The following is a 72,089-nucleotide window of genomic DNA, read 5'->3' on the forward strand; positions in this document are numbered from 1 at the left end:
CTGGAAATCCAGAAAAAGCATTCTCTTCCCAATGGAAAGGGATTGGCCATAGTCAACCCGGTTGACCAAATGGTAAAGAGAAAGGCTAAGTCTGAGATAGTCCCATTACCAAAGGGTCCATATGTTTATTTTGCCAAAGGAAGGGGCGTTGATTGCAAAGCTGCCAAATTTACCTAAGGATGTTAAAGTCAATAAGTTTGACTCTACATCAGGTAGAGCCCATTATCTAACTCTGTTAAGTTCTATTCTGAGATCCTCATTACATGATGTGACTGGGTCACATGTTGATGTTTTAAGAATCAAAGAATAGAGAGAAATCTTAAAGGAAGTATATGTTGATTCTGATCGCGAAGGTGGATTTCGATCGCATCAGAATTTTGAGCAGTTGCTTAAGAAGTTATGATATATTGCTAAGGAATAGATAACAACAATTTTCCATGTGGATTGTAAGGATAAGTTTTTCCGCAAAGTTTTAAAATAAAAGAAAATTGTTTAATTTTATTTATTTGAAGTATCCTTACAATGGCATTTGTGGAAGATTGTTGCTTATATGATTCCACTGACAGCAATATTGGAAAATGGATTTGATTCTTTCATTTGTGGTAGTGTCTAAATTTACCAAATCAGGAAAGTTCCTCATCACCCAAGTTTCAATTGGACCGAAACTTGGAATCATGGAAGTTGAATAGTATGATGAATGAGAACTTTCAAGCATTGGAAAATCAAGACTAATTACTTGTTCACATGGATGTGTGAGTCAAGTGAAGGACTAAAGGGATCGAGTACACATTCTTGTGCACTGGTCATGTCCACCACAAAGCTCGTTAAGACTATTTGATTTACTAATGTTTAGTAAATATGGTTATACTTACAAGTTTAAGTATAATTCTGAAACATTGGAAAAGTCTCAATGTATGGCAGAACGAATGGGAATAAGGGGCTAATCCCTTCATTATAAGTATAATGATAAATACTAAGTAACTAAACACTTATAAATTCCCAATCTTAGTTACTTAGGAAAATGTGAATAAGGTGCTAATCCATGAAATTACACTTTGCACTTTGTTTAAGCTGTTAGTGGAGCGTGTGTGGTTAACCGGCACACAAACCTGGACTTAACAAGGTAGGCAAAGGGTAACTTAATGTTTATCATAGTATCGTTGGAGCGTGTGTGGTTAACCGGCACATCGATTGAGGGGTAAATATTAAGGGTACCAAGTATATTTGCATGGTTACTTCACACCTTGTTTTGTGATCCTTGGCATCCCAGTCACAAAACCTGAAGGGCACACTCGAGATTGAAACATGCCATTGAAAAGTTCAATGAATCTTAAAAGAATCTAGGAGTTTCAAAACCAATTAAAACCTAATAATACATTTCGTTCAAAGTTACGGTTGCTACTTAGGATGAAGAGATAACGTATGGAGTCATCATGTGAGCCCTATTTCGTTGATGATTATGGGACGTAATCATCCTAAGGGGGAGATAATTGTAACGACCGTAGATCCGGGCTAGTCAATTTAGAGATAATAGGGGTCGAAAACGACTTTTCTACAAAAGATTATTTTGAATAAATAATCTTAACCAAGTTTTAGTATATGTTACAAGGGTTCCGTACATATAAAGAACGCCGAAATCCGAGTTATAACGAAGAAGTTATGGCTCGTCGAAGTTTCGCGGCAAAACCGGCACGACACCGGGAAACATAAAATAGTGTATTTACGATAGAGGAATTTTTGGCCTTAGTAATCTAAACCAAAGTTGTAGTATACGTTAAACCGAGAGCGTCCATAAAAATAACGCCCATATCTGACTTCGTATGAGGAAGTTATGAATTTTCTAAGATTTGGCCTAGCAGTGCACGGCCCGAAACTCGAATTTTAGTTCGAGCGGTTTTTGGCCTACACGACCTAAATGAGAGTTGAAGATCTCATTAATAGGAACTCAACGATAAAAAGACAGACGAAAACGGAGTCCGTATGAAGGAGTTACGAATTTTTCGCGGTCATTTAACAGTCTAATCTTCTTGTACTGTTAAATTTAAGATCGGTTGAGAATTAGCTGACGGATTCTAAATGAAAGTTGTAGCTCTTGTTTTTACCTACGCGTGGATATAAAGAACGTTGAAAACGGAGCTCGTATGCGAAAGTTATGAATTTTTTAAAGTCGGCTGATTTCCACCCTGTGTACGATGCCACGTGTCAGCACTAGGCGAAACCTTGGAGCCTACGCAACACCACGACGTGGTGAGAGGCACCACGACGTGGTAACGTCCCAGGCAGCCTATAAATAGAGGTGTCGGATGAAGCTCATTCCTCACACCTTCAATCCCTTCTTTCTCTCTCTAGAACATCTCTCTAAGCCCTAAAACCCCCCAAAAAGCCTAGGGAACCCCCTAGCACGAGGCGGAAGCCCCGGAGTGCCCGACGGCTCCGAAAAGAAGAGCCTTCGGCTCGGAAACGCTGCTCCAAGCGAAACCCGGTTTCTATAAAACCCGTTGTAAGTGAGCTACGCCTACACTATTTTTAATATAGCTTCTAATTAATTATAGTAACATTATTAGGACCTTAAAATAATTATTTGGGCTATTATTATGAGTTATATAGAGTGTTGTTTAACGCTTATATAATAGTAATAATATCTAGACTATTAATTAGTCGCGGTTAACGTTAGACTAAACCCTAGTGGTATTGATACTAGGTTTTGTCAAGGGAAAATTTGTTTTGAGATAACGTAGCGCTGTTCGAGTACCGAGTCACCACCTTATCAAGTGAGTGCATAGTTACTTTCATCTTACACATAGATATGAAGTATTTTATATAAATTACGTGCTTTCTGTGCATATTGTCTGAATACTTGCTGTCTATGTTGGGTGAAAATTATTTATACATGTTTTAAATGATTTAAACTGTATATGTATTTTATATCTACAAAATGTGTTGGGTAAAACATGGGTAGATGAAATAGTTGTTGTGTGATAACACGATGAAAGACATCAATGTTGACAGTGATCCAGTCATCTAGTGGAGTATAGATGACGACCACGGAATATACTAGACACTCCAGTGGAACGCTAGCAGGCTCGTAACCTGTAGGTATTTTTGAACTGAGTGTGTTCACTAGGTATTTTTGAACTGAGTGTGTTCCCTAGATATTTTTTTGAATTGAGCGTGTTTACTAGATATTTTTGAACTGAGTGTGTTCACTAGGTATTTTTGAACTGAGTGTGTTCACTGGATATTTTTTTTTTTTTGAACTGAGTGTGTTTACTAGATATTTTAGAACTAAGTGTTCACCAGATGTTTTGGACTACGTGTTCACTAGTTGTAATATATAAACCTTGGTAACGATGAACTTCGTGCCTATTCCTTAGGATGATCCTTAGGAGTGAATAAATAAGGAGTAGCTGATTCTTAGGGTAGATCCTTAAGAGTAAAGAAGATAATGGGGATGGGTAATTGGGTTGATTGTTGGATGTTTAAACATAATAACTATATTATTGTGGGTTGAAAACCCTATGTAGTCACCAGGTTTCCCAACCTGACCCACTCAGCTTATTTGAATCACAGGTGTCGATATGAAGTTACATTACACTGAGAGATTAAGGAGATATAAATCACTAGTGAAAATGAATGTAAGTTCTGTTTATGCTTATGTTTCTGTATTGACGATGACATCTCAAATGTTTTAAAATGGATAAAAATACATTTCTTTGGAAATGCTTTGATAACGTATTTATCATGTTTTTCTGGGAACAAATTCCGCAACATTTTTATGAAAAGAGGTACTCTGATTTTTATAAAGCATAAACAAAATCGGTCTTTTCTGGCCGTGAAAATGGGGATGTTACACTCCGTTGCAGAAGTTCATAAATTTGATGCCAACTGATGCCCCTCCTGTTCACACAGGGGTGCAATGGGGAGAAAGAGTGAGTGTTAGCATGGGTTCGAAAGTTGGTATGGGAGGAAGTGGTTCTTCGAAAGATGGAGATGATGCAAAGATTGTTGGAAAGGTTATGTCAACTCAAATTCCCACTTCGATGCCCAATACTTTTGTTCTAATAACCTCTACAACGACAACAAGGCCATTGACGAAAGAAATTCTTATTGGAGGATCAAGTTCTTCGAAGCCACCTCAATCAACTGAAGCAGTTAAAAGAAAGGGAAAGGGTATAAGTATTGAGCCTACTGCCGAAGAAAAGAAGGCGGCTATTGAAAAAGAAATGGAGAAGCAAAGGGGATCCAAAGTATTCTTCGTCAAAGAGAAAGTGATCCATCTGGTTTGGAGAAAGGTAATCCAACAAAGCCTTATTGCTATGAAACCATCGAAGCCTCATTTTTCAGTGGGGAAGTGCATGAGTTTGAGAAAGTCCCACAGAAAAGTTATGCTATTGAGAATACTGATTTTAATGAGTTAGATTTTCCAATTAATGAAATGATGTTTATGGCTGCTCAATATCAAATCGTTGATAAGTTCGCAGATAAGGAGGAGTATAAACGACTGAAGATAAGATTTTATGCTGTCCTTGGGAAAAGATAAAAACAAATTTGGTCTCTTGTAAAGATTGTAAGAGTTTTTCACATTGCCAAGGATGTCTTGCTCGGCGGTGTACTACAGAACTTTAGATTTCAGGCAGTTTGAGCAAACAATGTTGTGTTAGACTTCTCAGTGGCTGATTTTCCGTTAATGAATCTTCATGATCTTATTATTGTTGCTAGAATATTGAAAGGAGTGGATGTTTTGAAACTCCAAATGACAAGCAAAGAATACTTCTTAATTGGGCATGCACACATAAAACTATTCATTGATAATTACTTCGATTGTCTTGCAATGACTAATGTCGAATTAGCTTTAGCAATGGGAAAACAAATAACTATGCCTCAATATTTGTTGAAGAGTAAGCAGATCTGAAGAAGTATGTTGATGGTGAGATTTGTCTGAAGCCATTGGGGGTGGTGTTCATTGGGAAGAGCAAGAAAGGAAAGAATGCGAAGTTTCTTTTTCAAGCTTGTGACATTGAAAGATATACAAATTCTCAATATACGAATCTTCTAGTTCATATGAATAGTTCCAAGAAAAACAATGATGGTGATAAAGCTGAAATTCGCAAAGTGATTAACTGGTATTCAGAAATTCGAAGGGTGATACATCAAGCTGCTCAGATGCTGATGACTTAGATTCAACATTTCTCACAAAGGGGGAGAATGTGGAGGTCGAATGTAGTTGTGAGATATAGAAGTCTATCTAAGTATGTCTTAGTATCGAAAGTTAGTGTGAATGTTTGCATAGGGGCATTGTTAGTTTCGAAACTGTAACGCTTAGTCCCTTATGTAGTTTTTTTGTATGCTTTTGTATTCCCTATAAATAAGGGATGGATACTAGAGTTAGAGTAATCTTCGAGTCTGAACAACTTGTACTCTATTTTTCTCTGTATTCATCAAGAGCATAATCGATCCAACCAGATCATATTTACACCGTGTGTTCTTAATTCGTTCATTACTCTAATTTATGTTTTCATATGCGATCTTATAACAACTATAGGAAGTAAGCTTGTAGATCAAGAATTATCATCTTCTTGGGAAGCTGCAGAAGGTATAAAGCTTCTACCTTTATGCTTAGATCGTTTGGATCTTGTTTTAATAGCTTTTTGGTGTTCTTCTTGTCCCAAGAGTTCCATTGTTGTGCATGCTTTGTTTTGGACGGGTTGGGCTGTCCTTTCAGACCCTAGGATAGTATCTAAGGCATAAAAAGGAGGTCCCTTTAGCTAGCTTGGCTTCATGTTCCTTGTGGGAGGTCTTAATGGATTAATACCATGTTTTGAAGACTTTTTGGACGACCAAAGTCTTAAAGTTTGAGACTTTATGGTTCTAGAGTGCTTTTGGATCATGGATCTGAAGTTTGAGCTCAAATGCTTAATCCATTAAGCACTTATGGGAGTTTTAAGCCTTGCGAGGGTATGCCCCATGTTGGAAGAAGTATGCCCCGCATACTTGTTCAACGTCCCCATTTGCGGTCAAGGCAAGGCTCGCGTACGCCCTACGTACCTTCGGGGTACGCCCAGCATATGCCATCTGTTGGGTTTTCGCATTTACGCTTCGTGCTTTGGTCCATATCTTGGGCTTAAATTCTTGGGCCCTAATAGGCTATCTGGGTAGTTGTGTTCTATACTAATTAGAGGATTGGACCTTAGGATAAGGCCCAATAAGGAGTTGGGCCCAATTTGGAAAATTGGGCCAATTATGGGCCTTGAGATAATTTGGGCCTTTTTGGATCAGGAATTAGGCTTGGGTCTTGGCTCAATTAGGGAAAGAGTAAAATGGACATTTAACCTACGTATGGATCATTAGTCAAGGATGGTAATCCAATTTTTAATTGGATGTTTGTTTTACTGTGTTAGTTTGGGATTTTCGTGAGCCAGCAGTCGGAGGTTTTCAGTATGATTCGGCATTACAGCACAGGGCAAGTGTCAGACTCTATACATCGTGTTACCACTTAACAGAGTCCTGTGTTTTTAATAAACAGTCGCTACCCCTGGTATGCGTCGCTTTCCTAATCGAGGTGAGATTTCCTCGTTGTACTTTCGCGCCGAAGACACCAAGGCTGGCCCCTTTTGGTTTGATAACCTACTGTTGCTGATATGCCGAGTATGGAATAGATATGCATGAGTATGCTAGTTATTGATATGATAGTCTGTTAGATCTGTAGGACTACCTATGATTTTGTCTGCATGATTATCTGCATATGTTGGTTATCTGTCAACATATTGTGTTGGGTTGAGGTTGTACTGCTTCGTGTTGTAGCCAACAAACCCTGGGGCATTCCAGATATGAGCTGAGGGTAGGGTAGGGTATGCTAGACTCATACTGAGGGCTGAATAGAATTCCAGATACGAGCTGAGGACCCAGTTGGTATGCCAGACTCGTACTGAGGGCTTGAGGGTATTGGAGCAGTCCAGATATGAGCTGAGGGTGAGGTAGGGCATGCCAGACTCATACTGAGGGCTCAGTAGCATTCCAGATACGAGCTGAGGACCGGTCAGTATGCCAGACTCGTACTGAGGGCTAAATGTTGATATTTCAATTCGATGACTGATCGGTACAGGGAGCGAGCCAGATATACGCGGTGGGCCCCGAGGGCAAGCCAAACTTATGTTGTGGGCTCAGGAGTAAGCCAGATATGAGTTGTGGGCCCGATAGATAAGCCAGACCCATACTGTAGGCTCAGGGGTGATCCAGTCTTTTAGCTGTGGACCCTTTGCATGCTCTTATTTTATATATGTGATCGTTTGTGTGATTGGTATTTTGGGGGAACTCACTAAGCTTCGTGCTTACAGTTTTGATTTATGGTTTCAACTACTCCAGTGGATCGTGTCAAGGTGAAGGGGTGACCGTACACATCCTCGCGTTTTGGACTTATGATTTCTGGGAAACTCTAATAATGTGAATGTTTTGAAAACTATGTTGAAAGCGATTCTGATTCTTAAATAATCTTTTGGGAACAATGGTTTTGTAAACACTTCTTTAGAAAAAGGGTTGTTTTGAAAAGTTTAAATTTTATGAAATTTTAATGGATGTTACAAGTTAGTATCAGAGCCTTGGATTGAGTGAATTGGAGGAATACTCGTGGTGGTTGTCAAGGCCAACAAAATTAATAACCCTAAATAGTACACACTAAAATAGTGTATAATGGTAAAGGGATCGAATCCACGGAGATTGGTTCAATTTTATAACTCTATGAAAAATCTCTTTGTAAAAATACTTGTAAAATCACAATAAATTAAAAATGGGGGGTTTGGTCTTTTGAAATACTTGAAATAAACTAGAATTAAACTAAGATTTAAATAGACAATTTCAACAAAAATAAGAGTTTGATGTAAAATCAATAAGGGAAGGATGGTTGACTTAAGGTTTCCTCACTTTGACTTTTGATAAACACATCATTAGAATCCAATGGTGCAATACTTGTTTTAAATCTTTAATTTTGCTATAATAATCCAAGAAGCTTGAGATTACCTGGACTTTTCTTAGTTATTAAAATGGTTAGAGAAGCTCATAACAATTTCCTTAATCAAAGTCACAATTTCCATTAAGCATGTAATTAGTGAAAATCAACTAGCATTAAGAACCAAAAAGTCACCAAATCCAAGAGGAGTCAAATGCTTTTACTACCATGTTGGAGAAAATGTTTTTATGATTGTGTGAAGCAAAACTAACACAAAAATCATTTGTTTCTTGCTAATTTGAGGATCCTTTACTTAATCAAGAAATTAGCCAACTAATCACCACAAACACATTTAAACTCATGAATAAAAACATACAAGTAGTGATAATATGTTGAAACACAAAACATTACCATAAATATTTAAGAACAAGTTCATGGATTCTTCAACATTCAACAAAAGTTCAAAGGATTCAACAAAAGTCAACCAATTTTAGTTTAGCGAAACATCGCTAAACTCTAAGAAACAAAGTAAGGATAGATTGTACCAAACATTTAGCAAGAATCAAGAGCAAAAAGATGAAGTTCTAGAGGTGTTCTTGGTCTTCAAAATACTCCAAAATTTCCAGAGAAATGATGAATTTTTGGATGTGCAAGAGTCTCCAAAAGATGGGCACCAACCTTCCTCAAATAGCCTTCCAAATGAAATCCCGAAATTACCCCTGCAGTGTCGTCCGCGGCTGCTGATGTGTGTGGAATGCACTAGTTTTAATCCTACTTTTTAATATAAATTAGGCACACAAAAGGCAGTGTACCTGTCGATTGGTGATATAGTTTAGCAAGCAGGCTATCAAACACACGGAACGGTAATTAAGCTAATTACTGACATTATCTAAAAACAAGCAATAAAAGAAAGGTTTTTCTCTAGTTTTGCAAGACTGGAAACTTAAGTACTTAACTAATACTCAACTAAGCAACTAACAGCTAAGCAAACGAAAATCAACTAAATTCAATAATGGAAAGGACTTCTGTTTAGGTTTTGAATCATTTATTCCTATGATTGTCTTTATGACAAGTGCAATGGATTAATTGGCATTGGCTACCGATTAATGTGATTAGGTTCACGTTCGCTATTACTAATCCTTAGAAAATAGATTAATTTAAACAGTGGCCAAGTGATTAAACTAATAGATTTCCTAGTTTATTGATTCGGGTTAAGTAAGACTTGTAGTAGCTAATCAAATTGCTAATTCAATTAACCTCTTGTTGATGGTTCGTCACACAAGCTCACACATTAATTTACCTATTTTCTAATTAACCCTAGTTTCATGTTCGTTATTCCTAGGCATATAACTTTGTTTTCACACAAATCATATGAGATTAGCAATTAAGAGATGTTCATGCAACTTAATATGCTGGTTAATTAACAGAAAATAGTTGTAATTAACACATAAGGTTCTTTAACAAGCTTAACAAAACAAATTACCAAATTAAATTAATCCAATCATAAAATCAAACCATATTCATAAAGTCATCTATCCTAAACAGAAGTTATGAGTTTTTAGCTCATAATTAAAGTAGAAAACAACTCAAAAACGAAATCAATTGATGCAAACATAGTTTAAACAAAAGATTAAGTAAAGAGTACACTTGAATTTCCTTGATCTTCAAGTTCTAGAGCTCCAGCAGCAACTTGAATCGCAAATTAACCTTCAAGGGTTCCAGAGAGAAGTCCCAAATTCGTGAATTAAATCCCTTTATATAGTTTCTGAAAATAGGGGCTACTCGTCGAGTCCAAAGACCAACTCGGCGAGTCCCCCACTTGAAATCCGTATGCGGCAAGCAATCTTATTTGTTCGCGAATCTTCGAACCTACTCGGCGAGTAGGCACCCAACTCGCCGAGTTCTTCAGGGTTTTTTTTCTTTCTTTTTTTCTTTCTTCAATTCTCGAGCTTCCTATCGCTTTTTCTGCTTCCTTTTTCTTCTGAGCTTATCTTTTAGGCTACAAATACATTTTAAACATATTTAAGTATATTTTGTTCATACTTTGCAATAAAATAGCCAAAAAGTATTAAGATTTAACACAAAATATATGACTAATTATGCACATATCAAAATACCCCACACTTGACTTTTGCTTGCCCCCAAGCAAAACTGAATTTTAACATACTAGCATCACATAAAATAATTCCAATCAAACCCATCCATTATGCCAAGACCGCAACGCATGCATTTGTGTCTAAAGTTTTTCCTAAGGACCCCCCTAATTCTAAATACTCACATTCCTCATAAACACTCGCCCACTTCTTTTGAACAACGTTCATTTTATGCATCCCTCCGAATCCATCAACAGAAAACTTTCTACCCTCAAGGTATTTTTGGTCAAGCAACCCAAGCATACATAATGTAGAAAATTACAACTTTTTGATACCACTATAGAGCTTATTTGGAGTTCTTCACTTCTTTGATATTTGATCTTTGATTTCTTTGAATTCACCACCTTGTTGTTTGATTTTTGGCATCTTCAACTTTTTGAATTTCTTCATAATTTTGATCCTTTTGATCTTCACTTTGATTGCTCCAAAATTCTTACAACTTTTCTTGTAATTATCTCTCTCTTTTTTTCACATGTAACTCACTTTTTTTTCACTCAATACCTACATGCTTAAGCAAGGGCACTCAACTTCAACCTTTATTGGTTAAAGTATTAGTCTTCCTGGATACATTTCAAGTACACAATGCTAAACATGTTGCGTCCCTCAAACTAAGCGAGGTTGTGTTTTTGTCCCATGATTTCACTAGAATAAGGGAGGCCACAAATGCATTATAACTTATATTGGCTCAACTAAACATTTAGGTCCTCATAAAATCATCAAACGCAATACTAGCATGGAATCCTAATTACTTTTACCAAAACTTTCTACATTAACTCCTAGCAATTTTTATGCAAAATTTCAAAATTAACTAAAATTTTCAAGATTTTCGAAATTTAACTAAAATTTCAACTAATGTAACCAACTAATGTAACCAACCACTACCCCACACTTAATTTATGCAATGTCCCCATTTCATATTATGCATGATAAAGAATAATAAAATAAAGAGAGAATTGGAACAAACTCCCCTGGGATAGTAGTGCGAAGTTGATATTTCGTCTTTAAGCTCCATCTTCAATTGACTTTAGACATGGGAACAGATCATCCACGTCTTGGGTGTCAAAATCTCGTGTGGTACAGCTCCAATTATAAGGAAAAAAAATGCTCGGAAAATGATCTCCAAAAAATAGAAGAATAGAACCAATACCCGTATCAAATGTGGTCAAATTGTGAACTTGAAAATAGAATTAATGAGTAACTCGTCGAGTAGATATGCTAACTCGCCGAGTTGTAGCGTGACTGGCAGAAAAGTCACGAAATTTCACATGGACTCGTCGAGTCCATAAGATGCACTCGGCGAGTAGACCGCTGTGTGGAAAAAATTTGTATTCTGTCCAGGTCCGTTTCTTATGTATGGGGGTAATATAAACTAATACTTTCCCTCATTTTTCTTCAGTAAATAAATACTCTATAACTCTTCTATCAATCGTACTCATAACTTGACTCAAAACTTCATTTTCTCTCTTGCCTAGACTCGACTTCTTGCTTGGTTAGCCTTGACTCTATACCCTCACATGCAATCCTAAGCCTCAAACTGAAAAGATCAAAGCAAACACAAGTGATAGAAAACAAAAACATCCTACATAATCCTAGCTACCATAAGTTCAAAATAAAACAATCAAAACAAACAAAAATAAAAAGTATCTTTAAAAGAACATATCAAAATAAAATTAAATCAAGCAAAACGAAAAATAAAAAGAAAGCAACCTCTAGATATCGGGTTGCCTCCCGAAAGCACTTCTTTTTGAGGAGTCGTTAGCTGGACTCCTTCCCACTCTACGTTTCAACGGCTTCCTCCAAATCTAGTCGTTCCTCAAGTCTTTCGTCCCTTGGCATTCCTTCTTCATATCTCTTCACCCGATGCCCATTAACCTTAAATCTTGACCCGTCTTTGCCCCATAGCTCAATTAAGGATAGACATGTTTTATTGTAAAAGGCCCGGTCCAACGAGTGCGTAATTTTGCCGGAAAGAGCTTTAGTATTAAATTGTACAATAGAACTTTTTGCCCTTCCTCAAACTCCTTATTACCCTTCAACCTTGCATCATGCCATCTTTTGGTATTGTCCTTATAAATTAATGAGTTAGTATAAGACTCATTCCTCAATTCTTCCAACGCATTCATTTGCAAAAGTCGATTTGTACACAACTCATTTGGCTCAAAATTACATGTCTTCAAAGCCCAATAAGCTTTGTGTTCAAGTTCCACGGGTAAATGACAATTCTTACCATATACTAGCCTATAGGGTGTGGTTCCAATGGGTGTCTTGAATGCGGCCCTAAATGCCCAAAGCACATCATCCAACTTGTCCGCCCAATCTTTTCTATTATTCCCCACCGATTTCTCCAATATTCGTTTAAGTGCCCTATTCGTAATTTCGGTTTTCCCATTCGATTGTGGATGGTAAGGTGTTGAAAATCTATGGCGTACCCCATATTTTTGTAACACTCTTGTTAGTTGATCATTAGCAAAGTGGGTTCCCCTATCACTAAATAATGCCTTAGGTACCCCAAATCTTGATAATAATTTCTTTAAAAATTTGACCACAACCCTTGCATTATTGGTTGGTAATGCTTGCGCTTCTACCCACTTTGACACATAATCCACCGCCACTAGTATGTATTTGTTGCCTTTGGATGAAGGACATGGTCTCATGAAATCTACACCCCACACATCAAAGATTTCACAAACTTGAATATTCATTTGGGGCATTTCATTTCTTGCCGATATATTACCCGTTCTTTGGCAAGCATCACATTCCCTTATGTAGGTAGCAGCATCTCTGAAGATAGTAGGCCAATAGAACCCCACATCAAATACTTTTTTAGCAGTGTATTGCACCCCATGATCTCCTCCTAAAGGTCCATTATGACAATGCTCTAAGATGTCCCGACTTTCCTTGCCAAACACGCATCTTCTGATGATCCCATCTGCACAGCTCCTAAAAAGATATGGCTCATCCCAGAAATAATATTTAATTTCTGAGAAGAGATTCTTCTTTTGTTGATGAGTAAGGCCTTTTCGAAGGTATTCGCCAGCCAAGTAATTTGCAATGTCTGCATACCACGGTTCTTCATCCACGACCAACATCAAGTATTCTTCCGGGAAGCTATCTTCAATACCCATATTATTTATCTCTTCCCTTTCTGGATTTTCTAACCTAGAAAGATGGTCAGTAGCTACATTCTCCATTCCCTTTTTACCCTTGATCTCGATGTCAAATTCTTGTAGTAAGAGTACCCATCTGTTAGGTGCATTTTGTGCACCTTTTTGCACACCTTTTAGTCTCATTCCATGCATCTATTTAGCATAATTGTTCTTCCTTTTTCTTGCATTTCATCATATTCATGTTACTCTCTAGGACAACCTTATTTGTACACTTTCATGTCTTTTTCAGGTAAACCGAAGCTTGCAATGCGCTTTGGGAGGTGTCGGGAAGCATTGGTGAAGATTTCGGGATGATCGGGCGAAGAACGAAAAAGTTGGAAAAATCAAGTTTGGATTCCGAGTTAGAGGGGTACACGGGCTGTGTTGGATTTACACTACAAAATCAACACGGGTCGTGTTGACCAAAATGGGAGCTGTTGACCATGCTGAACACGGGCCGTGTCAGTTTAGTGCAAATCAACACAGGCCGTGTTGGCTGCTGAACACGGGCCGTGTCAGTTTAGCCTATTTTAACACGGGCCGTGTTCGACCCAAAAACCAACTTTTGGCAGTTTTTCCTATATTTCATATTACGGGTTGAGTGCCATTTTGAGACACACACAACATATCAGAGCACATTTTGAGAGGGGATTTCGAAGGTTTTTGCAAGGATTTGATCATTTATCATTTGGAAACATTATTTCTCTTATTTGTAAGTTGTAATTGCACATTATTTCCATATTTTATTCTTGTGATCTTGTTCTAGCCATGTGTGGCTAGAACCCTAGTTTCTCCAGCTTCATGTTTTGACTTCTTGGTAGTGACTTCAATCATATGACTTGATGTTTGCTTTTAATTTCTATCTAGTGAATTTGATTTTGATTTAATCGAATGTTTGATTCTAATTGTGATTCTTATCGGCCATTTGAATTAGGGTTAGGTCATTCAAGTTATCTCTTTTACAAAATCGGTAATTGTTTTGTGAAATTGAACAAGTACCAAGCACTAAACTGATTTCCACTAAATGAATTTAGTGTAAATCTTATTCACACACTCTTACGCTCCCGAGCTTGTGAAGAGTATTGGGTGTTGTTGGGAACATTCACATAAAGTTTAATGCAATCTTTCAATCTAATTCTAAGAGCGTGTTTAGATTAGGTTAGTAAGGTTAGGGTTAATCAAAGAGCTTGTTTTAGTTAATTAATGTGGTGAATGGGAAGTGTTAGAGCTTGTTAACACTTTCAAGTACCAACTTAGATAGAATTGAGCAAATATCATGTTATCTTGGAATCACATTGCTAAGTTGTCATACATGAGGTTGGAGTCCTTACCATTTCTGAATTTAATTCACTCTTTTAGTTGATTACTTGTGTTTTTAATTGTTTGTTTTAATTATTTCATTCTAAACCCCCCTCTTTACTGTTGGTGACCATAGTACATTACGCAAAGAGGTATAGACTAATTATCCCGTGTCTTTGTGGATCGACCCTACTTGCCTTGTACTACCTTTTAGTGCAATATAGTGGGATTCTTTTGGAGTATATCGTACCCCTTTATTTGTTGGGTTTGACACGCCTAAAAAATTGGCGCCATTACCGGGGACGCGGTGTTACTAATTGTTTATGCCAAGATCTTTTCGAACAGGTACGCCATTGCCAATTGACTTAGAGATAGAGAAGACTGCAAAGAGGTTAAGGAAGCAAGCCAAGCTTCGTAAGAAGCAACCGGGCTCTGGGACTTCTTCATCATCTAACCCTCCAGTGATCAACATTTGGGAGGACATACCCCTCTCAAGTGTATCTGCATCCGAAACAGAAAGTCTCTCACTCTCACCACAACCATCCTCAACCAAAGTTACCACTCCACCATCTTCACCCACTTATAACATCCCAAACACTACACCCATAGAAACTTCAACAACTACTTGCACAATGGGAGATAACCATGGAGGAAATCCACCTCCAAATCCACCACCCGAACAAACCCTTCGTCAATGGTCGAGACAAGAGGTTACACAACAACCTATTTGCATCACCTATCTGGCAGCCACAAACCTTGAACTAAAAACCGGACTTATCCACCTCCTCCCAACCTTTAGAGGCTTAGAAAACGAGGATCCCCACAAGTTTCTCACAGAGTTCCACGTTGTGTGTGTTGGCATGAAACCACACAATGTCACGGAGGACCAAATCAAGCTTAGGGCATTCCCATTTGCGGTGCAAGATACAACAAAAGATTGGCTCTATGACCTCCCACCGGGGACGGTTACTACTTGGGTAGATCTTGCATAACTCTTTTTGGACAAATACTTCCCGGAGATGAAAGCTTCAGCCCTACGGAGGGAAATCATTGGAATCAAGCAACACAAAAGAGAAGCTTTTCACACATATTAGGAGAGATTCAAGAAACTGTGTGCCCGTTGTCCTAAACATGGAATTACCGAGTATCAACTTCTCCAATATTTTATTGAAGGCATGACTCCAATGGAGAGAAGGCTTCTTAATGACTCCAGTGGTGGGTCTTTACCCGACAAGACTCCAACCGAAATCCGCAACTTAATCAAGAACATGGCTGAAGATTCTAAGCATTCAAGTCATGATGAAGAATGGTACACGGATGCACCCCGAGGTGTAAAGGAAGTCCAAACTCCTCAAATTGAAGCTCAATTGTCCGAGCTTACAAAAGTGGTCATGATGCTAGCTAAAGACAAGGGTGTGCAGCCCACACCCCGCCCTTGTGGTATTTGCACTCAAGTGGGGCACCAAACCGACATGTTCCCTCAACTTCAAGATGAGGATTATGAAGAAGCAAAAGCCATGGGAGGCTTTTCTGGGTCAAATCAAAAGGGATATGAGCAGCCATGGGGTGATCAAAGATGGAACAACAATCAAGGTTGGGGAGGATATCAACATGGAAGTTATCAACCAAGTCAACCACATCAATACCAACAAAGACCACCTTTTCCACCACAGAACTTCCAGCCAAGGCAGCCACAACACCCTCCTCAACAAGTGGGTTCATCAAATATGTCCTTAGAGGACATAGTGAAGAGTTTGGCAACTAGTACACAAACTTTCCAACAAGAAACAAAAGCAAGCATAAGGAACTTAGAGCAACAAGTTTCACAGCTTGCTACTTCCGTAAGCAAACTAGAATCTCAAGGAAAGTTGCCCGCCCAAACTGAAAAGAATCCAAGGCACAATGTGTGTGCCATCACTTTGAGAGGCGGAAAGAGCTACGATGGTCCAAAAGTGTCGGTTGGTCAAGAAGAAGAAGAAATAGTGGTCGAAGAGGCAACCATAGAAGAGAAGAAGGAATATAAAACAACCGCAAAGAAGCCCTTCGTCACTGAGCCTAAAGCCACACCTACTCCATTCCCCGAACGATTAAACAACACGAAGAAAGAACGGGAGGAGAGTGAGATTATGCAAATGTTCCAGAAAGTTCACATTAACATCCCACTCCTCGAGGCCATCAAGCAGGTACCTAGATATGCAAGGTTCCTTAAGGATCTTTGTGTATCTAAAAAGAAATTGAAAGGAAACCAAATTGTAAAAGTTGGGGAAAATGTATCCGCGATTTTGCAAAAGAGGATGCCCCCAAAGTGCAATGATCCAGTTGTCTTTACCGTGCCATGCAAATTGGGGAATCTTTATGTACCTCGAGCCATGCTCGATCTAGGTGCATCCATAAATGTCCTACCATATTCTATTTTTAAATCAATTGGTGTAGGAACATTGAGCAAAACCGGTGTGATCATCCAACTTGCCGACCGGTCTTTGGCACATCCAAAAGGTGTATTGGAGGACGTGTTAGTGCAAGTTGATGAATTTGTTTTCCCGGCTGATTTTTATGTATTAGATATGGGAGATGATGACTCTCCAAGTTCAAGTTCCATACTTTTGGGTAGACTTTTCCTTAAAACTTCTAAAACAAAAATTGATGTCTACAACGGAACTTTAAGTATGAAATTTGATGGCGAAGTTATCAACTTCAATGTTCATGAAGCAAAAAAGGTTCCTTCTGATGTTCAATCTGTTAATTTTGTGAATATGATCCAGCTATTGGCTGAAAAGAGCTTAAACTCGATTAACCATGATTTTATGGAGTTAGTCTTGTCACAAAAATTAGACAGGGACAAAGCCAAAGAACTTGCAAAGGAGTGCGGTATAAACGAGGAGGTGCTGGAGATTTTGAAGTTCAAGGATGATAAGCACATGCGGATTGATGGAAGAGAAGTAGAATTACCTACTACCAAAGCCAAATTTCTTCCACCAGTGGAACAAGCACAAGATTCGGGAGCAAAAACTCCACCGGACCCTTTAAAGAATATACATGTCAAGAAGGAGAGCACTCAACCAGTCATCAACTCAAATAAACTATCGAAGAAGGAAGAGAATGAGTTGATAACCCTGCTGAACAAATACCAAAAAAGGACTGAGTGGACAATCTCTGATATTAAGGGTTTAAGTCCTTTTTGTTTTGTGCGTAAAAATAAAGCCAAAGGAAGGTTGAATGGTCCATTGAAGGAGATGGCGAGAAGGGTGATGTGTTGGAGAGGCCCACATACTTAGAACGAAGCATATTAAGGGGCCAAGTTGAGCCAACGACTTAAAACAAGGGCGGCTAACCGGGAGGCAACCCGGGGGTATTTTTGTCTTTTCCTTCAAAACATTTCCGTTTCTTTGAATTTTTTAGTTTTTAATGTTCCAAATGTGTTGCAACATGTTTTTATACCTAGAAAATGAATCTCGGGCTCCAAAAATATTTCACGGATAGCTTGGGGAAGATGAAGAGGAGGTTCTCACCACAATTGCAAGGCTCCAAGAACGATTTGGTAAATTCTTTCCATATCTTTAATCGTTCATATTTTGCTTAAAAATCCAATTGGTGTGCATTTGTGACTATTTTGGACTCTTACCCGACCCGACTACCATCCCCCACAACCTTCCGGTGATTAGGTTGTTCCACCCTCTCCAAGCATCGGGGACGATGCTTATATTCAAGCTTGGGGAGGGGTAGAGTTGTACATTAGGATCACCTCCATGCATTAAATTTCAAAAAAAAAAAATCCAAAAAGAATTTTTCGTTTATGTTCTTAGTTTCCATTTTTTTCCTAGTGTCTTAAAAAAAACAAAAAAAAAATAAAACAACTCCATTCATTTTCATTTTCATGCATTTCGTTAAAAAAAAGATTTAATACGAGATGAGACAATCTTTACATACAATAGCTCCATGAAGTGGAAAAACGAGAAATCAAATGAAAAACAAAATACCCGAGGCGACTGGATAGTTACCGGAAGTGTAGAATCAGCTGTCATAACTAAGGGACCCAAACACCGTAATTCGAGACCCCAGCCTTAGAAAATAAAAAAAAATTTGCATACTGAAACGTTTTGTGGGCGGTAATAACAGCTTTAGGATGATTTGCTTCTGAATGTTTAAAAAGAATATTTTTCGGCAACTCTGGACCCACAGAACGCGGACCTATTTGTTGACACGCGTTACCCTCGCGGTAATAGAGAGCTTAAGTATCAGATCCACACAGTCAAGAAGGAAGAATGGGTACAACTGTCATATCCAGTACCCAAATCAAAATTTTCAAGCACTTAATCGAAGAAACTTTCAGAAATTCAAAAGTTGATTGAAGAATTCAAAGTTCAAAATGAACATACAAATCCAAGTTCAATCAAAATCAAAAGTCGCCTCAAAGTCAAATCTGGCGAATGAAGAACTGTGTGATATGATACTTGTGGCTCTCGAAAAAGTGAAAGCATAGGAGCTGGGCCCCTTCGGGTGGGCTCACTGTTTCAGTGAAAGCTTATTCGCCGTGACGGGTTCTTAAGGATGCGTCGATTCTGATTCTTGGCCATCTAGTCTTAAGGACATGAGATCCGGACTGTGTTATTTTCGCCCATAAAGCTAATTAAAGTATGAAGTTTAAATAAAACTATGGTTGGATTATTGGGTTACACCGTTTCGGGTTTTCCTCACTTTGAGAGTCTGTGATATGTGGAAGGAAGCAGGATGGTTGCCTAGGTATTAATGATTGGAGCCACATTGATGTAAAGTCTGATCGTACTTATATAGATAAATTACTTGTGTTCTTAAATTTCTCTTTGGTTCATTTTGTGTCTTTAGTGCTTTTGTACATATTTTTCTTTTTCATGGTTTTCATTGCATGCATTCATTCCTAGCCTTTAGGATCTTTCTTTCCCTTTTTGCTCTATGTTTCTTTTTGCCATCTAGAAATCGTCATGTTTGTCCGGTTCTTGTTCTTTCTTGAGGACAAGAAAGGTCTAAGCTTGGGGAGATTTGTTAGGTGCATTTTGTGCACCTTTTTGCAAACCTTTTAGTCCCATTTCATGCATCTATTTAGCATAATTGTTCTTCCTTTTTCTTGCATTTCATCATATTCATGTTAGTCTCTAGAACAACCTTATTTGCACACTTTCATGTCTTTTTCAGGTAAACCGGAGCTTGGAATGCGCTTTGGGAGGTGCCGGGAAGATTTGGTGAAGATTTCGGGATGATCGGGCGAAGAACGAAAAAGTTGGAAAAATCAAGTTTGGATTCGGAGTCAGAGGGGTACACGGGCTGTGTTGGATTTACACTGCAAAATCAACATGGGCCGTGTTGACCAATATGGGAGCTGTTGACCATGCTGAACACGGGCCATGTCAGTTTAGTGCAAATCAACACGGCCCGTGTTGGCTGCTGAACACGGGCCGTGTCAGTTTAGCCTATTTTAACACGGGCCGTGTTCGACCCAAAAACCAACTTTTGGCAGCTTTTTCCTATCTTTCATATTACGGGTTGAGGGCCATTTTGAGACACACACAACATATCAGAGCACATTTTGAGAGGGGATTTCGAAGGTTTTTGCAAGGATTTGATCATTTATCATTTGGAAACATTATTTCTCTTATTTGTAAGTTGTAATTGCACATTATTTCCATCTTTTATTCTTGTGATCTTGTTCTAGTCATGTGTGGCTAGAACCCTAGTTTCTCCAATTTCATGTTTTGACTTCTTGTTAGTGACTTCAATCATATGACTTGATGTTTGCTTTTAATTTCTATCTAGTGAATTTGATTTTGATTTAATCGAATGTTTGATTCTAATTGTGATTCTTATCGGCCATTTGAATTAGGGTTAGGTCATTCAAGTTATCTCTTTTACAAAATCCATAATTCTTTTGTGAAATTGAACAAGTAACAAACACTAAACTGATTTCCATTGAATGAATTTAGTGTAAATCTTATTCACACACTCTTACGCTCCCGAGCTTGTGAGGAGTCTTGGGTGTTATTGGGCACATTCACATAAAGTTTAATGCAATCTTTCAATCTATTTCTAAGAGCGTGTTTAGATTAGGTTAGTAAGGTTAGGGTTAATCAAAGAGCTTGTTTTGGTTAATTAATGTGGTGAATGGGAAGTGTTAGAGCTTGTTAACACTTTCAAGTACCAACTTAGATAGAATTGAGCAAATATCATGTTATCTTGGAATCACATTGCTAAGTTGTCATACATGAGGTTGGAGTCCTTACCATTTCTGAATTTAATTCACTCTTTTAGTTGATTACTTGTGTTTTTAATTGTTTGTTTTAATTATTTCATTCTAAACCCCCCTCTTTACTGTTGGTGACCATAGTACCTTACGCAAAGAGGTATAGACTAATTATCCCGTGTCTCTGTGGATCGACCCTACTTGCCTTGTACTACCTTTTAGTGCAATATAGTGGGATTCTTTTGGAGTATATCGTACCCCTTTATTTGTTGGGTTTGACACCCATCGGATCAATCTTGGCTTTGCATCCTGTTTGGCAAACAAGTACATAATAGCAGAGTGGTCAGTGAAAACAGTAGTTTTAGATAAAATAAGATAAGGGCGGAATTTGTCAAAAGCATACACCACAGCTAATAATTCCTTTTCGGTTGTGGTGTAATTTTCTTGGGCGGGATTTATTGTCTTGCTGGCATAATAGATGGGTCGAAAGTGCTTATCAACCCTTTGGCCAAGCACGACTCCTAAAGCAAAGTCGCTTGCATCACACATTATTTCAAAGGGCAGGTTCCAATTCGGGCGACAATGATCGGGGCATTAGTTAACTTTTCTTTTAAAACTTCAAATGCAGTTAAACACTCTTTAGAAAAATTAAAAGGTGCATCTTATAAAAGTAATTGAGTTAGAGGTTTAGTAATTTTTGAAAAATCTTTTATGAAACGGCGGTAAAAACCCGCGTGTCCTAAAAAACTCATAATGCCCTTCACATTAGTTGGTGGGGGTAATTTAGCAATTGTATCATATTTTTCCCGATCCACCTCAATTCCCGCCTTGGATACTTTATGACCTTAGACTATGCCGTCTTTAACAATAAAGTGACATTTTTCCCAATTTAAGACTAGATCGGTCTTTTCACACCTAGCAAGCATCAAGTCAATGTTAGTGAGACAATCATGAAACGTGGACCCAAAGACAGAAAAGTCATCCATAAATACTTCCATGAACATCTCTACCATATCATGGAATATTGCTGTCATACATCTCTGAAAGGTCGCGGGTTCATTGCATAACCCAAAAGGCATGCGGCGATAGGCAAAAGTCCCACTTGGGCAAGTGAAAGTAGTCTTTTCATGGTCAACTGGGTCTATGGGGATTTGAAAATAACCCGAGAATCCGTTAAGAAACAATAGTAACTATGGCCAGATAATCGTTCAAGCATTTGATCAATAAAAGGAAGGGGAAAATGGTCTTTACGAGTGGCATCGTTTAACTTCCGGTAATCAATGCACACTCGCCAATAGGTTACCGTTTGGGATGGTATCAGCTCATTCTTCTCGTTTGTGACAACAATCATCCCTCCTTTCTTAGGCACCACTTGAACGGTACTAACCCATGGATTATCATAAATAGAATATATGATCCATACATCCAAAAGCTTGACCACCTCCTTCTTTACCACTTCTTGCATGTCCGGGTTCAATCGCCTTTGATGTTGCACTACCGGCTTTGCTCCTTCTTCTAGGTTGATCTTGTGGGAACAATAAGAAGGGCTAATCCCTTTAATGTCGGCAATGTTCCATGCAATAGCATTGTTTCTCTTTTTTAGAACTCGGACTAACTCTTCTATTTCAGATTTGGTAAGGTCAGAAGCTATAATTACAGGTTTTTGTTCACCTTCTTCAAGAAATGCATACTCCAGATGATTAGGTAGAATTTTCATCTCTGATTTCGTGTTCTGTATGCTTATCACATCCAGTCCCGTGAGGGCACTCGTCGAGTCCAGGGCAAAATTCGCGTCTGGCCGCGTTTTTTCAAACGGACTCGTCGAGTCAGATGATGCTACTCGACAAGTCGGGCTTTCAGCACTTCTGTTCAATTCATTATATTCAGCTTCTTCAAGCAGTCTCTCTATCTCCATCGGATCTCTTTCAGCATCAAATTCATCTTCAAAAGTAATGTTAGACTTGCTTGTTTTCTCTTCCTTCCACTCTTCCATTAACTCCTCCAACATATCAACCGAGAACGTCGTGTCATCACTACACCTTGCATGCTTCATGGCTTGATCTATTCCAAATGTAATTGATTCTTCCCCCACCCGGAGGGTAAGTTTTGAATCTCTCATATCTACTATAGCCCCCGCAGTGTTATGGAAGGGTCTTCCAAGTATAATCGGGACTTGAGGGTCCGCTTCCATGTCTAGCACTAAGAAGTCTGCGGGAAACACGAATTTGTCAACTTTTACTAATAGGTCCTCGCATATCCCCCTCGGAAATGTTACCGTTTTATTAGCCAAGTGAATTGCCATTCGAATTGGCCTTGGTTCCGGAAGGTCTAATTTATTGAAGAATGAGTATGCCATGAGGTTAACATTTGCCCCTGAATCAACTAATGCATGGATAGTTGATAAATTCCCGAATTGGCAAGGCAAGGTCAAACTACCTGGGTCACCTTTCTTCTTAGGTAATTTGTTCAACATGGCGGCTGAACAATTTTCATTTAGAACCACCTTTTGCACCTCTTCCATCTTCTTCCTATTTGTAAGAAGCTCCTTTAAGAACTTGTCATACTTAGGCATTTGTGCAACCGCCTCGATGAAGGGCATATTGATTTGAAGGGCTTTGATGTGTTCCAGAAATATTTGATAATCAATATCATTCTTATCTTGTTTAGCTCGTCCTCGAAATGACAATGGAGGTTGATATGGTTTAACAGGAGGCTTATTATTTTGTTCAGGTGGGGGACTCGTCGAGTCAATGTCTTCGACTCGGCGAGTCCCATCGGGTTTCTGTGATTTTGGGTTTTCAGATTCTTCCTCTTGCACCCTTTTCAGATCTTCCTTCTGAATAGGGGTCAGGGGAGTAATAATCTTCCCGCTCCTAGTTGTTATGATGTTTATATGTGCGCCCTTCAGATTGTTTTCGGTATTACTAGGAAGCGCACCCGGTTGTCTCTCGTTTATTTGTAATGCAAGTCGGCCTAACTGTTTTTCAATGTTAAGGATGGAAGCTTCGTGATTTCTCATCAAAGATTGTTTCTCTTTCATTATGAGTTGTTGTTCTCTCATTGCAACATCGGTTTCGTTGTGTCGTTTCTCGGACGCAGCTGCAAGTCTTATGAGCATATTTTCAAAGTCTAGCTTCTTTTCTTGCACCGGTTCCTCCTTTTGAAAGAAGCATATTGTCTTTGTTATATATTTATCCTCCTTAGCCTTTTTGTACTCATCGTAAGGTAGCCATTCTTTCTTTGGTTTTCGCCAATCTTCAACGTATTTATCGCCACCCGAGTAACATACTTGCGCTTTCTGGTTCCCATTCTCGTCAAGATCGCAATCCTTTGTAAGGTGAGGCCCGCTACAGTTTTCACACCCCACTCTAATGGAATGGATGGATTGGTCCATTTTAGTCATCCTTCGCTCCATATTCTCCAATTTGGCCATCACAGTTGCCATGCTATCATTCACAGAGTTCACCACCCCTCGATTCGAGTCATGTCTTGGATTATGATATTCTCTAGAGTGCTTAGAAAACTCTTCAATGATTCTTTTAACTTCAGCCGGATTTTTCTTCGTTAATGGGCCTTGAGAGTCAAGTAGTTGTCTAGTGGTGACATTTACTCCATCATAGAAGGTTGACACTTCTTGTTCCACATTGAGGTCATTTTGTGGGCAATTACTTAGTAGACCTTTGTAGCGCTCCCATGCTTCGAATAAAGACTCTCCCGCTTGTTGCTCAAAATTGGCAATGGCCTTCTTGAGTTTAGCAATTTTAGATGGTGGGCAAAATTGTTCCAGAAACTCCTCACGCATCTTAGCCCATGTAGTAATCTCTCCCGGTGGTAGTGCTTTTAGCTAATCCTTTGCAGCCCCTTTAAAAGTAACAGGGAGCATCCTCAATAACATCGTCTCTCTAGGTACATTTGGAATGTTGAAGTAGTCGGCGATGTCGTTAACTTCATCAAGATGCTTGTATGCATCTTCATAATCCTTTCCGGTGAAAGGAATCTCCTTCAATGCAGTAAGGATGTGCCCCTTAAGTTCAAACATGGTAGTGGCGGGTATGGCGGGTTACACAAGCCCCGGACTGGTGTTGACTCGAATCCTCTTTTTGTATGCCTCCATCGAGAGGTTGGCAATGTCGGCCATGGTGTTGTCGGGTTCTTCTTCGTGATCACTCTCTTCAAAATCGGTAACACTTTCCTCCTTCTCGGTCTCGTACTCGGTGTCTTCTTTCGTGTTGCTGGATTCCCCCACTTTCTTTCCCCTCTTCTTGCCAAAAACCAATCTAAGACTCTTAAAAGGCGACTTCTTCGGAGTATCTTCTTTGGTCTTGTGCTTGTTCTTGCGAAACGATGATTCCGGGTTTTCAAGTGGTGGAATCAAGGATGAATTTGATCCACGGGTCATAAACAATCTGCAAGAGACAGAAAAACACACGTAAAAAGATCAAAACAAACTGAAAAATGAAACTGGAAAGTTGCCTTGGACTCGTCGAGTCGGTGCGAATGGACTCGACGAGTTCAAGGGTAAAACAAAAAAAATTTAAAACGAAATTTATAAAAGAAAAGAAACTAAAACTTAAATCTAAGTAAAACTTTTCCTAAAGCAGTAACTTTGTGCAAGAAAATCTTACACAAAGGATCGATAACACTAGCAATTAACATTACTTTTAGAACCGTTCCCCGGCAACGGCGCCAAAAACTTGATGTGTGTGGAATGCACTAGTTTTAATCCTACTTTTTAATATAAATTAGACACACAAAAGGCAGTGTACCTGTCGATTGGTGGTATAGTTTAGCAAGCAGGCTATCGAACACAGGGAACGACAATTAAGCTAATTACTAACATTATCTAAAAACAAGCAATAAAAGAAAGGGTTTTCTCTAGTTTTGCACGACTAGAAACTTAAGTACTTAACTAATACTCAACTAAGCAACTAACAGCTAAGCAAACGAAAATCAACTAAATTCAATAATGGAAAAGACTTATGTTTAGGTTTTGAATCATTTATTCCTATGGTTGTCTTTATGACAAGTGCAATGGATTAATTGGCATTGGCTACCGATTAGTGTGATTAGGTTCATGTTCTCTATTACTAATCCTTAGAAAATAGATTAATTTAAACAGTGGCCAAGTGATTAAACTAATAGATTTCCTAGTTTATTGATTCGGGTTAAGTAAGACTTGTAGTAGCTAATCAAATTGCTAATTCAATTAACCTCTTGTTGATGGTTCGTCACAAAAGCTCACACATTAATTTACCTATTTTCTAATTAACCCTGGTTTTACGTTCGCTATTCCTAGGCATATAACATTCTTTTCACACAAATCATATGAGATTAGCAATTAAGAGATGTTCATGCAAGTTAATATGCTGGTTAATTAACAGAAAATAGTTGTAATTAACACATAAGGTTCTTTAACAAGCTTAACAAAACAAAATTACCAAATTAAATTAATCCAATCACAAAATCAAACCATGTTCATAAAGTCATCTATCCTAAACAGAAGTTATGAGTTTTTAGCTCATAATTAAAGCAGAAAACAACTCAAAAACGAAATCAATTGATGCAAACATAGTTTAAACAAAAGATTAAGTAAAGAGTACACTGGAATTGCCTTGATCTCCCCAAAATCAAATGCTTAGACTTGATCTTCAAGTTCCAGAGCTCCAGCAGCAACTTGAATCGCAAATTAACCTTCAAGGCTTCCAGAGAGAAGTCCCAAATTCGTGAATTAAATCCCTTTATATAGTTTCTAAAAAAAGGGGCTACTCGTCGAGTCCATAAACCGACTCGACGAGTCCCCCACTTGAAATCCGTATGCGGCAAGGAATCTTATTTTATTCGCGAATCTTCGAACCTACTCGACGAGTAGGCACCCAACTCGCCGAGTTCTTCAGGTTTTTTTTTCTTTCTTTTTTTTCTTTCTTCAATTCCGTAGCTTCCTATCGCTTTTTATGCTTCATTTTGCTTTCGAGCTAATCTTTTAGGCTACAAATACATTTTAAACATATTTAAGTACCTTTTGTTTATAATTTGCAATAAAATAGCCAAAAAGTATTAAGATTTAACACAAAGTATATGACTAATTATGCACATATCAGTCGTGCAGTCGTGCGCAGGTGGTTCCTGAATGTGGCTTCTTTGAGTATTGGGCCTCTAGAGCTTAGCCCACTTGGCCCAGTTCGAGTCCAATCAGCTCCTAGCCCATTTTTCTTCAAGGTTTCTTCATTTTAAGCCTAATTTCGCTTTTCCAAATGATTCATATCTCATGTAATTGCTCGATCAATAATCCCCGCATGCACAAATATTCTTCTGCTTCTTGCAAATTTGAAGTTCATTTCTTCCAAGACTTCAATTAATAAGCAAGCCCACTCCAAGCATCAACTCCATTATTATAAAGCCCAAGATCCTTGACATCCTCTAAGTCCAATTGCTTCCTACATATCCCGCTCTGCTAGTCTCCTTAAAATCTGCAATTAAGTTCACGAAACTAGAAAGTACCCGAAATGGTCATAAAATAACAAAAAGGAAAATATGCATGGAAATTAACTAAATTATGGATCAAATATGCTAAAATAAACTATAAAAAGAAGTAAATAAAATGAAACTATCAAATCACCCCAAGCTTAAACCTTACTTGTCCTTAAGTAAGACAAGACTAAAATGAACTTGGGATGAACTACCCTAAAAAAAATAAAAAGAATGGATAGAACCGTAGAACCTGATCACCGTTAGTCAACATGGTCAGAATTTATCTTGCTATCATCTCATGAATTTTTCATCCGATGACAATGGAACCATAAACTACAGCCAGGACAACTCCTCTAGGTGAGTAAGGAGGGATGGTCAGTCGCAGCCCCAATGAAACATGCATACAATGAAGAGCATCTGTAGTAGGGAGAAAGAAGATGGACGGGCTCTTGTGGAGCTCTTCTTTAAGTGTACACTCTTATCAGGAAAGTTGTGTGATCTCATGTTTGTCGGTTACTCTCATGTGTGATTGGGTTTCATCGCTCGGGCACCGTTGTAGGAATCAGTTCACTTAGTGTTGGCCCAAACCTCCCGTAGTATCCGACTCAATAGTCTCCCTAACATCACCAATTCATGAAAACAACTCGATCTAAACACAATAAAACATACCTATATAAATGAATATCAAACGCCTGGTGACCAAAATATAGGAAAAATTGTTCAATAATTGAGCCGGTCACCCATCTAGGATAATTGCAGCTTAAAATTGCTTGCTTGAGCTTCTCATTTTTTAGAACACATATTTGAAAATAGTGCACTAACATATCGAAATTTTATCAAGAATTTTTTTTTTTTGAACTCGAAATTTGGTTCCCAAAAATATTGAAGTAGAAGCGAAGGGTAATAATAATAATAATAATCTGAATGATCTAAGTGTGAAATTGACCGTGTGTGGAGCATAGAGATGTAAGCTCCTTTTCAAACTTGTGATTTTCCAAATATAATGAAAATGTCCAAATGTGGACTAAAAGACTCTCTAAAATCCAAAGAAAATCGCAAAAAAATATGGTGATGTAAAGAGACCGGATATGAATTCTACTCGGGGACAAGCACCAGTGCTTCATCCTAACGGTTCAAACATGATCAAGTGTGATACTCTCAGCGGTATGGACCGCAAGGCTAAAAACATCCATTTCTATAGTATATCCTACAGTTGTTAGTATTGCATGCATAATTCTTCATGAAACTACCTAGCCATGATCACTTACCCCTTTAAGCTCCATCAGTTGATCCCAAGTATGCAGTCCCAAACTGCAGCCTAATGGTCCCGGTTCGATGTGTGAGATAGCAACAAGATCCTGGACCAAAAATGATACAATAACTATGAACATGTTTCATGGCATCCAAGGGGATGAGAATAAACAGACAACAAAAATGCATGAATGCTAATGCCCTAAACTAAATGTTATGCAAAAATAAAAAGCGGAAAAGAAGAAAATAAAATCTTTTTGGAGTTTTATAAAAAAAATATATGAATGCAAATTAGCTTAAAACTAACATGATATGCAACCTAACTTAAAAAATTCATGAAAAAGTAAAAGGGAATACCCCACCCCAAGCTTAAGAACAAGCATTGTCCTCAATGCTTAAGGTAAGGGCAGAATTGACCTAAATCGGAGGATCGGGCGGCAAAAAGTGTCTGTAGGAATGGTTACGTGAAATTCCGACCAGTAGAACTTCGGCAATCTTGATTTTTCCGGCGAGGTGGGTTTTTGGGAACTTATGTTCTTGAGAGAAACGGATTTTGAGGGAAGAAATTGATGAACACAAGGGAGAAATGAAGAAGAAGGGTGCATTCATAGGTCATATGGTCAACAAAAGTCAACAAGTCAACCCACTTAAAGATCTGGTCAAAGATGGTAAAAAATCGTCAAAAATAGTCCAGGAGGCGTGCGGGTCGCACAAAGGGGGCACGCGGCCACGAAACCTTCTCAGTTAAATCCTTCATTTCACACTTTAGCCATTCGATCAGATCTACCCGCGCAGCAGCACGCGCCCGCGCAACCTGTAGTTCCTGATCGTCTTTTTTGCTTAATTTTCTTCTATTTCTTCGCATTTTCTTGGATTGGAAGGCCCCGAACATATGGAAACACTTAATTCCTTCAAATACAACCCCTTGAGGATCCAAAAACATCTTCAAACTTCTTTATTCTAATTTAAAAACACGAAAGCACAATGTTTTCCAAAAATGCCCTTCTTTAACGTCTTTGGCGAGACGCCTCTAAACTTCACTTTAACACTTCGGGGTGTCTAAATGGACAACCTCTTGGACATTTGAATCAAAACCTTCATAGAACGGCTTCAATCGATGTCCATTAACCTTGCAAATTTTCCCCGTGTCGACATTTTTTAATTTCCACACCTCCATTGGGACTCTTTTCTTATATTTAACTTTCTTTTTACTAGAGAACCATACCGGACTTAGACCTTTGATAATATCAATCATCCAACCACATTCTTTCTTGTACTTGTTCATTATGGTGACCAACTCTTCCCTCTTTGACATGGTGGTTGAGTAGGTCACCGGTTGGGCATCTTCTTCCTCGGGATACGTATCCAAAGCTTCAATGACAACTTTCTCAAATTCTTCTTCCTCCTTGACAGCCTCTTCCACTTCTAATTCTGCTTCATCTTCTACATATAACACTCTTGGGCCATCAAAACTTTTCTCATCTTTCAAAGGAATGGCACATGCGATATACCATGGGCTCTCTTCATATGGTAGTTTATCTTGAGCTTCCATTATACTCAATGATTGAGCAAGTTGTGTTATTTGTAGCTCTAAGCTTTTGAGGCTAGCTTGGGTTGTTTCCTGGAAAATTTGGGTAGAAGTGGCAATGCTTTTCACAATGTCCTCTAATGACATGCCTAGCATTTCTATTTGTTGAGGAGGGTAAGGATAGGGTTCTTGGAACTGTGGATTTGGTTGGTATTGGTTATTTCCCCAAACTTGGTTGTTGTCCCACCACTGATCATGTTGAGGCTGATTATAACTCCATTGGTTTGACCAGTAGTAGCTTCCCTTCTCTTGCACTTCTTCCCATTCTCCGTGCAAATATGGACACATGTCAGAATGATGTCCATTTTGGGCACAAAAATCGCAAAGAAGAGGCATAGGTTGCACACTTTGGTCACTTTCAATCATCATAACTAACTGAGCTAGCTCAGAAAGTTGATCTTCAATGCAAGGAGTGTTCATTTCCAAGCCAATTTTTTTTGTTTTTTTTTCAAGTTCGGGATTGTAGATTAGGTACCTGCATGATGAGATCTAGGCATAGAGAATATGTTGAAACACAAAACATTCCCATAAAGATTTAAGAACAAGTTCATGGATTCTTCAACATTCAACAAAAGTTCAAAGGATTCAACAAAAGTCAACCAATTTTAGTTTAGCCAAACATGGCTAAACTCAAAGAAACAAAGTAAGGATAGATTGTACCAAACATTTAGCAAGAATCAAGAGCAAAAAGATGAAGTTCTAGAGGTGTTCTTGGTCTTCAAAATACTCCAAAATCTCCAGAGAAATGATGAATTTTCGGATGTGCAAGAGTCTCCTAAAGATGGGCACCAACCTTCCTCAAATAGCATTCCAAATGAAATCCTGAAATTACCCTTGCAGTGTCGTGTGTGGCCGCGCAGCCGTGCACGGGTGGGTTGCGCGGGTGGTTCCTGAATGTTGCTTCTTTGAGTATTGGGCCTCCACAGCTTAGCCTACTTGGCCCAGTTCGAGTACAATCAGCTCCTAGCCCATTTTTCTTCAAGGTTTCTTCATTTTAAGCCTAATTTGGGTTTTCCAAATGATTCATATCTCATGTAATCGCCCGATGAATAATCCCTGCATGCACAAATATTCTTCTGCTTCTTGCAAATTTGAAGTTCATTTCTTCCAAGCCTTCAATTAATAAGCAAGCCCACTCCAAGCATCAACTCCATTATTATAAAGCCCAAGATCCTTGACATCCTCTAAGTCCAATTTCTTCCTAAATATCCCGCTCTGCTAGTCTCCTTAAAATCTGCAATTAAGTTCACGAAACTAGAAAGTGCCCGAAATGGTCATAAAATAACAAAAAGGAAAATATGCATGGAAATTAACTAAATTATGGATGAAATATGCTAAAATAAACTATAAAAAGAAGTAAATAAAATGAAACTATCAACTCGTGTGAATCCATTCTCAAACTAAGGGAAAAGGTTTTTAAAACAATTTTCAAATGGTTTTCAAGATAATCAAGGAAGATGCGAGGTGTACGATTAGTCGAAGCCAGTAAGTTGACCCCAAAATACCACATAATTATTTGATATTATGTTATTTTATGTTAGAACAGCATGGTAGTGATAGGCTATGGATCTTCATGAATTGCATGAAAGAATTGCCTGATTATATGATGTCTGATAGCCAGTAAGTCGACCCCAAAATACCACACAATTATTTGATATTACTGTAGTTGCTTAGTCTATGCTTCATAGTTATACATAACTAAGATTATATATCATGAGAATGTTTGGTTTGGCCTTATTTCATGTTCTTATTTGATGAAGGGCTTAGGGTAGGATCAGGTATTCGACTGTCTATAGATCCAGTATTGTATATGGCTAGCATATACGAGTGTTGCAGGGTTGGTGCAAGTTTCATGAGTGGGTGCAGTGTTTAGCGGGTCAGCACGAGGAATTATTAGCCACTCTGAGGAGAGTGATAGCATGGCGAAGGTGCATCCGTGGCATTGGGAGTTTGAGATCGGGATTTCGTATGAGGATCTTTCTTATTTTATTGCATTTTAGTGCCAGTCGGCTCCTCCGCACGAATGTTGCTTGCTTTGTGCTTTTTGGATCTCATGAGTGACATGAGTTAGCTATTAAGTGAATATGTCAAGTCACATGTGAAAAAGGTTGGATAATCTCAGAGTGATGGATTTGACCCTGCTGCGCAGCTCTCGTTTGAGTCCAACCGTTGTAGGGATGAGTCTATTACTAGAAGGATTATTTGAGCATTGTTGCATGTGATTGTATTCATGGAATAGTTAATTGACATTGTGAGGAGTTCTTTAGCAGCTGATGGCAGAGAAGTGTGGGACCCTAGGATAGCCTAGGGAGTGTTTTAGTGCAGTTGTTTCGTTGTGAGCAGGTTTCAAGAGTATTTTGTGACTAGGTCTTAGAGGACCCGAGATGATTCTTGAGGAAAGTAAGGATAGGTGTGAAAGGTAGTATTGGGCCCATACTACTAGAAGCACAAGACCCACACTCTATTCAAGGAAGATTTTTGGGGATTCTAAGGACTGGTCAGGGAAGTTAGCATGGTTGGATACCATGGTTTGAGGCAGTGGTTCCATATATGTCGGTCTTTTGGATTAGGCTGCTCAGACGAGGATGGGTTTTGTGTTTGTTCAGGCCCATGTGGCGATAATGATGTGGGTTGAGTGGTTCAGACTCAAATGAGTATGTTTATTGGAAGTCTCGAGGGTTTTGTTAGAAGTCGTGCCTCGGTCCTCGAGACACGGGAAGGAAGTGGTTGATTTGATCGTCTTGGAAATCACATATGGAATTTAAGTGTTGGATTGTCGGATTAGATTGTTGTTATCTGTGGCAAAGATCTTGCCCTTCAGTTTTCCGAGTTAGAGGGATTGGGCAGTCTTGTGACCTCCCGAGTTAGGTTGGATTCTCAGCTTGGGGTCTGCTGGTAGCAGTGGTTGGGCGAAAGTATGTCAGCGTCGGTATGCGCAAATGGATTGATGTGGCATGAGTACCTTAGCGATGCGAGCAAGGGCCCGCATTCTTGGGAGATGGGAAAGCCAGGTGTTGTATTATAGTTTACAAGCAAGGAAGGTATGTCTGGATCGTAAATCGGTAGTTGCTTATGAAGGGTTTTGAGCATTCTAACACTCCTATGGTGTACATGCAACCCTAGATGCTTTGGATCTATGTTTTCTCTAATATACATGCAAACTTTTATTTTTCCAAAGCATCATCCTAACTAGCATACAATAGAGTATCTTTACTACAAAATCTAGTTAGATGACATACCTTTTGTTGTAGTTGGAAACCTTAGACCTTTAAGAACTTAGTGCCCCAAGTGTTGCACCTCAAATGGAATCACACAACACCACCAACAATGGAGGAACTTGAGAGGAGATTATTTACACTTCATAAAATCGGCTTGCCCTCTTGTAAGCTTACGTAGGTCCCATTTCATGAGCTAGAGGGGTTCTTATATAGTGTGGCTTAATTAGGGTTACACCATGCAAACCCTAATGTGCATGACCTTCCATATTCCTCATGCTCCATGGGTTTAAACCTCCATGGATCATCCATGGGTCACCACATGGGTTTAGCCCAACACAAAGAACTATGGATCATAAGCCCACATTATAAGAATGAATGATTTACATAATCAATCCTCATATATTTAATTAGTCTCTTTTCACAAAATTAATTCCAAATTAATTCTTGTTCAATACTAATTAAATAATATGATTTCATATTAATATATTAGAACTTATAATATATTAATTAACCATAAACAACCTCTTCTCAATTATCCATCCTTCAGATTGTTCCGGTGCCATGCAACCCAAATGGACCATGCTACTCTCGGGTCAAGTACATACCAATTATATTTATCGACTTAGACACTAATCCAACAGTCTCCCACTTGGATAAGTCTAATAACTATCATTGCAAGCATGACTCCAACCCGACTAGCAATCGTAGCTCTTAAAAGCCGCTGTCGAACTCTGACCTAGTCAATGGCGCGTCCATTAGATAAGGGATCATATATTCCTCCATTCTAGATATCATATGGACTGAGACATGGATTATAATCATTCTCTCTGTCTATCTGTTGTTTCCGTATTTCCGATTTATGAAGACCGACTAATTGAACAAATCAAATCAGTCTAGGCCTGGTGTCATCACTAAATCATCGAGGGGCCCACAGATATCGCTTTTATCCACATGGGTTAAAAGGAACGGATAAACTTCGACCCAAATGCTCGCTTGTACTTACTCATCAAATTACACACAACAATATGTTTTATAACATCCAAGTTACTGGTGCGTTTACATATGTCAATGTGCAACTGACTCGCAACTACAACTCACATGTCTCCGTTTCAAGAATATAAGACATTATCGTCTCATGATCACTCGTGATAAAATCCATGAAGTGATTCAGATGAGCGTGGGTTGAATCCAATACTCGAATCTTATTCCAGGAGCACTCATGAACACTGTAGCAAACTTGTTTTATGACTAACACACCTCTACAGACCCATTCATGACAGTCTTGCCTCAATACCTACTTCCAAAGTATGATCGATTGTGGATGGTTTGAATAATCTAGTTATTCGGGAAGTCAAAACATGAAAAGTGAAACACAATTATAATACTAATCCTATATGGCCCCAAAACGTTTGATCCATATTGATTACTCATCATTCATTGTATAATGTTTTGAATAATCAACTTAATACTTGAATTAAAACAATAGTTATGCCATGCTCCAAGCATGCACACTATGTTTGTCTAAACAATAGTTATGCCATGCACCAAGCATGCACACTATGTTTGTCCATGGTCCTTACTTTGTGAAATAAATCAATTGAAAAACATTTCAATGATGCTCATTTCAAAATTCCAAATCCTTATTGCAAGTGTAAGAATTCCAAATTCTTGTCACTGCTAGAAAGTGTTAGATTCTAAACTATCATGCAATGATTCTTTTGTAATGTCTAGGTGCCAAAAGTCACAGAGACTTGACCAATGATATTACAAAATATTCCTTTGGAGATTGTTACAAGACAATTCCATGGAAATGAAGTCTCAAATTCAAAGTACATTCCTTTGAACATCCTTCTTGCATAAAAGTTTCTAACTTTCTCATCTATTCTTCAACTCCTAATATGGAAACATTCTATATTTGTCATACAACAGATAATGGCAATATGGTCCTTCCATTACTATACTTCCAACTGTCCTTAAGCGACCAATCCTTGGCAAACCTTAGATTGTCCTTAACAGTTGTTTAACCACTTTAGTCATATCCGGTTCTATTCCTTTTTCCCTCCAACTGCCCTAGGCATTCGGGAAATTAGAACACGAGAATATTATAGCATATTAATCGATCCTATACCCGAAGCATATGGGACACGATTCATAATGTCTAACATAAAGACATGATATTTGATCAGTCTTTTGCTATAACATTTTTATTTGCCAAGTTCTCATAATTTTGGCTATGAAGAGGGATGCCGTAATCATAATCAAATTTTGAGAACGCAATTAACATTTCATTATATAGAATTTCATTATGTTGAACCATTCCAACATAACATTCATAAATATTTGACTAAATTTGATTAAAATCTCAATCTAAGCTTTTAGAATTGAAATGAAGTATAAATTCTTCTCCCTTAATTATAGCAAAACAACTTTTCAAACCCTGCAACTTTGCGAATTGAAACTTTTGTTTTCTATAATTAACATTGCTAACTTGCAACACTTACCATAATAATTGTGCTCCCACTAGCATAATAATAATTATTATTAGCATAACACTTATGCTCCCACTAGCTTTAACATGTATTTAGAAATCAACTGGACTTCTAGAAATCAATATTTATTGACTTTCATTACCAAAGTTCAGGTTTCTGATACGAGATGCTTCGATAAGACTTTATCTAGGCTTCTCAAAATCATACACCTTTCCTTAGATAGCTCACATGTGTTTCTTAACAATTTTAGAACTTACAACCATAAGTCTGAAATGTTTAGACCTTTTCCATTTCTCACAGTTCAAATTATGAAGAGGGATGCCGTAATCATAATCGAATTTGAGAATGCAAATATCACAATTCTATCTCCTTAAAATCTACTTAGTGAAAGCTTTTCCTCACAATCATTTTCATGAAGCGGAGAGAAACCTTATGACACTTAGATTTTATGGTATATGTGTTCCTATCCATGTGAATTTGTCATGACCATAATCACAAGACATGGTTAGTGACAAATCCAAACTCATATGGACTGAACTTGTTCAATCTTAATTTCTTGCCACTTAGTAGCACAAGGGCCTACCATTGCTTCCAGGTTGTTATGCAACCAATTGAGAACTCTTAGAACTCACATGTATAGTCAACTTTAACTGGAATGGGCACAGAAATAAGAATATGTCAACACGATAGGTTATAAACCTCAAGTCGTGTGCTAGTGATAAACAATAGGTTTTATTCTTGATTAGTTCTTGAAGCTTTTCCAAGATCTTTAAGACTCCCACTGCCCTCTTGACATATAAGATTCTCTTGTCATGAATCATTCCTTGACAAACAAATATTCAAGAGTTAGTGCGGATTCTTATCAAGACAAACACTTCACACAATTGGCCTTAGTTGGTCTTTGTTTTATCCAAAACATCACAACTTACCAATTTCAAATGTACAAGAGTAGAAAACTTTTACTCTATATTTGATAAGTGTTTTAAACCTTTCTTACGTTTATGTCACTCAAGGTTACAACCTTGGAGTATGACTCTAAGACTTGTTTTGGGAACGAAGTATGACTCATCTTCTTGATTTAAACTATTTCAACAATTCACAATTCCTCTTCTTAGCCATACAAATGCACTAATATGTCTTTAGAGGATCAATTGTGATATGGTTTTTCCATAAACATTAAGATGATCATAAAACACGATACTAAAGTACTCTCCCATCTTTTCAGATTGAAGAAACTTTTATCTTTCTGCCTAATTTGATTCTTCTCATTCGTTCTACCATACATTGAACCCTTTCCAATGTTTCAGAATTATACTTAAACTTGTAAGCATAACCATGTTTACTAAACTTTAGAAAATCATGACGAATAGTCTTATTGATCTTTGTGGTGGATCTTGACTAGCGCACACCAAGTGTACCCGATCCCCTAGTCCTTCACTTGACTCACATATACATGTGAACAAGGAATTAGTCTTAATTTACCAAAGATGAAAATTCTCATTCATCATACAATACAACTTGCATGATTCCAAGTTTTTGTCCAATTGAAACTTGGGTGATGAGAATCTTTCCTTATTTGGAAAATACTCGGCACTACCACAAACGAAAGAATCAAATTCATATTGCTAACATAGAAACATAAAAACCTCAATTTTCACAAATGCCATTGCAACGAGATATAATAAAATAAAAACAAAATTTTATTTATTTATAAAATGTGGAAAAAACTTTTCCTTACAATGCAATTACAAATGAAAACTATGTTATTACATATTTCCTAGCAATCTATCATAACTCCTAAGCAGCAGCTCAAAAATCCGATATTCGAACCATGCGATTGAAATCCATCTTCGCGATCAGATTCAGCATACTCTTCCTTTAAGCTTCCTTCCCTTTGCATGATCCTACAAAACATCAAAATGCAACCTTGTCACATCATGTATTAAGAATCAACAATTAAGAACTTAATAGAGTTAGACAGTAGAATTACCTGAAGCATAGTCAAACTTTTCGACTCTACCTTTTCTCAGATCTTTCAGGTAGTCAGGGCAGCTTCGCAACCAATGCCCCTTCTCTTGGCAATAGAAACATATAGACTCTTTGGGAATGGTACACGGGACAATCTCAAACTTAGCCTTTCTCTTTCCCTTGGAAAGAGAAATCTTTTCTGGACTTCCAATGTTTCCATTGTCAATGTCCATGGAAGTTCGGGGAGTAGATCTTCCAATCAATTTTACTTTTCCAGTGCGCCAAATCATTGCTGATTCAGCAGCAACAAGTAAATAGGTAAGATCAATAAGGGTCATGTCGTGGTCTGTCACATAGTAGTCCTTAATGAACTCACTATATGACTCGGGAAGTCACTGAAGAACCCAGTCAACCGCTAACTTCCTCGAGACAACGACACCCAATACTCTCAGCCTGTCAATATGTGACTTCATCTCCAAGACGTGAGTACACGCAGGCCTTCCATCTTGATGTTTCATTGCAAGTAGGGCTTGAGTGACCTTGAATTTTTCAAGTCTTTGAACTTGTGGGTTAGGGAGAATTATTGGAGGAGGTGGAGGAAGTGAAGTATGACTTCCACGATCCAACCGCGGGACATCATCTTCAAGAGGAAAGCTTGTTCCAAAAGATTTGGGAAGACCATAGTTGTCTGAACTAGACATCTACAATGGGAGAAATTCAAGTTAGTTGATTTAAGTCCTTAATATAACACCCAAATGAAATATTAAGGCTAGGACCCAACACAATATTTTACAATTTGAAAAAGAGATGTCGTAATCCAATTCCAAAATATTTGAAGGTAGGTAAATGACGATTTACCAATTTCCATCATGAAAAACGAAAAAAGAATTTTAGGTTTTAAGTGAATTGAAATTCCTAGATCCTTTGAGATGCATTGAAACTTTCAATGGCATGTTTAAATCTCGATTGTGCCCTTCAAGTTTGTGACTGGGATGCCGAGGATCACAAACAAGGTGTGAATAACCATGCAAATTAGCTTGGTACACCCAATGTTACAACCACCTCATCAATGTGTCAGTTAACCACACACGCTGCATTGATTTATGATTAACATCAAGCTACCCTTTGTCACGCACTGTCAGTCCAGATTAGTGTGTCGGTTAACCACACACGCTCCACTAACGACTTAACAAGGTGCAAAGTGCAATTTCATGGGTTAGCACCATATTCACATTTTCCTAAGTAACTAAGATTTGGGAATTTATAAGTGTTTAGTTACTTCATATTTATCATAATACTTTTAATGAAGGTAGAATTAGAGTCCTATCCAACCCGTTCGGCTAACGACCCTCCACCAGTCAAGGAAGCGGTGGGTGAGAGTGGACACCCATTAAACTGCCATTTTACAGGCAGTAACCTTATACCCCTCTTATAGATCGGATTCGTGAATGAGGCCTACTAACGGTAAGACTGACTTTGTTCTTATACATATATATATATATATATATATATATATATATATATATATATATATATATATATATATAAATATTAAACCTATAATATTATAATAGTATAAGGGTAGAGTTTTAAACTTTAAAATTCTAGGGTTTGGAATTAAATGTTTCAAAAGTTAGACTTTTACATTTATAAATTCCAAAACTTGAGGGCAAGTTTTGAACTATTCAAAAACTTTTGGTATCCATAACTTATGAGTTTAATATAGGTTTTAATGAAAAGACTCTTGAAAATCCATAACTTGAGGACAAGTTATGGAGTTCATAAAACCATTTATGGGAAAAAGACTCTTCAAGTTCATAACCTATGATTTTAATGATCTCTTTAAAAGAAAAACTTTTCATTTTCCATAACTTGAGGACAAGTTATGGAATTCATCAAAACCATTTCGATCAAAAAATTCTAACAAGAAAATCAAACAATTTGCCAATGATCTAAATTAAACTCATAAGAACAAGACAATTCATATCAAACAAATTTCATGTAATTAGCCTAACTAATATAAAACATGAAACTTTGACAATTATCTTTTAAATTGGATAAGCATGATCATTACCACATCAGAAACAGGTTTATAAGTTCAAAAACAGCTTAGGGTAATCATCCTAATCCAATTCCATCCTTAAAACTCGAAATTCTGCATCCAGGAACACCAACTCGTCGAGTGCATGAACTAACTTGGCGAGTTGGTCAGATTATAGGGTGGACACGGCGAGTATATCAGTGGACTCGTCGAGTTCACTGTGCAGACAGCAGAAAATCGATTTTTTTATGCTTTGAAAACAAATAGCATCAAGTATATAGGAAAACAGCCCTAGTCTCTGATACCACTGAAGGGTTTTGAGCATTCTAACACTCCTATGGTGTACATGCAACCCTAGATGCTTTTGGATCTATGTTTTCTCTAATATACATGCAAACTTTTACTTTTCCAAAGCATCATCCTAACTAGCATACAATGGAGTATCTTTACTACAAAATCTGGTTAGATGACATACCTTTTGTTGTAGTTGGAAACCTTGGACCTTTAAGAACTTAGTGCCCCAAGTGTTGCACCTCAAATGGAATCACACAACACCACCAACAATGGAGGAACTTGAGAGGAGGTTACTTACACTTCATAAAATCGGCTTGCCCTCTTGTAAGCTTACTTAGGTCCCATTTCATGAGCTAGAGGGGTTCTTATATAGTGTGGCTTAATTAGGGTTAAACCATGCAAACCCTAATGTGCATGACCTTCCATATTCCTCATGCTCGATGGGTTTAAACCTCCATAGGTCACCACATGGGTTTAGCCCAACACAAAGAACTATGGATCATAAGCCCACATTATAAGAATGAATGATTTACATAATCAATCCCCATATATTTAATTAGTCTCTTTTGATCACAAAATTAATTCCAAATTAATTCTTGATCAATACTAATTAAATAATATGATTTCATATTAATATATTAGAACTTATAATATATTAATAAACCATAAACAACCTCTTCTCAATTATCTATCCTTCAGATTGTTCCGGTGTCATGCAACCCAAATGGACCATGCTACTCTCGGGTCAAGTACATACCAATTATAGTTATGGACTTAGACACTAATCCAACAGCTTATGTTGTGTAAGTGGTTATATCTGGGAAATTTAGAGGTCTTCAGCTGGAATTCAGGTTTCTGTTGGGGTTCGTTTGATCCGTATCTGGAGGACTATTCTACGTATGTTATTCATTCCATTGTCAAGTATGATTATATCTGGCTAGGCCAGTTGGGTTATGTTTTGGTTTCACCACCAGTGGGTGGTGGTTCGAGTCCTAAGTGGGGGAGAACTGGGATTCTCAGGTTGAGCATCAGTCATTGAGGGTTTTTTCAGTTCGTTGTTCAGATTACTGCTTTTAGATTAGTTGGGCAGATGTTAATCGGTGAACCTCTTTCCAGAAGCGGGTATGTTTAGCTCCAGGTAGGTCTGTGGTTCTCTGGTTTAGGTGTCAAGGTATCCTAAACCATTGGTCGTTGAGTTCATCTTTCAACGGGAATTCTCCGAAGGATTTAAGTGGTGGCAGTTAAAGATAAAGGAATGCGTTAGATACCCCTCCTGTGCAGTGTGTTTATATTCCCTCGGTCTTTGGGTATGTTTACCCTCAATGGTGAAGTGAAATTCTGATTCGTAGCAGACTCAAGTTTTGGCAACTTTCGGGATCGCCTTGGAAATCTTCTCGAGCTAGTTTCATGTTGGTAGAATTTGTTCAGTCTCAATTAAGTATGGGGTTTTGTTTTGATCAATAATGAGGTTAGGGGTTCCCTCAGAATGGGCATGGCGATTATTCCTTGTGTGTATCTGTGGGTTGTACAAGGTAGCATTGGGATTTGGTTCGACTTATGTGCATGGTTCGGTTGGGTTATAGCCTTCGAATTGGATCAAGAATTCGACCATTATCCTATCCTCAGGTCGTGTGCAACCATGGTTTCGTAAGGTTTTGCTTGGGTAGCAGCTTGTTCTATAAGTGAATCGTGTGTGGTAGGATTTCAACATCGTTGTGCTTGTTCGGTGTTGTAAGGGACATTGATTAAGTCCCTTTAAGGAAATGGAAGGAGGTAAGTATCTTTAGGCCCAGGGTGTTGGGCAAGCGATGTAATGCCGACAAGGTCGGTATGAGATCGGGATCATTACAGTCATGGGCTGAGGGTAAGGGATGACATTCCAGACTCATGTTGTGGGCTCGGAGGCAATCTAGACCTATACTGAGGACCTTGTGGGGGTATTCCAGTCATAAGTTGTGGGCCTAATGAACATGATTGTTCATTTCTTTTGTTTGTGATACTCTCAGTATTGACGCGTTGATAGGGATAGGAAGACCCATAAATCAGTTGGCTTGGATAGGGAGCGGTCAATGGTTGTTGGAAGTATCAGTCAGGTATCAGAATGTGTATATGGAATGTATGCATTGTATTTCCGTTTGTACACAAGTTGTTGTTAGAGGTTGGTAATGGTATGGCAGATAGTCAAAGGTTATTTTAAGGTTTTGGTACATCATATGGAATTGGATTGTGAGAGGTTCTCGATTGTTGTGATTTGAGGATATTTTCTACATGCTTTTTGGTGTCTCCAGTCAGGGACTGGGGGTAGAATTCATGAATGGACGCTCATCAACCTTAGGGGAGATCTTATGAGAAATTTTATGGATGGCCATTTCAGGATGACTTTTGGTGGGAACTCGCGTTGAGAATCGTGAGTGTATCAGTGCAAGGACTGTAAGTCATGGAGGTGTGAGTTAAGGAATCGGTATGTCACGGGCATCATCTAGAGGTTCAGGACTTAGTTCATGTGTTTGTGCTTTGGGATGGTTCTATCGGTATGAAAGTCGGGCAGGTCGTGGGGTTTTCAAAAATTATAGAAGCCGCATATCGTTCCGACAGTTAAGGAAGTTTGTACCATGTACCTCTTTGTGTTCATGGAATTGTTATAATCAAGGGTTGAATAGATAGTTTGATGTATAAATGTCATGGATTTAGCATTGATTCAGTAAAGGTGGTCTATCAGGGAGTCAGACCCATTTCGAGTCTTGAGGTTTCAGATAAGGTAGGGTTGGTTTGTTGCATGGGATTATGGATTCGCCTTCTTTGGGTTGAAAAGATTTCTCTTGGGTTTATTCTCCTTAATAAGGTCATTGTATGTTCATGAATGTGGTTATGCCCCTCAGGATGTCAGGCTTGTCGGGGATGGTAAGGAATGATTTCGAGGACGCAATCGAATTTAAGTGGGGAAGAGTTGTAACACCCCATCTTTCAAGTAACATCAAATTCAACCCTTGGGTATTAATTATGTCATTTTTGGTCCTTGGATTGGAAAGAAGTGGCCATTGGAAGCCCTAGTGGCAAGATGGTAATTTTGGAGCATGAGTAGTACGCAGGGCGTACATGTGAGTACACTATGCGTACTAGGGAGCGCCCTAGTATGCTGGGCGTACACATATGTACGATGGGCGTATGTGTGTCCGGATGAAACCCTTATTTTTAGGGTTTGTGGAGTATTTAAGCACCATTATGGTTCATTTTGACTCTCTCTTTCAGCCCCCAAGTCCTTTATCCATTTTGAGAGAACCCTAGCCCTGCTGTGATTTTTTTATGCCAAAAGGAGAAGTTACTGCATCAAAGGAGTCAAGGAAGGAAGCAAGCTTGTAGATCTGGAATTATCATCTTCTTGGGAAGCTCCAGAAGGTATAAAGCTTCTACCTTTATGCTTGGATCATTTGGATCTTGTTTTAGTAGCTTTTTGGTGTTCTTGTCCCAAAAGTCCCATTGTTGTGCATGCTTTGTTTTGGACGTGTTGGGTTGTCCTTTCAGACCCTAGGATGGGTTCTAAGGCATAAAAATGAGGTCCCTTTAGATAGTTTGGCTTCATGTTCCTTGTGGGAGGTCTTAATGGATTAAAACCATGTTTTGAGGACTTTTTGGATGACCAAAGTCTTAAAGTTTGAGACTTTATGGTTCTAGAGTGCTTTTGGATCATGGATCTGAAGTTTGAGCTCAATTGTGTAATCCATTAATCACTTATAGGAGTTTTAAGCCTTGCGAGGGTACGCCCTATTGGATTAGGTGTCTAAGCCCATAACTATAATTAGTATGTACTTGACCCGATAGTAGCATGGTCCTTTTGGGTTGCCTTCACCGGAGCAATTTGATAGGATGGACTTTTGCGAAAGAGGTTGTTTGTGATTTATTAATATATTATATGAATAATATATTAATTGAGAAATCATATTATTTAATTAGTATTGATCAATAATTAATTTGGAATTAATTTAGTGATCAAAAGAGACTGATTAAATTTACGGGGACTATTAAGTAAATTAGTAATACTTATAGGTTGGGCTAATGATCCATGTTGATTAGGGATGGGATAAATCTATATGATAGTCCATGAAGGTTTAACCCAAAGGGCCTAAGAAATATGAAGGGTCATGGTGAATTAGGGTTTGCATGGAAGAGACCCTAGGATTTCCACACTATAAAAGTAACCCCTTAACCCCCCCAAAATCGGCTAGTGCATTCTAAAGGTGAACCATAACCGTTTGGGTGCTTTCTAGCCTCTCTCTCATAAGCCTCTTCTTGCATTTGGTGTTTGTAGCACATTAGAAGCATCACATTTGAGGTGCTAAAGCTTTTAAAGGCCAAGAACTACAAGCTACACTAAGAGGTATTCATCTAACCTGTTTTATGTTGTATATCTCCAATTACATGCTAGCTAGGGTGTATGCTTTGGAAAAATGAAATTGCATGTATAATTAGAGAAAATATAGATCCAAAGCATCTAGGGTTGTATGTGAACCATAGGAGTTTTATAGTACTTAAAACCTAACACGCCCCGCATAGGGAGAAGTACGCCCCTCATACTTGGTCAGTGTCCCCGTTTGCGGTCAAGGCGAGGCACGCATACGCCCTGCATATCTTCGGGGTACTCCCGGTGTACGCTATCTGTTGGGTTTTCGCATTTGCGCTTCGTGCTTTGGGCCATCTCTTGGACTTAAATTCTTGGGCCCTAATGGGCTATCTAGGTAGTTGTGTTCTGGACTAATTGGAGGATTGGACCTTAGGATAAGGCTCAATAAGGAGTTGGGCCCAATTTGAAAAAATGGGCCAATTATGGTCCTTAAGATAATTTGGGCCTTTTTGGATCAGGAATTAGGCTTGGGTCTTGGCCCAATTAGGGAAAGAGTAAAATGGAAATTTACCCTAAGTATGGATCATTAGTCAAGGATGGTAATCCAATTGTTAATTGGATGTTCGTTTTGTTGTGTTAGTTCTGGATTTTCATGAGCCAGCAATCGGAGGTTTTCAGTATGATTCGACATTGCGAGGTGAGTTTTCCTCACTGTACTTTCGAGTCGAAGGCACCAAGGTCGGACCCTTTTGGTTTGATAACCTGTTGTTGCTGATATGTCGAGTATGGAATAGATATGCATGAGTATGCTAGTTATTGATATGCTAGTCTGGTAGGTCTGTAGTACTACCTATGATTTTGTTTGCATGATTATCTGTGTATGTTGGTTATCTGTCAGCATATTGTGTTTGGTTGAGGTTGTACTACTTCGTTTTGTAGCCAACAAACCCTGGGGCATTCCAGATATGAGCGAAGGGTCGGGTAGGGCATGGCAGACTCATACTAAGGGCTCAATAGCATTCCAGATACGATCTGAGGACCCAGTTGGTATGCCAGACTCGTACTAAGGGCTTGAGGGTATTGGAGCAGTCCAAATATGAGCTGAGGGCCGGGTAGGGCATGCCAGACTCATATTGAGGGCTCAGTGTCATTCCAGATACGAGTTGAGGACCGGTCGGTATGCCAGACTCGTATTGAGGGTTGAACATTGATATTTCAGTTTGATGACTAATCAGTACAGGGAGCAAGCCAAACATACGTTGTGGGCCTCCATGGAAAGCCATATTTATGTTGTGGGCTCAGGAGCAAGCCAGATGTGAGCTGTGGGCCCGATAGGCAAGCCAGACTCATACTGTGGGCTCAGTGGTAATCTAGTCTTTTAGCTGTGCACCCATTGCATGTTGTTATTTTATATATGTGATCGTTTGTGTGTCTGGTATTTTGGGGGAACTCATTAATTTTCGTGCTTACAGTTTTGGTTTATGGTTTTAGGTACTTTAGTGGATCGTGTCAAGGTGAAGGCGTGACCGTACACATCCTCGCGTTTTGGACTTATCATTTCTGGGAAACTCTGATAATGTGAATGTTTTGAAAACTATGTTGAAAGAGATTCTAATTCTTAAATAATCTTTTAGTAACAATGGTTTTGTAAACACTTCTTTTAAAAAAAGGGTTATTTTGAAAAGTTTCAATTTTATGAAATTTTTATGGATGTCACAGGCGGGTTTGGGTTCCGTATAGGGATCTTCTTCCTGATTATTGGTGGCCCTGCATGAAGCGGGATGTGGCTTGGTAAGTGGAGTGGTGCTTGACTTGCAGGAAAGTCAAGGCCGAGCATCAGCAACCTCACGACAAGATGCAGTTGTTGGAGATTCTCGTATGGAAATGGGAGGACATTACCATGGATTTCATCACGAAGTTACCTCGGACTGCACGCGGAGTGGATTCGATTTAGTTCATCGTGGATCGATTGACCAAGAGCACGCATTTCATCCCGATTCAGAAGAGTATTTCTATAGAGAAATTGGTTGAGGTATATATTAGGGAGGTTGTGTCATGGCATTGGGTACCAGTTTTGGTGGTTTTAGACAGAGATGTTTGGTTTACTTCCAGGTTTTGGAAGAGGTTCCATGACGAGTTGGGTACTCGTCTCCATTTCAACACAACATTCCATCTGCAGGCCGATGGTCAGAGCGAGCGGACGATTCAGATATTAGAGGATATGCTCCAAGCGTGTGTTTTGGACTTTGGTGGGATTTGGGATACATATATTCCGTTAGCGGAGTTTTCGTATAACAACAGTTATCACGATCGAACTCCTTTTGAGATGCTCTATGGGAGGAAATGCAGGACCCCGATTTGTTGGGGCGAGGTCAGTCAGCGGGTTATGAGGAGTACCGAAGTGGTACGCAAGACCACTGAGTTGATCCAACAGGTTCGGAGTAGGCTTCAAACAACTCAGAGTCGGTAGAAAATTTATGCCAACAGACGCCGATCAGATCTAGAGTTCCAGGTGGGGGATATGGTTCTCCTGAAGGTGTCACCTTGGAAAGGTGTCATCCGATTCAGGAAGAGGGGCAAGCTGGGCCCTAGGTATATCGGTCATTTCAGGGTTTTGGCCCGGGTGGGACGGGTTGCATAACGCTTGGATCTTGCAGATGAGCTCAGTCAGATTCATAGCACAGGTCTCTCAGCTGCAGAAGTGCTTAGTGGATGATTCCATAGTGGTATCATTGGAGGATATTCAAGTGGATGACCGCCTGAATTATATTGAGAGACCGGTGGCGATCCTTGATCGGAAGACGAAAACCTTGAGGAACAAGTAAGATGAGTTGGTGAAGGTCCAGTGGCAGCATCGCAAGGGTTCGAAGTGGACCCAGGAGATGGAAGATGAGATGAGGGACCAGTATCTAGAGTTGTTTGGAGCAGCGGACTTTGAGGACAAAGTCTGATTCAAGTGGGGGAGAATTGTAACACTTGAATTTGATATGTTCATATTTAACCCTTCTTATTAAAAAGCATTGCAATTTTGGTCCTTTGGCTAGTACACGGGGCGTACCATAGAGTACGCTTGGCATACTAGCTAGAGATTGATTGCGGACATCGACCACATACGCTGAGTGTACGTGGGTTACGTTGGGCGTATGTTGGCTAGGGGTAAACCCTGATTTTTAGGTTTTGTGCCCTATTTAAGCAACATTAACCCACCTCTTTCAACATTTTAGACCAGCCTCCACATCATCAAACCCTAATTTCATCCTTTAACCTTTGTGTGGTGCTTTTAAGCTTTTATGAAGCATTTTAAGTGTGTTTTGTGCATCTTAAAGTGGAAGGAGAAGATTGAAGACTCATCCTTTGGAGATGAGCTTAGAGATCCAGCTTTAGCATCTCCATTTTATGGCTTTTGACGTATAAAGTTCAAATCTTGTCAACTCATTTCATAGATCTATACCGTGTCTTGTTTTTGGCTATTTTGGTCCCTTTTGGTTGGTTCTTGTGAGCTAAGGTCATTTATGGAGTTTAGCCTTTTAGATCTAGACATATTAAGGGTTCCTTTAGCATAAATATGCAAACTTTATGGTGTTTGTGGACTCATGCATGTGTTAAGTCATTTGTTAAGCTCTTTTGAGCTATAGATCCCCATTAAGCCATGCATGTACGTAAAGTTGTCAACTTTACGTGATAAACCACCTTAAGGAAGTCAGATCTGAGTGTTGGGTTGAATTCCTAATCTATTAAGAGTTGAATGATGGAAGTTGGCCAAGTTGGGGAGTACGCTGGGTGTACAAGCTGGTAAGCTACACGTACAAGCCCCAAAGCGAGTACGCTAAGCGTACGAGCTGAGTACGCCCTGTGTACTCAACAGTGGGCTTCGAAATTATGGGCTTCTCGGTTTTGGGACCATGTTGGACCTTAGTAGTCTTGGGCCTTACTGGGCCATCAGAATTCTATTTTTGGGTTGATGTTATTTTATTGGACTCTTTTGGTTGAAGGCCCACGAAGGGACTTGGGCCAATTTGGAAAATTAGGCCATAATTGGGCTTTGGGTGACCATTCTGGAATTAAGCCTTTTAGTGTAGTTGGTTTGGGCCTTGGTCTTGAACAAAGCTAGGAAAAGGGTAAAATGTTATTTTTACCCTAATTTAGGCTGGGGGTTATGGATTGGAATATAGTTATTAATTGGATATTATTTTATGATGATAGCGCGGGGATTTTCGGACCAACAGCTAGAGATTTATCTGTGAGATTCAGCATGCTGAGGTGAGTCTTCCTCACTGTGTTTAACGGGTCGAAGGCACCAAGCCGAACCATTGTTGTTATGTTAGGGTGCTAGATGTCAGTGTAACTCTTTCATCTGCATGTATGCTTAGTAGACGGGGCCCAATGGGTAATCTGTATGCCATAACTTATTTTATATGTATGTTTGTATGTTGGATGGGGCCCGTTGTGAGAGTTAGGGCGAGGCTCGTTATACTTAGTGGGCGGGGCCCATTATGCGAGTTAGGGTGAGGCCCGTTACACTCATTAGGCGGGGCCCATTATATGTTTGATATGTGTGGTATGTGGTACTTGGGGTAAACTCACTAACCTTTGTGCTTACGGTTTTCAATTTATGTTTCAGGTAATTCTGGTGCAAAAGGGAAAGGCTCGGGTGATTGCAGTGCAAACACGATATAGTTCCGCATGTTCATGATAACTCTGATAATTTGTGATGTTTTGATACAATTGATCCCATTAAGGTTTATGTTGATGTTTTGGGATAAGGTTTTACTAATTGAAAAATGAAATTTTTGGGTCTTATTTTTGGGACGTTACATTTTTCCTCTTGGCTTTCCCTCCCACTTTATTTTAAACTGATTATCACTTTTCTAAACTCCTTTCTCTTTCTCTTGTCGATATAACTCAAGCTCTCGTTTCTTAGCTAATTCCAAGGCTTGAAGAAAAGTAGAAATTGTGCTTGTTTGTAGAAATTCACGTATTCGGGTTCTCAACCCCCATAAATAGTGATCAACCTTTATATCTTTACACCTCATTCCCGAGTTCAACGTAACAAGAGAAAGGAAAGGAAATGAGTGGAAATGAGAAGAAAATTAAAAAAAATGTTAGTGTTCCCGAGTTTCATTAAAGGAGGGAAGTGGAGGGAAATGGGAGGATCACTTTCCCTCCTAACTTTCCTTCCGATTTGGTAGGATTTGGAAAGAAAAAACAAAATGATTCATTTTCCTTCCACTTCTCTCCAACTCGGGAACATGAAAGAAAATTTTGTTTTCCTTTCCTTTCTCTTTTTTTCTCTCATGACTTTCTTTTCTCTTCTCTTCTTTTCTTTTGTTAAACTTGGGAACGAGGCGTTAGTATCCACTTCATGATGTGCGAACCTTGCCTTTTCATTAAACTTGGATGTATAAACTTGAACTGACTTCATTCCTTGCTGTAGATGTATAAATTCTTCTTCTAATTGTTTCATTTCTAAATTAGAATAATATTCTTCAATGAACTTGACCTTAAATTGTTCCCAAGTTAAGGTTCATGCTAGAATTTCTCCCAATCTACTACAAACCATCTCCCATCAGAAATGAGCTTCTCCGTTAAACAAATTGGTAGCAAAATCAACTTTATCCGCCTCCATACATTTATTGGTTCGAAACATTTTCTCTGTATGAGTTAGCCAAGTCATAGCTACAACTGGATCAGTAGTTCCAAAAAATTATGTAGCTTTGCAATCAATAAACTTCATATAAGTGCATCCAACTTTCATTTCTATACCAGTACCTTATCCTCTTACAGGTTCACCCTGTCCCTCCACGACTTGTGGTCGATCATGTATTACTTTAATAGTTGCTTTTATCTGTGGCCCAATCATAGTAGATAGTATTTCTCTTAAAGATTTTTCCACTTCTTCAACAATTATCTGTTGGAGAGTTAGTGGTTGTTCGGGTGGCCCTACTTGTTCAAGCTATTATTTCGAGCCTTGTGATCTTTCTTGACCTCCTCTATAACCACCACCACCACCACCTTGTATATTTATGATATTCACCATCTTAAAAATAAACAAATTAATTAATATATTTCCATCATAATATGCTTCAAATATGTAATTATCTCTACTCAATATTTATTCTGTTACTCATACTCACACTTCAATTCACTGCCTCTCTAGGTTGTTTCTATTTTCTCTAACACAGTTCAAGTCTAGAATCCGTACTCAAGGATCTAGTTCACTTGGACTATTCCTCTAATACCAACTTGTAATAACCAAAATTTTCTCGTATTTTATAAAAAAAAAATAAACTCAACATTTTATCATATATTATACATCAAAAATCATCGAGTTTAGTTTAAATTTTACAAATATAAGTAAGTATGAACAATAGATACTAAAACTGCACCCAAGATTTGTACGTTGTCACAAAGTTTTATACAAAAAGACATTGATTTTTATCTAAATTATCTTCTACTTCTCCATAACTGTCTTTCCCTTACTTTAGTTTACATTTCCTGCTTAACACAAATTACACTCATAAGTAAGCATACGCTTAATGAGAATTTAATTATGACATTATCATATTATCACATTCACCATTTTCAAAATAAATACTATATAACATACTGCCAACCTATAACTCATTAAGAGGCTTATAATAATATGTTCAAAACTTATCATAAAACTCATATATTACTTCACCAACACATATACCCTTCTCTTGGTATTCTCTAGACTTAATGGACTTATACTCTTTATAAGTCATGTTGCAATACTCATATTAAAATCTCCATGAAATCACTTATAACAACATGAATACGATTATATAACTCTAAATCATACAACACAATCCATAATGTGAGTTAAAGTTAAATTACTCAGCTTGACTTGGTTGAAATAGTTATAAAAACCTGTATAAATAAGAACGAATATTGAGACGTTGTTATACTCTTATTTAGGTTGTTTAAAAGGGGTAGCTGAAGTATTAGCTGAGGAGCTAGCTTTCTCGTGGATCTTCCACCTCAACCAAGTGACTGCATAGTTACTTTCATGAACATGATTTTAATACAAATATTTATTAAAAGTATTAAATATTTGTTGAAAGTTTATATGTTAATTAAATGCTTATTATCATGAATATGTGTTATATGTATATTTGATGACATACACTATGCGGACCATATATATATATATATATATATATATATATATATATATATATATATATATATATATATGTGTGTGTGTGTGTGTGTGTGTGTGTGTGTGTGTTAAGGTGTATATATTATATGATTACATGATAATCTTAATAGAAGTATTATTACTAAAAAGATTAATGTATATTAAATACCTAATAATCTGTGTTAAATATATACACTAAATTAGCATAATGTTGTCTAAACAGAGTTGGTAGTGGAAATTGATGACAAGGATTGTAGTCAAGACTAGTTTCTAAACTGAGATATATAAAGGATGTTTAGATGCAATTAAGTTGGATAATAGTATAGTTGTATATTGTATTGTATAAATAGGAAAACGGTTTTGGATGTTGATTGCAAGCGTTATGGTCTTGCCTACTGATGGAGTAAGACTGATAAAGGATGCTTAGTTCAATTAAGTTTGAATATTGGGTAACATCATATTAAGGGTATGTGTGAGATGGGAACGGAGAGTAGAAATCTATTCGATGATACTGATAATTTGGTTGGGTACAACTTACATACTGGAGTACTACATTAGTATTCCCCCTCCTTTTTGAAAGCCAGAAATGGTATGTCTATATCACGCAGCCGTTAGGTGCCTGGAAGACTAGTCATTTTTCAAAGTAGGATGGCGACCGCTGACTAAACCTATTCTTGTGGAATCCTTGGCAGACTTATAATCTGTAATTGTTAATGAAATATATTAATCCGGATGAATAGGATTGTATGTTCATTCGATGTACTATATCCCCACACGGTTGCCTTTATTGACTAACGCCTGCTTCCAAGGACTCCCGCAGCATAGTTAAATCGTTGCTTATAGTGATCCATCAAGATAGATCTTAGAATATAACTATTATAGGATCAGTATGTGAAGATCGACGGGATGGGTAGCTAAAGGTAAAGTGTCTTATAGATATTATAATGTGTTGTTGGATAACAGTTGGTTTTGCATATTTATTGATTATGGATTATCATCCTAATTACATTGTGGGATTGAAACCCCTATGTATCTCACCAGGTTTCCCAACCTGACTCACTCAATTTACATGCATAACAGGTAACAGTGTTAAGACTGTTGGAGACTTGAATATGATGTCGAGTGATTAAAGAGAAAAATCTGCAATAGTGTTCATGACCGTTAGGTCTTTATGTTGTAACTATGTTGTGTATTGATTATGACATCCTTAGAATTTTATTATTTTGAAACAAAGATTTGTACTAAAAAAATGTTTTATATACTGAGATTTTCCGAAAACAAAGATGCTATGGTTTTTCAAACGTAAAAGTTTTTTATCGGTTATGGAAAATAGGTGGTGTCACACTTTCTCCGTTTCTTCTGCTCGTTGCTACCTAGACGGTAGCATGCTCTACTCAGGTGGTGTTGAGACCAGGTGAAATAGTTGGAGTCCTATTAAACTCAATATTCTTTTATGGAGAGTGCGGTTACTTAGTATTCCCATTAGAGAGAGACTTTCTCATAGGGAATTATTGTGGATTCGATTGTATGCCCTATATGTTCCCGTACGGTTGAGACAATTGAGGACCTCTTTGCAGATTGTATCAAGTTGATCGAGATTTGGGTGCATATTGCTATTTGGTGGGGTTTTCAGACTTCAGATCAGATTTTTGTTCACTCCCTTATTATGTGGTCAGACTCTGTTACGTTGAGAGGTGGACAACGTAAGGCCTTTGATACATTGGTTCCTTTTGGTGCATTTGGAATTTTCATAATTCCATGATTTTTGGAATGTCTATCCCTATAAAATCCTTTCTCTTTGATGATGTTGTTTATAGGAAAAAAAATTGGATTTTTAATAGGGTTTAGGTCATTTTTGGTCACTTAACTTTTGGTTTTGTGCTCATTTGGTTACCTAACTATTTTTAAGTTTTAAAAGGTCATCAAACTTTTGACTTTGTGCTCATTTAGTCACTTAACTTTTGGTTTGGTCACTTAACTTTTATATTGGTGCTCATTTAGTCACCTAACTTTTCAAATTGTGCTCATTTAGTCACTAAACTTTTAAAAAAATTTAAAAGTTTAGTGACTAAATGAACACAATTTTAAAAGTTAGGTGACTAAATATGACCAAACCAAAAGTTAAGTGACTAAATGAGCACAAAGTCAAAAGTTTGATGACCTTTTAAAACTTAAAAAGAGTTACGTGACCAAATGAGCACAAAACCAAAAGTTAAGTGACCAAAAATGACCTAAACCCTTTTTAATAAGTGTAGAAAAGCCAAGATTAATTGGAGTTATTGGCTTCATGATCCTATTTCCATTACAATTTTTTTGTAATGTGTTTTTTCTAGCTTCTTGTTAGTTTTAATAATATATTCGTCATTCCAAAAAAAAATAGATATGATCTTCGTATTCCGGACATTCTCGATTACGTTCTTCGTATTCCGGACTGATAATATGATTCCAGAATCACTTTTAATGGGTAATCATGACTTATTTCCTCTCTAAAGAGTGATACTAACATATTTTAAGGCACTTATATTGTTATAATGGTTAAAAGTAAAAAAAATACTACAAAAGTTAAGTTATTTCGAAATTATTTATAGTATTTCGGAATTGTTCTACGCATTCTGGAATACAAAAAATCATTTGTAAACTAAAATGCAACTAAATTACACAATAGAACTTATCTGGTTTGTTGAATCCATGCTAGAAGACTTAAAAATCTTCGAAATTTTGGTATCAACAAGTTTGAAATATCAGTGTTCAAAATGTTCATTCCATTTTTTGATGTGTGGGCACTATATATATATATATATATATATATATATATATATATATATATATATACAAAAAGCTTTTTGGTTGAGGTGACTTCGTGCTTTACACGCATAGGTAATTTTTGGCGCGTCTGGATTACTCAATTTTCTTCTTGTGCGCGTAGGATTGGAGATTTCAGAAAGAAAAAGGCAACATTCTTCCAGGTGAGTCATCTGTGTTTCTTGAAGACACGTAGCACGTTTGATGAATTTAGAGAAGAGCAGATGGCGTCAACATGCCCTGGTTCTGGACACTCTCCTTTCTTTTTCTTTTCCATGTTTTATCTCCACCGCTTTCAATGTTTTCCCAACTCCCAATACACCACCGCACCCTCCCAAAGACATTAAATCATCGTCTAGGTATTATCATTTGGAAGTCCAATTTTTGGGTTTTTCTCTGCTTTTCACCACTCCATCGAAGGGTTGAAGACGAAGAGAAGAGCGACTCCTATTCAAACAGGTCTGGTTTCTATCGCAGCTGTCACCGCCACTCCATCCCCTCTACTCTTTTTCTTTCCTGTTTCACCAAATCCCCAACTAGAGAGACGATGTTCAAGATCTTCCGCCCTTAATTGGAGGTGCGACTGTAAGCACAACCAACGCCTTCTCTCTCTCTCTCTCTCTCTCTCTCTCTCTCACACACACACACACACACACACACACACACACACACACACACACACACACCATGAAATCATACATTCACCACCATCTGCTTCCGTCTTGAAGGTTTCGTTCTTCTATTGTGACTGGACAAGGGTTGTCATTCTTCCAATTTTAAGGTTGTCTTACCTTCTGGATATGACTTTATATATGTAAATCCTATTGGACACCCACTGAGTAAGTTTCTCAAAGTTACGTATGTTAAATTCTTAACCTTTAACCGATTAATTTGTTTTTTTGGGGATTTTGATTTCAGGATCATCTAATTCTCTACGGAATAGAGTTGGGAGTTGCTCAAATAAGGTTGTCTAAGCATATTCCTTCAAAGGTCAAGTAATCTATTCTCTTATCTTCAAATTAACTTTTGGTAATTAAAATTTGAATGTTTGTGTATATTTCAGTCGTTGATTCTGTGATACTTTTCTCTACAGAACTGTTCTTTGGGTAAAAAGTTATCATAATTTGTTAACCCTAGCTTTTGAATGTAATGTGTAGTTTACTTGTTATTTTTCTATAATACTTTGTGATGTCTGGATAACCCAATCCACCAAACGCATTCACAATAAGGAAATTCAAGAGGCACAATAGTGGTGACTTTTGATCAAAACCCCAACCAAGGCATATCTTTTACATAGCATGGAAATAAAATACTATGAGCTATTAATCGTTTGGAAGAACGTGGTATATATAAGTAATGTCAGAATCTATAAGCAATTTTAAATGTGACCGAAATAAAACAATTGTTTTTTTTTAAGTAAAACGTTCTTGACCAGAAGCAAGCATTGTTTAGATTTTTTTATTATTATTATTTTATTTTTTTGTAAAGTTCTAGCATGCTTGATATTTGCTCATTTAGAAATGCCTTTGTTTGGTTGATATATATTTTGATTTCCTGATCCATCTATAGTTTGGAAACGAAGTTACCACTTCCTGGATGTGATCATTACAAGTAATTTTAATTAGGTTCAAGAAATAACAAGAGAAATGCCAATCAACCGTTGAGAGCATTCCAGGTTCTAAACTAACCATTAAGAAAACAATTCTTGTTCCTAGAATCGTGCATGCAAACATCTCGACCAAATTACCTGAATTGGAACTAACTTTGTTGCTTTGCCTTTCATTTTGTTAAGGGTACTGACTATGGAATTTGGTTCTATAAAGAGGTGTAAACAGATAAACAGAAGACAAGTGGTAACTCATCCCCTTTATCTATGACAAAAAAATAAAAAATATATGCCTCGTCGTATTTATTATAGACTATTGGCATATTGAATGTGTGTTGACATTGTTTTAATCTAAAAACATTTTGGTTAAACTGTATATTGTATGGTGTCATATTGCTTTTGGAAGATTCAATGACTTCAGATATTGTGTTGTTGGTTCAGGACGTTATAATTTACTTCAAATAAGCTTAATTTGAGAATCTCGGTGTCATGAACCTCATTTCTTCACATTGCTTCTCCAAAATTTCGTAATCTTTAGCCAGTATTGGAATGCTGAATTTGTTTTTCATGTATAGTTGGTTCTCTTGCAGGTATCTGATATTTTGTCAGATCCATCCTTTAAAATCCTCTCAGATGTTATAAGTGATGGGGCAATTATGAAAGTTTTAGGTGTGCCTTCAGGTACCAGATCCTTTTCCTATACTGCCCTAAAGTTGGGTGATGTTTTTCGATAGCAAACATTTTCTACTTTACTAAAACCATTTATATGGTGCGGTCAATTACATAATAATAGAATATTTCTACATCGGTTTAACGGTGATTAATCAAAGAAGTAAGTATTTTAGTGATATCACAGTTTGATCAACTAAGAGTTGTATGCCTCCAAGAAGCTATTAATCGAGCTATTCATGAAAGAAAACAAAACGGGCTCTGAATTTTCTTTTTTAAATAATGCTCTCATTATGAACCAACAAGTTGAGTGACGAGGGACATTCATGCTCAAGTGGTACAAATCAATTGGTTCTTTATGCCACTTGCTCTGCTTACAATCATCAAGATTCAATAAATACGTTGCGTACAATAAATCTACAAGATCACCCTGTCCTATCCAAGTGAAGGTTACTATCCTTTTCTTTCCCTTAGACACTTGGCTTTTTATATTTGGTATTTATTTCCTATCAGGATTATGCATGTGAAGCTTTGGGACACTATCAAAGTCATAGAGGGCCGCAATGGTTGAGAAAAAAAAGATTAGCTACAATACACTTTTTTATATTAAGCAATTGTACTTTGGAAAATATACACAAGTATAGCATTTTACTTTCAAATGAATGTTATTTTAATTCATCACCGGTTTGCTTACTGTAGCATCATATTTTCACAGCTATTGCATGTTCTTTAAATGTATCCGTGGGCCGTGCTATATATATAAAACTTCTATCATAAGATCTCTCCATTTGAAATGAGAGGCTTTGTGAGACTGCCATGTCACTGTAAGCCACATAAATCAAAATCCAATGACAAGTAATGAAGGAGGTCTACTTGGATCCCACTATCTGCCCCAATGGCACACCATATATATATCAGCAGAGGCTGATCCAAATGATATCCACATCAGCTAAAGACCCGATCCCACTATCCCAGACAGATGGCATGACATATAGAAAAAGAGCCAGTCTCATCCATTTGGATTTTGCTTGACAAGTGAGCAAAACATGTCAACTTTCCACTCATTAGAAAATATCACTATCAGTTCGACTTAAGCAAAAGATGTCAGCTTTCCCTCCTCAGTATGGGACACGTTACTTACACCAGCACCGCCCTTATGCGCCACACATATTGCTCCACGTTTGAGACAATGTAATACCATCGGTGCTGTTCTTCCCTTCCCTAGATGATTTACCTGATTCTTCTCTCTTTCTTGTAGCGCCACCACCATTTCCCTCATATAATCTCCGGAACTCCAATCATTGACTCTCTTTGGACACTGGTTTTTAATCAACCCACGTCTTCTTCCTCGAAGATTTTAGGTAATCCCCTCTCTCTGTCAAAACCTCATTCTTTCCGTTTCTTCTCGTTTCTACTTACTGTAATAAATATATGCTTCTTCTTCTCCCCAAAAAGGTATTTAGACTTTTGTTCAAGTGGGTGTGACTTCCACCCGATTCTAAACATTCGGTGCAACCACTTTTGGGTCAAAGAAATTTAGAGAAAGAAGGGCCAATACTACTCTGATCAGGTAATGTTTTTAACAATTTCTTTGTTCTAATTTTTACTAATATTGTCTCTGTTGGTAACACCCTCTCTTTAGCCTCAATTGAAAAACACATAACCACCAACTTATCATCCCTAATATATATTTTTCTTTCATATTTAATAGATTATTTCATACTTGAAGGAGATACAAGGTAGCTAATGAGTATCTTTGAAAAGCTTCTTGAAGTTGATTTCCTTATATTACTTATTTTCTTATTTATCTTTTTTAATAAACACTATTTTTTAGCCATACTTAAAATTTTTGAATGAAAGCCCAATGCTTAGCAATTACCCTTTTAATCTTTATCTATCACTGTTTTTTTTTTCATCAGGTACCCTTTTAATCTTTATATATCATTGTATGGGTTTTTTTGTTCTTCAGTTGCGTACTGGAAAATTTAGTTTGAATTACTCAATAGTTCCAGTTGAGAATCAGGTTCATATGTAATCCATGTTAAAAATTTGATTTCTTATTATAATTCTTTCTTTTATTCAGTTGTATAATCTTCCCTTGATTTTCCACTTCCAACCTTATATTCTACAGACTGAGATCTAGATAGAATATATGCATGATGAACTCATATGTGAATCATGTTTACATCACTAATCAATCACAAACACATCTTTGTACTCAATTTTTAGTTTTTTTCATGATCGTTAAATGAGAATTCTTTTTGTTTCTAACAGATCTTCGTTTGGTATCTTCAGGATATCCTACTTCAGATCTCGACTATATCAAATTATGATTATTAAAAGGTAGAGTAATATGTGTTTCTGATTCATTTGAATGTGCTTATGTATCATCTTTTTTGTTAATGTCGATCACTTATCATGCACGTCAACTGTTTATTTTTATGCAAGAACAAACTTGAAAACAATTTATAGCTAAAGATTTGTAAAATGGAGAAGTTAGAGGATTTAGAAGAGATTTCTAATACGAGTTTTGGATTAAAAAGGAGTGTTTTTGTCTTATTTGCAATTATAAAATTGTTCCACTTCTCGATAATGGAATACTCTAGGATATTAATTTTCAGAGATTTGATGTGTTGGAATATTCAATCCAAGTCTTATATAATCTCTATCTGGATGGTTGAAGAACGACCAACAAGTGGTGATGTGCTACTAGCCTACTATGCCTTAATTAATTAAGAAAGCAATGGAATTTATGTAAGTGTTCATATTCTTATGAATTTCTCTTGATTTTTATGAAAATATATTAAACAATGGTTTTTGATGAATAATAATGAAATGAAATTTCTTCTACTGAATAGTAAGGATATTATTTTGAAACCATATTTTATTTGTTACTTTTATTTGTCTAAGAGGTATTGTCCCTTGGCATTATAAGTTTACTTGCCCCTTATTTGAATTCTCTTTTCTTTATTTGATTTATGTATACAAGCTTATGGTTTCCACATCCTTCTCCCTACTGAATCTGGTGTCATCTCTCAAATCCTAGCTCCTTGTCACCGCTCAGTAGATCGTTGAAATACAAAAGTCTCCGTTTCTTACACCATGATCAACATGCCAAAGACGGTAAGCATCCATTAAAACAAACCATTCATATTTCATTTATTTATTTATTATGATAACATTTTAATAAAAAAATCATTTTAGTATGCTGCTTCAAGAGGATTAGGGCTTGAATTCAAAAAAATTGCAAAGTTCCCTCGCCATTGAAGTCTATCATTAGGGCTATTCTTTTATCAATTGATGTTTTCAACTAATTTGAAGTTTATGTGGACAGAAAATAGAGGGAAGGAAATGAGTAATACTAACTCCATGTTAAGGTGGTGAAATGATTCTAATAAAAACCACAGTTTCATTCGGAGCTCGGATAATAAAGACAAACGGACACCAATATCCATATTAATTTGAACTTCACTTTGAGGTGACTTTCTTCTATTAATTTACATATTCTATACTACTTACATACATATGTCCATTGAATATTGATCATAGACTAGAAATGGTTTCTTAAAATACAAAAGAACAGTATGATCATACCTATAAAGAACCTAAACATGAAAATAAATTCAAGAAATCCAAGCTAATAGAATGCATACGTAAGCTCATAGTCTCAAGAAAGTGTTGTGGCTTCTGGACACGAATGTCTAAAATACCCTTACATACTAGAATTCGTGTCTACCAGGAAAACGTATTCTTTTTTTTTTCTCTTTACAAGTCACTTTTTATAACATTTTTTCGCGGATAATTTGTTTTATTCTAAAAGATGAACACTTTTTAGTGATGCCCATGCCCCATTCGGTTAAAATTGCAATGTTTAAGTTTTACGTTAGTCTGTAATTTCATTTTGTTTCCGGTCAAACACATGACAAATTACAGTTCCTTCAAATTTCGTATCTTTTATTATTGCCATTCCTTACAAAAACATGGTAAACCAAACACCCGCTTATTTACTGATACTTTTACATGATGTAAATGAAAATGGCATAAAGGGGATTTTATTTGCATTCCTAAAGTCATTGAGTTTAATTTACAAACAATTATTCCAATCTGTTGGCGTTGGTCTATGGGCTAGCCTTATAATTGGATTGGTAATATCAATGCATATAGGTATGTATTCAAAACTATTATGTTCATTTTTATGGCCTTTTTGTAGAAACAGGGATGATGTACTGTCATCATGGAAGAATCATTCGTGCGTGTCATCATGGAAGAAATCATTCATGCGTTTAACCGCCCTTCCCCAATTCATGTTTTTCCGTAAAGTATGCTTTTGAACATTATTGGCATATGGGATTCAAGTTGACTTTTTTGTGGTGAAGAAATGATGGAAATCTTTGTTTCCTATGTAGCTTATGTGTATTCTACCAGTGATCTTTTTCCAAAAAAGAAGAACATGTTAAAATTTCGTATGCTCTTTAAATTACTTTAACTTGAACTTTCGTAGCCATAGTAGAGATTTACTTTCAGTGGCTTCTTCCATGATATATATATATATATATATATATATATATATATATATATATATATATATATATATATATATATATATATATATATATATATATATATATATATATATATATATATATATATATATAGAGTCAAGATCAAATAAGAAGGAAATTTTTGGTAGGAAGGTAAGTTTTTTTTCTACATATTTTTTTCGCGAACAAACAAAATGAATCATTAGATGATTCACTTGTAAGATGATTCACAACAAAAAAAATTCCTAAAAAAACACCTTGATGATTCATTTATACAATGATTTTGTTGTTATTCACTAAAATTGTCATAAAAGTGAATTTTTTCTTAATTTACTTAAAAATGAATCATACAGATGTTTTTTTGGGAATTTTTTCTTGTGAATCATCTTACAAATGAATCATCTAGTGATTCATTTATTTTGTTCGTCAAAAAAATATGTTGAAAAAAAAACTTTTTACCTTCCTACCAAAAAAAATTTCTTACCGGATCTATATATATATATATATATATATATATATATATATATATATATATATATATATATATATATATAAAACATTGGGCTATAGTACTAGGCTTGCCCCATTTTGGCCAGCTCCCCAATATCCAATCCGGAAAAGTGGTTAGTTTAAAAAAAATGGTTATTTAAAAAAAACATTTGGTTAGATTACTTAGTTCCTCTTTATTGTATCTTACCCATTTAATTACTTTTGTTATATATATATATATATATATATATATATATATATATATATATATATATAACATTGGGCTATAGTAGTAGGCTTGCCCCATTTTGGCCAGCTCCGCAATATCCAATCCGGAAAAATGGTTAGTTTAAAAAAATGGTTATTTAAAAAAAACATTTGGTTAGATTACTTAGTTTCTCTTTATTGTACCTTACCCATTTAATTACTTTTGTTATATATATATATATATATATATATATATATATATATATATATATATATATATATATATATATATAATCGTTAACTCGTCGCTCAAAATGTAAATTTTCTGTTCGTAACTCCGACCGGTAAAAGTTATATATGACACTAAAAAATTTATATATAAATATATAATAAAAATATAAAGACGTAATATGTGTTAAATATTAATGCATATTTACTTCATCTTCTTTAAAATATCCTATATTTATAATACAAATGCAAATATAATTACAAAGTAAATAAATTAATAATTAACTAGGGGTATGCCCACGTTCCGCGTGCGACAGAGCGTGTTGTTTTTGTTTCAGGTGTTTGCTTCTGTTAATTTTTGCGGTATCCATCTATTGAAGCTATTTTTGTTTATCCTACTACATTATAAAGAAAAGTTGTTCTGGATTTTTGGCTTCAAGATAAAGCTTGTGTTAATTTCACTCCATCCTTCACAAATCTTTTTTAATACTCATACATCAACTCCCACCTTTTTATTTTTATTTTGTAGCAATTTAAGAAAGACATAAAATAATATGTTATAAAGCCAAAAAATAAATCAGTTTTCATCCGATTACAACATTGTACTTTAAAAATCTAACCAATATGAAATGTGCAATCTACTTTCATATATTTGTGTATGCCAGATGCCACAAATGGAAATGTACTTTCATATCATTGTACTTTCGATTTTCTATTCTTATTAAGGCATTGCACTTTGGAAACTTTATCGAAATTTTAGATCTTTTTCTTATGACACCAACAAAAGATGTTGTGTATTTAGATAATATAGCTAGAATTGGGTATATTTATCAATGTACATTATTGTAATAGAAAGAAAGAAAAGTAGAATGCTATTATAAAGAAATTAATGAAAATACATTGTTATCTCTTGCATTTAAACGAAATAGGAAATTAGGCATGGAAAATTTAAACAGGTGACGTTATAAAGCAATGATGTTTAAGCGAGATAGACAACAATATGAGTATACCCATGAATATAAAAAGCTTATTTATTCAAAAGTTGAGTCGTAAGACAATTTGTCTTCTGGACCAGGGGCAATCCAACCTGAAAATCGAACTGTCGGAGGTCATTGAATGTGTAACTAAAAATTAGAAGGGAAACGTAATTAATATCAAATAAATACATATTTCAATGTTGTAATTAAGTCATTTCCTAAATAAAAAACTACGGGAACAAAAAATGTAATTAATGGAATATTTTCAGCGGATAGGATAGATAGAGGTGGAAAAGGAGAGATTTATGTGTTCTTGTTGTTTGGACATACTTCTGTTTTAGATGGTGCGAGTGGGGGCGATCAGTTGGCGAGGAGGTTCAGGGTCAGCAACATGAGTGGTTGGTTTAGGCCTTCGGGAATAAGTAAACTGAATGGGAGGATATGGAGGCATATATGGTGGTGTAGGGGGTGTAGTCAGAGATGGGTTGGTGTCTGGGCGGCTGTTGTGTGAGTGGTAGGCGGAAGGCGTGTAAGGGGATGAGGTGAATCGTCATTGAAAATGGAATAGTTAGAAGTAGGAGAATTGGAATTGTTAAACGGAAAAGAATGTTCATCAAACACGACATTGTTAAGATTTATGGAGTCTTGAACAAATTGACAAGTTCCTAAGAGTTCAAGGGCCATAAATGTAACATTACATTTAACAATTGAATTATTCAATTGTTGTCGGCAAACGTTTGAATTAAATATTCAAATGGTCGGTGGACAATTATTTAATATTTGTTGGACGGCTAATGTGAATGGCAAAATTTTCAAAGTCAATATTTGCGGCAATTTAGTATGAAATTGAAGGAAAATTTACGGCCATTTGTAGTATAAATATAGAGCGATGCAGCAGAACAACAAGTAGCGTAGAACAACAAAAGTGCCGAGTGATATTACCATTTGTAATCTTATAGTGAGTTAATATAAAATCTAGTTGCGCCCGTGGACGTAGGATTTACACCGAATCCGAACCACGTAAAATCCTTGTGTTCTTTATTGCTTTATTTTTCGTGAGTTTGTGTGTGTGTGATAGTGTGTTTCCGCTGCGTGTACCCGGTCCGGTTCCTAACAACTGGTATCATAGCCAGATTAGCGAGGTTTGGAGGGTACAATCATTTTTTTTATCACGCACGAGTGTACCTGATTTGTATCTTGTTTGTCGTAATGGCTGAAGACAAGGTTGTAATCGAAAAGTTCAACGGTTCTGATTTTAGCTGGTGGAAAATGCAATTAGAAGCATTGCTATGTCAGAAAGACTTGGACATGGTACTCGGAGACAAACCGGAGAAAATGGAAAAAGCTTTTGAAGATGCGTGGAACTCAAAGGACAAGAAAGCCAAGGCGGTTATTACATTGTCGTTGACGAAGAGCGTTGCTTTCAACATCATGAATGAAACCACGGCGCGTGGTATGGTGGAGGCTCTGTCAAATATGTATGAGAAACCATCGGCGGCTAACAAGGTGTTCTTGATGAAGGAGTTGTTCACTACAAGGATGAATGAGGAAGGCTCAGTTACGGTTCACATTAACAATCTAAATTCAATTATGTCCAGATTATCATCTGTGGGAATTAAATTTGATAACGAGACTCAAGCATCACTACTACTAGCTTCTCTACCTGATAGCTGGTCCGGAACAGTTACTGCTGTTACGAGTTCCGTGGGGACCAGTGGTATGACTTTTGAAGGGGTTAGAGATTTGGTTCTTGGCGAAGATATCAGACGCAAGAATCAAGGTGGATCTTCTTCTTCTGATTTATTAAATGTCGGAAGAGGTAGAGGGAATAGCAGGAGCAGTGGGAGTCGGGGAAAAAGTTCTTCTAGAACTTTGAAGAATGTGAAATGTTGGAACTGCCAAGAGGTGGGACATGTTAAGAGTCAATGTCCAAAGAAAGAATTAAACATTGCTGGTGCTGAGAGTGTGTCTGAGGATGATGCACTGATACTCAATATGGAAAGTTCTGTGGACTCTTGGGTCATGGATTCAGGGGCTTCGTTTCACGCCATGGACAACGGGGAAACGATGGTGAATCTAAAAAAAGGAGATTTTGGAAAGGTACAGTTAGCAAATGACGAGATGCTTCAAGTAACGGGCATGGGAGATATTGATCTAGTTACTTCATTGGGAACTACATGGAGCCTGAAGAATGTCAGGGTTATTCCGGAGCTGAAGAAAAAATTGATTTCTGTTGGTCAGCTGGATAAACAAGGACTGGAAGTAAGGTTTGGTGGTGATAAATGGATGGTGGTCAATGGTAATTCGGTGATTGCTCAAGGTATGAAGCGTGGGTCATTGTATATGGTTGAAGTACCTGCTGAGGGAAGTATGACCATCCCGATTAAGCAAAACAAAATCTGGTTCGCTAAATCTACTGCTAAGAGAGTTTATTTTGCAAACATGAATTCTGGAGCCAAGGGGATGTTAGCTGAACGAGTCGGAAATTCTAAACCATTCAGGGGATTCTGTGACAGTGGGAGCACGGGGTGTGTTCCGGGTACAGTTACAAAGAGTCGTTGGGTTTTGAAGACTAAGACTGGAAAATTCTCTCTTGTTGGAAGTTTGCAAAGTTTGGCGAGTGTTAGTGGTCCTCGGTGTATCTCTGGATCTGGTGGAGTGTCCAAACCGGTTGAGACAGAGGATGACTTGGTGGCGGGATTAGCCACGGCTGAGTTGGAGCTAGTGGGAGCTTCAACTGGCCCTTCTAGTAATTGATGATGAGGGGCGGCTGCAACTAGAGAAGTCAGACTAAGTTTTAGCTTGTTCTTTGGAACTGGAAGCCTAAAAGGACTTGGTTGTTTTTTAAGATTACTGGAGTAATTGAGAGTTGAATGGCGGAGAAAAGCTAAAGTTGTTCAAGCCTCCAAGTGGGAGATTGTTAAGATTTATGGAGTCTTGAACAAATTGACAAGTTCCTAAGAGTTCAAGGGCCATAAATGTAACATTACATTTAACAATTGAATTATTCAATTGTTGTCGGCAAACGTTTGAATTAAATATTCAAATGGTCGGTGGACAATTATTTAATATTTGTTGGACGGCTAATGTGAATGGCAAAATTTTCAAAGTCAATATTTGCGGCAATTTAGTATGAAATTGAAGGAAAATTTACGGCCATTTGTAGTATAAATATAGAGCGATGCAGCAGAACAACAAGTAGCGTAGAACAACAAAAGTGCCGAGTGATATTACCATTTGTAATCTTATAGTGAGTTAATATAAAATCTAGTTGCGCCCGTGGACGTAGGATTTACACCGAATCCGAACCACGTAAAATCCTTGTGTTCTTTATTGCTTTATTTTTCGTGAGTTTGTGTGTGTGTGATAGTGTTTCCGCTGCGTGTACCCGGTCCGGTTCCTAACAGACATGCCGGTAAATGGTAATTTTCTGGGTGGCAATGTCGTAGCGCTTATACCTTTGGTGATTATTTAGGTATCCAAGAAAAACACACGGGTGCGAGCGTGGTTGTAATTTATGGATAGTGCTGGAGGGGATAAGTGGGTAACAAAGTGATCCAAACACACGAAGACGTGTGTAAGAGGGGGTACGGTGGTAGAGACGAGTTGTAGGAGTGTCATAAGAAATAGATTTATTAGGAAGAATGTTGAGTAGATAGGTGGCATGCTGGAGAGCGTGATGCCAAAAATTTATGGGAACATGAGAATGGAAAAAAAAAATAGTGCGTATAATGTTATTTATAGATCACATTTTTCTTTCTGATTTAGCATTTTGAGTGGAAGTATAAGGGCAAGAAAATGTGGAGGTGACTAGAGGCGGAGCCATTACAGGAGCTAGCAGGTATGCTGCCCCCTCCAACATCTCTTATTTGATATAAATAATATTAATTATAAACATATATTTTATTGTTTTAAGCCCATAATAAAAAATGAATTTCAAGCCCACCGGCCCCCTTGTAGCTAGCCCAATTTATTTGATATTGCATTGCACGATTACAAATAACAAATATATTAGTTGCGACAATTATAAATGGGCAAACGGTGAATCGGCGCTAACGATTTACAAATCAACGGCAAAGCAAAGGAAGTACTGCAAATATATTTAATTATTCATCACAATTACCTATTTAAATTGATCGGCATGAACTCTCAAAAGGTAATTTCCCTTTTTATTAGTTAAATTAATACATATTTATGTTTTTTTTTTTGTAATTTGTGGTTAATATTTTTTTTAGCAGTATAATTTGTAATTAATGCAGTATTATGATTGGTCAATTGGTTTCTTAATTATTATAATCATAGCAAAAAAGGAACCATAATTTCTTTTTTCAAACAAAAAAAGACGGTAATGATCGACAACCATATTTTGTTATGGAGAATATTAGACAATTTTTTTCTTTATCATATCTCTTTCAATTTTACAAACTCAATTATGTTATTTGATTTTTTTTAAAATATATATAAGCCCCTTTATCCTAAAATCCTAGCTCCGCCCTGGAGGTGACACCATGTTGTGAGCAAAAGTCACGGAAGAGTAGATTGTCATACTCTTTTTCGTTATCACACTGGATCGATTTTATCGGTAAGTGAAACTGTGTTTCACCCATGTGTGAAGTTTCTAAAATGTGGGAAAGACTTGGGACTTATGGGAGATAGGATAAGTCCATAGAAAGTTTGTATAGTCATCCAAAAACAACACATAATATCGATGACCACTGGAAGAAGAAACCGGCGAGGTCTAAACATCACTATGTATAATGCCAAAGGGAGAAACAGTAACAGTACTATGAGATAAATGGAAATGTAATTTAATATGTTTGTCCATAACACGGTTCACAAAAAGTAGAGTTTTTATGACAAAAAGGAAATTACAATGAATTATTCAAATAACGAAACACATAACTCCCGGGTGTCCCAAACGAAAATGCCAGAGATCTCGGTTTATTGCAGCAAAAGTTCAAGGAGACTTGAGTGGAGGGGTTGACTTGAGTGTAAGTGGATAGAGATCTCCGGAGCAGTGGAAGGTTGCGGTTGTGATGAGCGTGGCTGAGTTGTAGGAAACAAGGCGGTGTATTTTGAGCAAGAAACCATGAGTGAGGCGATGGGTTCCAGAATGGTTGAGGAGCCCACTGAGGTTGATTCTTCCAAAAGGGATAGTAGGAGTCCATTGTTGAAATTGTTGGTGTTGTCCACCGTTTCCACCTGTGTAGTTACCACCTCGTCTGCCACGACCACGACCTCTAGTAGGGTTAGGTTTTCAGACACAATATTTACACTAAGGTACCTAAACTCTATACATATATAATAATCAAAATATACACGACTAATAATAACTAAAAACATGTAATAACGCTTAAATCTAAAAAGTGAGTGAATCTGCAAATTTTAATCGTTTAACAGAAAATTGAAAAAAATTCAACTTTATGCCAAATGGTGAACTTTGCAAATCCATAAAGTTTTCAAATTGGAAACGTAAAATCAGTTTCTGGAAAGATTATGGATTTGTTAAAGTGATCATAAATTAAAAACAGAGAAGGAATCTAGTGTTGGGAAAAAATTAGAATTATGTACATCGTTTTTTTCAATCTTTGAACGCTATTATTATATTTACATATTTCATGCTAGAAAGGCCTAAACTGACATTGAAAGAAGTTGAGATTTTGTGTATGCAGCCTTAATTTCAAGCCAAAATTGATAGTAAATAACCAAGGGAGGTCCACTTTGGTAAATTGAATAGTCAAAGGGGTGAGAAAGCAAAATTACAATTTCTGCTTCACTTTGATGCATGTTGGGTGGTTTGGGCATATGGAAACTTGATTCTGGGACAAAAGACATTTAGGTGCAAAATTAAAGATGATGCATGCACAACTCACATGGGTCCTTACAAATTCATTTATAAATAAAAAAAGATATTAATAAATTTAGGAGTGGATGAACAATGCATATTAACAATATGGAAATATTCTCTTACTAAATACTATCTTTTCTCTTTTAAGACTTCAAATCTTGATTTAGAATTCTGATCAAGTGATTTCGCCATATCGAAAAGCAAAAAAACAGAAAACGAAATTAGGGATGCTTTTGTAAATCGTAAGACATATGTTTTGTAAATCATAACCCTTTACTCCTCTGTCTGCAAGCCACCAGTCATTTCATTCTTTTCATTCTGGATCTGGAGATCAACCGGGACCCGCTGCATTAAGACATCAAAAAATATGTTTCTTTTTTACTTGATGAGAGTATCCCTATATGTCATTAAAAGAATAATCAAATCAGTAAAAATAGGAATAAATAAACGATAAATAGACTTTGCAATTTGTAAATTTAGAAATATAGAATATGGGATTCCTAGGAAGTATCCGTCTACTTTGACAACCTTTTTACCAAAAATCTGAAATAAAAACAACTTTTATGATTAAAAAGTGGAACTTGTTCTTACCATCTTATCAAAAATACAAAAAAAAATAAAAAAATAATAAAAAAAAAGAAGTCCAGTTCCTGATGTGCAAAAAATGCAATAGTTTCTTTATGATAGTAAACTAAAGAAAATCCAAAAGGATCCAATTGCACATCCTTCTCATTTACTTTAGCAGCATGCCTTCCCATTGCAAAGTTGTTTGACTTATTGACCATATTTTTACAAATTAAATCTAGTATTTATAAGAAACTTCAAAATTTAAATTGTTTATTTCAACCTCATTCCTTCTAACTTATTAAAATTTTCACTTGCATCTTTTTTATCCATATCTCATTACTTGCTTTTACAAAAGACATAAAAAAAGGAAAAAATCATATTAAAAAAATGTAAACTTGCATTATCACACCTGAAAAATATATCATGGCATTCCAGAAAAAGAAATATCAACATATTTTAATTCATTTGTATATTATAGCATCCAACTTTCATTTCTTTCAATTACAACTTGCTTTTTTCTACTTTTTCTGCATCAACTTTAAATCACTTATAGCAACAAACTTTAAAAAGTATGAGTTTTTGTAAAAGGTTTAATGTCATAAATGGGCAACAAACTTTTTTTGTAGCATAATACACCTTTGTTTTAAAAAATTGGTATAAGGTAAGGAAGTGGAACTCTTTGTTCAAAATATACCATTAGGTTAATGGCATTTTGTGAACAAAAACAAACAGTTGGTTACCTATTAGTTGTACTTTTCAAATCAATGATTTAGTAATCAGGCTATATACTGAACTTTCACAGTTGAAACATCCTTTTCGGATTTTTGTAACACCTCGTCTTTGTTATTTTTGTTGAATCTGTTGAAGGGTTGGAATAAAATGGGTTAAATAACTTGAATTACATAAATTAAGGTTTATAGAAACAAAGAATGCTCAAGATTTGAACAGCAGACTTTGGAACATCTAAGCATGAAAAGAGAAATGATCAGCGATTGAATTAGATTACATGAAAAGATAAGGGTTATGGGGACATTGTACCTTTAAGAAGCTTCTATGCTACTCGCTGTGAGAAATGGTGAACATCATATTGTTCCAAAACCCGTCTAGTAGTAACAACAGTAGTCTTGAGATAAAGAAAATTAACAACGATTATAGATATTGAATTGATATGTTCTGTTAATGAATAAAGCCCTATAAATAGGGAACAAGATACAATCGGATATACCCACAGATGAGGGGTATATAATAGGAAATTATATAAAAGATAATTACAAGATATATAAATATCTTCCTAAGATATGATCGGCTAATAGTCCCCTGACCCCGCAGTTTGAGTTGGGGAAGGACTGACACTCAAACTGGATCGAAATTGTTGATATAGGTAGCGAGGTAAGCCTTTTGTGAAGATATCCGCGTATTGCATAGAAGCAGGACTGTGAAGAACTCGAACATGACCAAGACGAACTTTTTCCCACACAAAGTGGATATCAATTTCCACATGTTTGGTGTGCTGGTGTTGAACTGGTTTTTGTGACAGATAAACTGCAGATACATTGTCACAGTAAACAATTGTTGCTTTGCTTAGTGGAACATGAAACTCAAGTAAGAGATTACGCAACCAGGTAGTCTCAGAAACAGCATTAGCAACACCACGGTATTCGGCCTATGCACTCGAGCGCGAAATCGTTGGTTGGCGCTTCAAGGACCAAGACACAAGGTTGTTGCCAAGAAAAACACAATAGCCAGAAGTGGATCGGCGCGAGTCAGGACAACCGCCCAGTCAGCATCCGAGTAAGCAGTAAGTGTGTTAGAGGAAGATGCAACCAGCTGAAGACCATAGTCTATGGTACCTTGTAGATACCGAAAAATCTTCTTCATGAACTGAAAATGGGGCTCGCGCGAAGCATGCATGAATAAACAAACTTGTTGGACAGCATAGGCAATGTCGGGGCGTGTAAAAGTCGGGTACTAGAGAGCGCCGGCAAGAGTACGATAGAGAGTGCCATCAGCGAGTAGTGCACCGTCAGTGGCACTGAGTTTGGTGGACGTATCCATTAGTGTAGCGCACGGCTTACATGAGGCCATATTAGCTCATTGAAGGATGACACGAGTGTAAGAAACCTACGACAAAAATAACCCATGCTTATCACGAGTAGCCGTGATACCCAAAAAATGGTGAAGCGCCCTGAGATCAGTCATAGCAAATTCCTGAGACAAAGAAGTGATAATGTTGCGGAGAACGTCAATAACAAATAAGCACGATGACAACTGTGCTGATAAGAAAATAACGAAGAATCACAAATGCTACTCTTAAACCCCGAGAAGTAACGAATGAATCAAAGTGTAACACCCCGTTTATTTATTTAATAAATAATAAACTAATGAACGAATAGTAGCCCTAAAATTTATAATTATATAGCAAGGTGTTGGTTTTGGGAAGCCTAATGCTATAAGTTGGATTACTCGGGGGTCAAAGTATGAGTTCCGGTATTTATTATGTAAAGATTTTTTTAGAAGACAAGGGGTGCTTGGTATCATTCAGATTTAATTTGAAAAGGTTTTATAGGGGATGGGTCATTTGGTAAC

At 37.2% G+C, this 72,089-nt stretch overlaps 1 non-coding gene across 1 annotated transcript; it reads left to right on the plus strand.

Moving 5' to 3' along the window:
- The first annotated feature begins 24,398 nt into the window (after positions 1-24,398).
- LOC145151659 (small nucleolar RNA R71) lies at positions 24,399-24,505 on the plus strand. Its single transcript, XR_013732221.1, has one exon. It is a non-coding gene; the product is annotated as a small nucleolar RNA R71 (small nucleolar RNA).
- The last annotated feature ends 47,584 nt before the right edge of the window (positions 24,506-72,089 follow it).

The sequence above is a fragment of the Lactuca virosa genome, chromosome 1 (assembly GCF_052849685.1).
Source record: "Lactuca virosa cultivar CGN04683 chromosome 1, Lactuca_virosa_CGN04683_v6, whole genome shotgun sequence".
NCBI lineage: Eukaryota > Viridiplantae > Streptophyta > Magnoliopsida > Asterales > Asteraceae > Lactuca > Lactuca virosa.